This window comes from Hordeum vulgare, chromosome 5H, assembly GCF_904849725.1.
Source record: "Hordeum vulgare subsp. vulgare chromosome 5H, MorexV3_pseudomolecules_assembly, whole genome shotgun sequence".
In the NCBI taxonomy this organism is placed as follows: Eukaryota; Viridiplantae; Streptophyta; class Magnoliopsida; order Poales; family Poaceae; genus Hordeum; species Hordeum vulgare.
Window position 1 is genome coordinate 498,752,025 of NC_058522.1, and position 72,089 is coordinate 498,824,113.

General features: G+C 43.8%; 2 protein-coding genes across 2 annotated transcripts; both read right to left on the reverse strand.

The window, feature by feature from the left end:
- Positions 1–34,744: 34,744 nt before the first annotated feature.
- Positions 34,745–36,326, reverse strand: LOC123397120 (protein MEI2-like 6). The gene is made up of 4 exons (XM_045091791.1): positions 35,725–36,326; positions 35,482–35,607; positions 35,244–35,385; positions 34,745–35,158 (listed from the first exon to the last, which is right to left on the reverse strand). Exons 1-4 carry the CDS (start codon positions 36,264–36,266, stop codon positions 34,997–34,999), a joined length of 972 nt encoding a protein of 323 aa, XP_044947726.1. The 5' UTR covers positions 36,267–36,326; the 3' UTR covers positions 34,745–34,996.
- Positions 36,327–45,663: 9,337 nt separating this feature from the next.
- On the reverse strand, positions 45,664–47,154 carry LOC123397131 (protein MEI2-like 6). Its single transcript, XM_045091797.1, has 4 exons — positions 46,686–47,154; positions 46,483–46,605; positions 46,244–46,385; positions 45,664–46,130 (listed from the first exon to the last, which is right to left on the reverse strand). The coding sequence occupies exons 1-4, from the start codon at positions 47,114–47,116 to the stop codon at positions 45,969–45,971; spliced, it is 858 nt and encodes a 285-aa protein (XP_044947732.1). The 5' UTR covers positions 47,117–47,154; the 3' UTR covers positions 45,664–45,968.
- Between the last annotated feature and the right edge of the window lie 24,935 nt (positions 47,155–72,089).

A 72,089-nucleotide genomic window follows, 5' to 3' on the forward strand; every position in this document is an offset into this window, starting at 1 on the left:
ATAGAGACTTCTCATGAGTAGATTGAAGCTCCTCATAGATCTTAGAGGTTTTGATGAGCTCTCCCTTGACATTATTGCATTCAAGGAGAAGGACCTCAAAATCCTTTTTAAGTTTATCATGAGCAACTTCAATCTCTCCTTTTGAAGATCTTAAGTCTCTACATGCTTGATGACTCTTCTCAAGTTCATGTTCAAGTTGTTCACTTTTAGCTTGTTCATGATTAAGTGAATCATTACAATTTTCAAAGTAAGCAAGAACATCTTGGAATCTTCGAAGAGCGTTATTTTTAGCTTTATGAAGAATTTTACTGATCACATAGATATTTTCAGTCAAGTCATCATCATCATCCTCATCGCAAATATCATCATTATTGCACAGGGAAGATGATACCTCATTATTACCTCTTGCCATGAGGCACATGTGAACTGGAGAAGTTGATGATGATTCTTTAGGTGAATCAGATTCTTCATTAGTCAAAAGTACTTCATATTTCTTGATATCCCCTAAATGATTAGTCATAGAGCAACTAGGGAGAAACAAGATATTTTGATCAAGAGGACACGAGGAAGCAGGCATATCACCACAGACATTTGTCAAGGAATCTTTAGGTGAAATGCATGACCTATCAGCACAATAATTTACACTATGTGTGGTGCTAGATATGCTCGTGTCCATAGAGGTTATGACATTTTTATCAACATATATTTCTTCACTCACCATGTCATTACCTTGTGAGATTGAAGATGCTGAGGTGTGCAAGCAATCGGATATGGAAGTAGTGGTGGACTCTTTAAGATCGAAAAGAGTGAAGAGTTCATGCACCAACTCCTTCATCATAATACCGCCTTCATCAAGATTGGACCCACCATATATATCTTCAAGTTTAGTCCAAACTTCATGAGTTGACTTGCAAGTCGAGATAGACTTAAACACTTCAGGACTTATGGTTCGATGAATGGCAAGAAAGGCCTCACAATCAAGATACATTTCATTAGTAGATGAAGATGCATCATCCTTTTTGTCGACAATCCCTACAAGAACAATTCGTAAAGTATTTGGGCCCATGGCCCGAAAGTGATGAAGCATAATAATTCTCCATAGGGTATAATTTGTGCCATCAAAGTCAAAGATGCCATTGTGCACTAATCCAATAGTCGACATCGATACTCTCTAGGTCGTAAAACCTAATTAAAGAGAGACCTAGCTCTGATACCAATTGAAAAGACCTCGATGACGCCTAGAGGGGGGGTGAATAGGCTATTTAAAAACTTCTTCGGATTTGGCTTGAACCTAATGCGGAAATAAACTAAGAGGGTACTTGTCAAGCACAAATCCTAAATGCACTAGGCACTGCAACGTGTAACAACAACACGATCTACCAAGATGGACACAATACAGTTACTAACAAGCACAAGTAAGTTACCCAAACTTACTTGAGCTATATCACTCGACAAGTAGATGAACAACGCAAGATACTAGATCACACTATATCAACACAAAATATCAAGGGCTGCAAGTATGAACGTGTGGATATAGAGGGTATGCTTGAATGATTAATCTTGTACAATAAATAGCCAACACAATATAATGAGCACAACCAATATGCAATGTATGTATGCTCAAATAACACAAGTAAACCACAAGTGAGGAGTTAGGGTTAAGGATAACCAAGGTCACTGAGACGAAGATGTATCCCGATGTTCACTTCCTTGCAGGGAAGCTAGTCACCGTTAGAGAGGTGGATGTTACCACGAAGGCACACGAACGCCACGAAGGCTCACCCTATTCTCCCTTTGAGATAACACCACGAAGGCGTTTCTCAACCACTAGTGGTAAGCCTTTGAGGTGGCTTCCAAACCCTCACAAACTTTTCCGGGGGAAATCACACGAATTGATTCCTCTCCGAAGAACTCCTACCGCCTAGGAGTCTCCAACCTCCAAGAGTAACAAGATCACGGGGAATGCTCAAAACTTGCTCAAATCTCAAATAGCTTGGGTTGACATGAGGAGAGGGAGACGGTCTATCTTTTGATTGGAACAACTCTCAAAGGGGCTCACAAATGCTCTTGGGATCTAAGATTTGGTGTGAGCAAATGTGTGTGAGGTGGAAATGTGTTCTTATGAGGATAAGGCTGTGTTGGGCCCCCCTCTCACGAAGTGGGAGGGGGTATTTATAGTGGGGAGAGAAAAAGATCCGTTGGGGACACTTTAAGTCACACAGGGTCCGGACGTCCGACAATTGTCGGAAGTCCGGGCGTCCGCGAGGGGTCGGACGTCCGACAGGGGTCGGTCGTCCGAGGCCTGTAGATACGACTGAAACTATTTTGAATTAAACAGCGAACGGACGTCCGACAGGGGTCGGTCATCCGAGGCCTGTAGATACGACTGAACCTATATTGAATTTATCAGCCACCGGACGTCCGGAGAGGACCGGAAATCCGAGTTATACAGCTCAACTTCTACTGGTGGTAGGTTCCGGATTTCCGATGGGTGTCGGACGTCCGACGCTCGGATGTCCGGAGGGAGCCGGATTTCCGAGATATAGAACTCAACTTCTACTGGTGCAGGCTTCCGGATTTCCGGGACTTGGCCGGACATCCGGGCCTCGGACGTCCGGAGGGAGCCGGAAGTCCGAGTTATATGGCTCTGATTTCTCTGGTATAGGATTCCAGATTTCCGAACTAGTCGGTCGTCCGGTCCTCGGACGTCCGGAGAAAGCCGGATGTCCGAGGCACTGGTTCTGTTTTCAGATAACAACAAAACAGTGGAGATGTGGTCTGAGGAGAAAGTGATGATGTAGTTTGAGCAAGTTCATCGCAAAATCTGTGATCCCCTCTTAATAGTGCGGGATCCCTAAGGACTCAAGAATCATAAAAGAGTACTGATGATCCATACTTGAGTGTATACTTTTATTCGCTGATCATCACTCCGCACAATAACGTCAAAGGAACTGATACCTTTGAGTTAGCCCTTTCACCTGAGCTTGATGTTGTTGTTCCTTCTTGGCTCAAGTTGATAGCAAGACATGATAAAGTCTTCAAGTAGCTTTCCCATACACAATGCGGAAAGCCTAGCTTATGTATTCATCTTCATTTGTCCATCATGTGAACATCCACAAGAATCAAGCATGTAGTGCTCAGGGATGCTTATCTTGATCTTGTCCTTGTTAGCACATGAGGTTGTCCTTATCAGCACATGATCATTGTCAATAGTTTCAATGATATATTCGTGCTGATCCACTTGAACTTGCACACCACAATCTTGATGACGATCACCACTTGGCGTCATCCTTCATGGGTTGTATGAGATCTTCCTTTTGACGCAAGCCCAATGGAAGCACACCATACCATGGGATCACTTGATCCCTCTCGGTACATCTTATACGCTTTGTGTGTTGATCATCTTGATTTACTCTTTGTCTGAGATCTTGATCAACCTAGTGTTTCTATGACCATTCTTTGGATAATACCTTGAATAACATCTTGGTCATCATATAAACTCCTTGAACCCGACAGATGGACTTCAAGAAGTGCCTATGGACAAATCCTATAAATATAACTTATGGCAACCATTAGTCCATAGGAATTGTGATCAATTACCAAAACCACATATGGAGATATATGCTCTAACACTTGGGCATCCCCAATCTTAACTTTTTGCTAATCCTTATTCCTTCATCCATCATAAGATCATCCAAAACATGAAAAATTCAATCACACAAAAGTCAACAAAACCTTCGTGAGATCGGTTAATATAAGAAAGAAAACCACTACTATAAGTATTGTTGAAAACCTATTCATATTTTATTTTTGCATTATATATAATGTATTCCAACTTTTATATGGTAAAAACTCATCAAAGAAAACCATAGAATCATCAAAACAAGCACACAACGCAAAGAAAATAGAATCTGTCAAAAACAAAAAGTCTGTAGCAATCTGGATACTATGAATACTTCTGTAACTCAAGAAATTCTTAAAAAATTTGAAGATGTTAATAATTTTCTTATTAATCTTGTGAAAAAAGAATTAACTAAAAATCACTCTTCTTTTAAAAACGAGAAATAATTTTGTGAGCGCAAAAGTTTCTGTTTTTCAGCAAAATCAAATCAACTTTCACCCAAATCATCCCAAAGGCCTTGCTTGGCACAAACACTAATTTAAACCACAAAACACATCTAACAAGAGATCTTATTGTGTATTTTATTGAAAACAGCAAGAAAATCAAAAATCAAAAAGATAGAAGTTGGCTTGCCTCCCAACAAGCGCTACTGTTTTACGCCCCTAGCTAGGCATAACGCGTAGGATATGTGTTGTCATCTTTTTTTTCTAGATTCATCTGATGCCCTCATGATTTATTCATATGGTGGCTTAATTCTTGTTCTAGGGAAGTGTTCAATTCCCTTCCTTAGTGGAAATTCAAAAATAATATTGCCTTCTTTCATATCAATCACGACACCAATAGTACGTAAAAATGGTCTACCAAGTATAATTGGACAAGACAGATTGCAATCAATATAAAGAAAAATAAAATCTATGGGCACATAATTCCTATTTGCAAGAATAAGAACATCATTAATTCTTCCCATAGGCTTTTTAATAGTAGAATCCGCCAAGTGCAAATTTAAAGAGCATTCTTCAATATTGGTAAGACCAAGCACATCACATAAAGATTTCGGAATTGTAGAAACACTAGCACCCAAGTCACATAAAGCAAAACACTCATTATTTAATCTTGACTTAGATAGTAGGTTCTCAGTCATCATGCAATTTTCTAGGAATTGAAACTTCTAATTCCATTTTTTCTTCAAAAGCTTTCATCATAGCATCAACGATATGTTTAGTAAAAGCTTTATTTTGTTCATAAGCATGGGGTGAATTTATCATGGACTGCAACAAAGTAATAGAATCAACCAAAGAGCAACTATCATAATCAAAGTCTTTGTAATCCAAAATAGTGGGCACATCACTAGTTAAAGTCTTGACCTCGTCAAACCCACTTTTATCAATTTTCTCAACAAGACTTTCACCCTCCGAATCATAGGGACTCCTTCTAACTAAAGTTAACTCTTCTCCAGTCCCTTTTTCATCAATCTTAATTTTACTAAACAAAGAATCAATAGAAGAAACACCAATCATTTTAAGATCTTCATGTAAGTGCATCTAGTGCCTCTTAGTGATTTTGGTGGTTTGAAGACTTATAGGACAAGAGACTAATATGTTTGTGAGTGTACACAGGCTCTACAAGTCGCTGAGGAGTTTAAGTTATACGATGAATATCGACCCCTAAAAATGTATCTCTTCGGGTGAAGACTTTGGTCCTTCTTTGAAGAATTTGATCGCGAAGAAATTGCAAAAAATTGATATTACTCATGAAGATATTGAAGATGAGGAATTCGGCGTGTCCTGAAGAAAACACTCTGAAGACTTTGAAGCGTGAAGATTTACTCATTCCGTTTCATTTTCTTCATACTTGAGTCATAGGAACACCGTACTGTTAAAGGGGTCGAGATAAAACTATGGAATATGAGAGACATGAGGACTTTTACATTTGAAAGTTCCGACCGTTGCCGCGACACCCGCCACCTCACTAATCTTATCCACCCAAATATCACACTATTAAAGGGCATTTATGCCAAATCATGTCGGGATGCTCCTAGGCTATAAATAGCCACCCCCCACAACCACTTGCTGGTTGGCTACTCCGAGAGAAACTGACACTTGTCATTTAGAGCAACCCAATTCCTCAGAGTCTTTGATAGAAAATCATCAAGTGAGGAAATACCCCAAACATCAAACCCCAAACCAAAAACAAATTGAGCATCACTGAAGAAGTTGTTCCTTTGTGGAACTGAAGCCTGTTACCTTTGAGGATTGTGCATCCTCCAAACAGTTAGGCGTCATGGTCTAGAGCATCCAACAGTTAATTGTGGATCGTCGGGTGACCGAATTTGTGAGGGTTTGGAAGTCTGCCCTGAAGACTTACCACGAGTGTTGGGCGAGGACTGTGTGTCCTTAGCTCAAGGAGAATGCGGTAGGGAATGTGTGTCCCGGGACTGTGTGTCCTTTTGGTTTCAATACCAAGCCGCTCCGAACCAGACGCACAACTGTCACAACAGTTGGAACTGGGTCATCAACAACTGTCTCCATCGAGCTACGGGTTCTATTTCTTCAACTCTTTCATTTCCTCAATTGTATATTGAAGACTTTCATCTGTGATGTTTGAAGAATTTGTCTGAAGACTTTCTCTGAATTTCCTCAACCTCAAATTCTTCACTTTAGTTAATCTTCACCTGCTTACTCTGTACTTGCGAACTGTGCAAACCGAATCTCTTAAATCTCGTTGAGTACTTTGATGTAGTCGTTTTTGCACTCCTGATCATGTACTATTTATGTAGCACTAAGTTCATAACTGAGGACTTTCCTCACAAGGAATTTCCTCAGTGATGAAATTCTAAAAATCTCCTATTCACCCCCTCTAGTCGATATAACGCACTTTCACTTCATCACTTTGCTGAAAGTAATCACTAGAAAACGTTGTTTCCAAAAATTATATCTTAGTGCTAAGCATATCGGTTATTTTATTACTTTCATCCACAGAAACATAAAGATCTTTAATTGATTCTTCAACTTTAGGCACAAATTTTTTCATCTTGAGAGTTTCTACATCATGAGAAATTCTATCAATACGTCTAGACAAATCATCAACTTTATTCAACTTTTCTTCCATCGAAGTATTGAAAGCTTTTTGAGTATTGATAAATTCTTTAATATTGTTCTCAAGATCAGAGGTGTTTCTACTATTATTATAAGTAGGATTACCATAGGAATTACCATAATTATTAGAGGAATTACTAGGAAAAGTCCTAGGATTAAAATTACCTCTATAAGCATTGTTGAAATTGTTTCGTGAAATAAAATTCACATCTATGGCATCACTATTTTGCTCAATCAAAGTAGACAAAGTCACATCATTAAAATCAATAGGAGAACTTTTATTAGCAACCAACTTCATAAGAGCATCAACTTTTTCACTCAAAGAAATTATTTCTTCTACCGAATTGACCTTTTTACTAGTAGGAGCTCTTTCGGTATGCCATTGTGAGTAATTGGCCATAATACTGTCTAGCAACTTAGTAGCTTGACCTAAAGTAATTTCCATAAAAGTACCCTGTGCGGAGGAATCGAAAAGCTTACGAGAAATAAAATTCAACCCGGCATAAAAAAATTGTATGATCATCCAAAGATTTAACCCATGGGTTGGGCAATTCCTTAGCATCAATTTCATCCTTTCCCAAGATTGTGCAACATGCTCATGTTCAAGTTGCTTGAAATTCATGATCTGGGTTCTAAGGGAAATAATTTTTGTGGGCGGAAAATACTTAGTAATAAAAGCATCCTTGCACTTGTTCCAAGAATCGATACTATTGCGAGGCAAAGAAGAAAACCAAATTTTTGCACAATCTCGCAAAGAAAATGAAAATAATCTCAACTTCACAACATCATTGTCCACATATTTTTTGTTTTGCATATCACATAATTCCACGAATGTGCTAAGATGGGACGCAACATCCTCATTAGGAGTAGCAACAAATTGATCTTCCATAACAAGATTCAGCAAGGCAGTATTAATATCGCAAGACTCCGCACTAGTGGCGGGAGGAGCAATTGGAGTGCTGATAAAATTATTGTTGTTGGTATTTGAGAAATCACACAACTTGGTGTTCTCTTGAGTCATGATGAATTGACAACAAGATTGCACTCAAAAACAGATCCGATGAGAAAACGGCGAACAAAAAAGAGAGCGAATAAAACGGCAATTTTTTGTGAAGTGGGGGAGAGGAAAACGAGAGGCAAAAGGCAAATAATGTAAATTGCAAGGAGATGAGATTTGTGATTAGGAACCTGGTTGATGTTGAAGATCCTCCCCGACAACAACACTAGAAATTGGCACGTTGGCGGGAGACTATCTTGACTTGATCTTCCCCGCCAACGGCGCCACAAATTCCTTTTGATGTCTGCTAGAACTACGTCGGTTTTTCCTCAAAGAGTAAGGGAGGATGTAGTATAGCGAAGGTAGATATTTCCCTCAGTGATGAGACCATGGTTATCGAACCAGTAGGAGAACCTCCTCACACCACGCAAATAGCACCCGCACACAAATAACAAATACTCACAACCCGACATGTTAAAGGGGTTGTCAATCCCTTTCGGGTGCGGCGCCTCAAGATAGGCAAATAACGTGAGGTAAACTTGGTAGATAGGATAAATGGATCGCAGAACAAATAAATTACATCAAGGTATTTTTGTATTTTTGGTTTAATAGATCTGAAAGTAAAAGCAAAGGAAAATAGATTGCAAAGGCAAATATGATGAAAAGAGACCCAGGGGCCGTAGGTTTCAGTAGTGGCTTCTCTCGAGAAGAAATAGCAAACGGTGGGAAAACAATTAATGTTGGGTAATTGATAGAACTTCAAATAATCATGACGATATCCAGGCAATGATCATTATATAGGCATCACGTCCAAGATTAGTAGACCGACTCCTGCGGCATCTACTACTATTACTCCACACATCGACCGCTATCAAGCATGCATCTAGTGTCTTAAGTTCATGGAAAAATGGAGTAATGCAATAAGAACGATGGCATGATGTAGACAAGATCTATTTATGTAGAAATAGGCACCATCTTGTTATCCTTAATAGCAATGATACATATGTGTCGTTTTCCTTTGTGTCAGTGGGATCAAGCACAATAAGATCAAACCCATCACAAAGCACCTCTTCCCGTTGCAAGATAAATATATCAAGTTTGCCAAACAAAATCCAAATATCGGAGAAGAAATGTGAGGCTATAATCAATCACACATATAAGAGATCAAAGAAGACTCAAATAACTTTCATGGATAAAAACATAGATCTGACCATAAACTCAAAGTTCATCGGATCCCAACAAACACACCGCAAAAAGACTTACATCATATGGATATCCAAGAGACCATTGCATTTATAATCAAGAAAGAGAGACCAAGCCATCTAGCTACTAACTACGGACTCGTAGGTCTACAAAGAACTACTAACGCATCATCGAAGATGCACCAATGGACATGATGAACCCCTCCGTGATGGTGTCTTGATTGGATCTGGTGTTTCTGGACTCTGCGGCGGCTGGAATTAATTTTCGTCCCACTCCTTAGGGTTTCTGGAATATTGGGGGTATTTATAGAGCAAAGAGGCGGTGCGGAAGGCCAACGAGGAGGGCACAATCCACCGTGGCGCGCCTGGGCCCCCAGGTGCGCCCTGGTGGGTTGTGCTCCCATCGGAGCTCCCCTCAGGTGCGTCCCTGGCCCAATGGATGTCTTGTGGCCCAAAAAAATTCACAATTTTTTTGTTGCGTTTGGTCTCTGTTTGGTATTGATTTCGTGCGATGTAAAAACTTGCAGAAAATAGCAACTGGCACTGGGCACTATGTCAATAGGTTAGTACCAAAAAATGATATAAAATGACTACAAAATGATTGTAAAACATTCAAAAACGATAATATAACAACATGGAACAATCAAAAATTATAGATACGTTGGAGACGTATCACCTCATGATGCTGTCTGAATAGTTCACCACAAACCTACGGGTCCATAGTGAGTACCTAGATGGCAATCTCTCTCTTTGATCTTCAATACAATGATCATCGCATCTTCGCTTTGATGCATATGATGTAATTCCTTTTGTGCGGTGCGTTTGTTGGGATCCAATGAATTGTGGGTTTATGTTCAGATTATTCATGATAAATATTTGAGTCACCTATAAATACTTATGTGATTCTTATGTGCATGATTACATGATTATGATAGTTTCGTAATTCTCTCCGGTCTATTGAAATAGTTTGGACAACTAGATCAATATTTCTTCGGTGAGAGAGGTGCGTTGTGATAGGTTCAACCTGACAAATTTCCATATCCCAGTGACAGAAGGGGAAAAGATACGTCTTTGTGTTGCTCCTACTAAGCATAAAACTATGGGGCCTATTCATATTGCTTGATTTTACTTTGTCTACATCATGTCATTGTTCTCCATGCACTACTCTGTTTGGATGAGTGGAGTAATATTAATAGGTGCAGGTAGGAGTCGACATATTTATTTATAGACGTGATGCCTATATATACATGATAATTGTCGTGAATATCACATAACTATCCGCTTTTATGTCAATTGTCCAATAGTAATTTTTTTACCCATCATTTGCTATTTTCCCATGAGAGATGCCATTAGGGAAAGCTATGACCCCCGGGTCTATTCACACAAAATTGATAAAACCTTCATTACCTTGCTGCCATTTACTTATTTTTATTTTATCCCGCTATCTATAATTATCCACACACCTCACTTGCTTGCAAATAACAAGACAAGAGGATTAATAAACCTTCATTAACTGTACGTTTTTGGAAAAACAAATAGCATAATTCTGATTCTCCTTGTGGTTTCAGTATGCAATACCTAATAGAAAACTGGCACCCGGAGTTCCGGCGATGTGTGGAGCAACGTCAGATTGCAGACGGTCTTCCGACGAAGTAGGTAGAGGCGACAATGGACAGTTTCGTCACAACAATCTCGTCTTACAAAAGAAGAACATGGCAACGATGGTGCTGTTGGAGGGTAGCAGGAGAGGAAGACCTCCAACGCCCACTTGGTGGAAGCAGATGGGGGGAGGAACACATCAATAAGCAGCAAGAAATTGAAATTGCATCCCGGCGGCTCATCTTGTACTGCACGTTGTCCTCGGCCTCGTCCTCCGCCGCTGGCGCCTCGTCGTGCTCGTCGTCCTCGGGGAAGGCAAGTAGGGTCTCCAAGCTAGTGACACCCTCGCTCCTATCGTCATCGGTTGCAGTCTTCTCGGCCGGCACCGACCCCATGAGGGGATCTACATCCACGCGTGCTATAACTTTTGCTACTGGCAGCGGCAGTGGTGTTGGTTGCCACCCCTCATGATGACGGCGGGTCCGCGAGAATGACGGCCACCTCCATTCTCTCTCCATCCAGCATCCCATCTCCTTCCCCCGGTGCTCCATTTCCTCTCCTGCTCGTCTCTCTCCTCTCTCACAGGTACTCGACGCCATGTCGCGTCCTCCAGCAGTCGTGCTCCAAGCTCCGTCCGCCTTCCTTCCAGATCCACCCCTTGAGCACCACTTCCAACCGGATCTAGTGAGATCCGGCACGTACTCGTCGACCGGGCCAGCGCAAGGTCGTGGGGCGGGACGGGGAAAGAGGTAGGAGGCATGAGGCGGCCAGCGACACGCGGGGCATGTCAGGAGGTGGGCAGAGCAGCAGGTAAGAGGCAGGAGGTGGCCGACGGATGGCGGCGCGCGCGGAGCGGGGCGGAGCGCCGCAAGGGCGAGGCAGATCACGGCTGTGTTTTCCCCTTCGTACCAGTTCGATTTGGACCGCGAGTTGATTACCAAAAAATACACGGGTTTTTTGTAAAACTGTCATGACGGACGACGAAAGCTATCGATGATTTATTATTAGACTAGGAAATGTGCCCGTGCGTTGCAACGGGAGACAAAAAATCTTTGCACGTCTCCAACGACGACTCATCCATATTACCACCTATCATCTTCGCCATTGTCGCAGATGATAAACATGGTTAATTTTAAGGCAATGAGTTTGGTCATCATACTTAGAACGTTGCTCCATCCTGCATTGTATACAATTTATTTTTTCTCATGATGTGCAATATATGATATATAAAATTATTCTTGGATACATTCGAATCAAATAACGAATGTCCTACGCGATGAAGCTCGATGGCAACGGCTGGGAAGTCATTAGATTTTCATAGATGATTTCCTATGCCTGATAGTTTGTGTCGTGTTCGAGGATTTACCTAGTGCAATATTCCGTTGTAACTCCCGATCCGTCGCTTCTGCCTCACATTATCTTCCTTTGATTGAAAATATTATCATTGGCAAAGACCAAAATAATGACATGTATTAGCCCAAGTAATGCAGTGATGTATATTTTACGATATGATTACCGGTGTGAGTAATTATTCTGTGTATTCAAAAAGAAAATGATCATGCACATAATTAAAACTACTGAAAAACACAAAACACCTCAAATTAGTTAATGTCAAAAGTGCATTCGTTTCGTGCACATGATTAAAAGTGCAATGCATGCATCCAACCTGAATCTTCTGCTTATTTATTCCCCATGCAAGCAAGCACACCCTCTTCCAAAGCAGCCGTAATCTACAACGCACAATCCCATCAATCTCACATGCATCCAGCCGATTTCATTCCCTTTGTACGCATGCATCCAACCTGAATCTAGCAGCTTGACTGTCTGGGCCTGTTGGACATCTCTTCCTTCATCCTTCACTCCGATTTTCTAGTTAGATCTACAGACTGCAGTAGCAGGAGCAAGACCCCCCGCCGGTGAGCCACCTCCTCCCTCCTCCCCTTCTACCACCGGTCTACTACTTCTCCTCACCCTCTCTCTTACCTCTCGAACAGGAGCAGCAGCTCCACCACACAATAATGGTGTTGATGGGGTTTCTCTCCAGCGTCAACTTCACGGTCCCCGTGGCCATCTCCCCGTGCAACGCGGCCGCCAGCACGGGCAGCTCGATGAGGAACGACGGCGGCGCTCGCGTGTCCTCGAGGATGGCCAGGCTCAGCCGGCCGCGAGGTGCCAGAGGCCCCGAAGAGCATCACCGACAGCGCGTGGCCCGCGAGGAGGGCCCTGCTGTCGTTGTGCCGCCCGAGCAGCGCCCCATCTTGAGCCCCACGACGGCACTGTCGGTGCTGCACTGCTGCCGTGCGCGTGCCCGACGGCGACCCACCTCTGGCCACCAGAGCGGTCGCGTATGGATAAGGTGCTGACCACAGGGAGGGGTGTTTGTGTAAAACCGAAACGTTTTTTCTTTAAAAAAGGACCGCGGGCTGATTTCTCAAAAACATGAGGTTTTTTTTTGTAAAAATGCCTCGGCGGAAATTCCGACAGAAACGGTAGTCGCTTTATTATTAGGTATAGATATCGATGATTTATTATTAGGTAAAGATAAAAACATCAAAAACCAAACACGACCATCTGTTTTTGAAGTTAAACGGACAGAATCCAAACAAACGAGACATCCGTTTTGGGTCTAGCATTGAAGTTGTAGGTAGACTTCGCGGCGTGCTGGCCGGCAGACTACTGCCGGGTGATCAAGGCGATAGCGAAGCGATTACCACTTGCACTCGTGTGACACGCGGCCGCGCATGGAGATAGATCGATCTCCAGTGCCGTAGTAGGAATGCAGTTTTCTCCTTGTCGCGAGGTTTTTCCACACAGTAGTGCACGGGAGCAGGACCTATCCCACCGGGCGGCCATGTTGTCTACTGTCCGGCACTTTTCACGCTTGTAGTAGCAGAGCAGTAACATACGCCGATCGGACGCTAGTTTCTCTTTGTGGAAAGCAGGAGGAGGCTTAGCCCATACCTGCATGTAGGCGCATTGTCTGCAGTGCTTGCGACAGAACAACGCAGGGAGACACTACTTTTGAACGCTGTTCCTTTCACCAGTCAAGAAAAGTCGATCGGAAGATTTCGGCGACCTTTTTTATGTTGCTCCGTGTTGTCTTTCATGGAAACGTGGGGTCGATCGCCTTGTGACCTTGCATGTCCTGTGCACTGTCAAATGTCAACCGAACACCGGTCTTTGAATTATTACTATTTTACTACTACATCGGTTTTCGCATGAACAAGTGAGTGAGGAAGGACGGATTTTCTTAGAGGCAATAGCATCAGGAATACTACAACTTGCATACAATGTAATGGTTTGAGCCTAAATCTTGCAAAGTGAATCTACTTAATCCTAGAACTTGCTTCTCTTGTGTGGTTTTAGTCCACGGCGAATCACAACGCGCCTAGTGGATAGAGTGGGCAGGGTTGGTGGTTTTGCAAAGTGGCCCTTCCATTTATCAGTTATTAATCAATACCCAGGCCGTTTCAAATATCATCTGAATTAATTAAAGTTTTTTTAGGTGAAACAATTAAGTTAACTGGATGATGAAATATAAATCCTAAACACACGGACGTGGGTTGCTGGAATACGGATGTGTCCCGCATAATCCCGGGAATTTCACTGTATGCAGCCCTCCCCTCTTACCAAAAGCTCGATCAGAAGTATCCTGTAGGCCGTTCAAGAAGGAATCAAAGTATTGCTCCTACATTCTCTTATTTGTCATTTTCCAAGAGGATACATAATTTCAAATCTATATACTGAACAATGTGGTTAATTTGTTAAACTTTAATATTAACCAAGTCCACTGAAATATATATCAAGATTTACAACAACAAATTAGTTTTATTAGGTTTATCAAAAAATATATCTTTGTATTATCTATATTGATGATGTAATATTCGTATATTTGTCTAAACTTGGTCAAATATAGAGAAGTTTGACTTATAATAAAATTTTGAAATAAACAAATTTGGAATGAAAAACTACTGTGTGTATTTGTATAAAAGCACACCCATATAATTTTTATTGAATATATATAAATAAAATAATATGTATCCTTTCTGTTTCAAAATATAGTGCATGAAGATATTTGTGAGAAGTCATGTCTTCCAAAGTTTGACCAACTATATAGAGAGAAAATACCAACCTTTATTATGACAAATAAATATCATGCATGCATCTTGAGATGTATTTTATATCCTATTTGGTTGTTATTATTGATGACGATACTTTTCTCTATATATAACTTGCAACGGTGGGTGCAGCCTAACTCCCTAAACATTACTCTTTCGTCCAGATTGTGTATGTAAAAACAACAGGGGCGCCATTCTTTTTTCTGCAAAACATCATGCATGGACCAGACACTAGTACCCAATTGTTTGACCTACCAAGTGGTCAGCTTGGTAAGCTATCAACAAAAAAAGCAATTGGTTTGACCAAATTATACTGCAACAGACAAAATGGGAAGATATTAGAGCCTAACCCATGAAACTTGTATTCCTTTATTACTTTCAAGATAATTGACTAAGAGAGGATCCGGAAGAGAATTGATATATTAAGGGGTATGTAGCCAACTAATATAGTAATGTGCTAGTACATAACAAGGGAATCTTTAGGAGTTTGGGGGCATTGGAAACACCATTATGTGTAACACATATGCAGCAGCTGATCAAGGTATGAGAATCTCGACGCAAACAACTAATATAGGGCGCATAGTACACTTCCCAACCTTCAAGCTAGAGTTCAAGGCTTGAACAACAAACAAACTCAGAGCAAACAACAAGGCTGCACCAACATCAATGCATATACGTTCATGTTCAAGTGGTGAATAACTGGGCCAGTTCTGAATCGACATTAGTATCAGCCTAGCTGGCAGCTCATGAAAGAACTTTTCTTTTGCCGGACAGGAACATCAAGGATATCCATCTGTGAAATAAAGTTGTATAAACTTATTTTACTGCACTTATATTTGCTCATGATACGACTAAAACAATTCCCAAAGGAACATTGCCATGATTGATTAATTTGTGTGATTTACTAACATTATATTCAATTCTTCTTTCCTGGAATGGAGTATTATTTTTTTGTGGAATAAACCAGGAAAATCAAACAAGTGAAATTATAGGAATTTAGAATTCCTGGAATTTGATTCTAATCAATGCAAATACTATATTCCTTTGCACACGCGTTTAATTCTGATCTACGCCTGTTCTAGATCTAGTCGACACAGCAGTAAACATGTGTGCAGTGATGGGGTCAGGTGGTTTTCAGCTGAGAAGATCAGGGACCTATGAGTACGCTTGGCTAATTTCTCATTAACTGGGAAATTAAACATGTAAAGTTGACCAACAAATTAAGGTCTGCAAACATGTAATGAATCTTAAGCCATGAAAACATAGAAAGCGTTAGAACTTCAGACATGCAAGAAAGAAATACAGTAATGATGACTACTTTTCCCCCATCACAAGCTAATAATTGCAGAGGGAAAGAGAGGAGGGAGAGGAGGGGCTTTAATTAATTCGGGTGCTATTTGAAACGGTTTGGGTGTTGATTAATAACTGACAAATGGAAGGGCCACTTGGCAAAACCACCAACCCTGCCCCCACTCTGTCCACTTGGCGCGCTGTGATTCGTTGTGGACTAAAAGTGCACAAGAGAAGCAAGTTCTAGGATCAAATAGGTTCACTTTGCAAGTTCTAGGATCAAACCATCACATTGTGTGCAAGTTGTAAGATCCCTGGTGCTATTACCTCATTTTCTTACCACTGCGACCGATTTGTATTCATTTGGCTAAAATCTCCCGATCGTTCTGTATTTACACAAAAGCTGTGTTACTCATACCTAAAATTTCTAGGTACTCTTTAAGCAAATGACATAGCACCGGTAAGTAGAGTTTGCGTATTGATTTTGCGTAGTCTCGTTTACACAAAACTCAATTTAATTGAAAGAATATAATTATGTGTTTTACTGACCGTAATTATTTTTGAATTCTAGTACTAGATTGCGTATGGAGTACTAACTAGCACCTGCTCCTAGCTACGCATGCCATACTGTGGGGACCCCGACTTACGAGTCGAGATCGCCGAATGAACGTGCTCAATGATCTCAGAGATCAATGCTCACCGAACACACATATACTGAATATTAAGAGTCTTACAACCATACATACTGTTTGATACAATAAATGACCTTATCGCAAGTCTTACATATATAAGGCCTTGAGGGCCAACACACCAAACTGGACCAATAGCGGAATTATTGGTCAAAAACATGAACCCATGCCACAGCCTTAACCTACAGGCATTCTGACTGGGAATCGTCCTAGCTCGCAAGGACGTCACCGAGTTACTCTTCACCATATCCTATTCTTTCATACCTGGTTAATGAAATAACCAGTGGCAAGTCAATGAGTACTTCTGATTGTACTCGCAAACAGCCCATGATATGAACAATGCAAATGAAGGATAACTATAATATGCAGATTTGGTGGACAACAACTTGTTGTAATAAACATGATCATGAGTATGCAACATAAGCTAAATATTGATTTGAAGAACAGGTTACAGGTATCAATATATTTGTCGAGGGCTGAACACTCCGGTTCACCCTATATGCCAAGTCACCAAATTTGGTCATATCAACTCTTTCATATGAACGTAATTTATCACATACTCACACACAATTGGTTTATGCGGAAACGACTGAACGTAGTTTAAGCAGCACCACCCAACTGTCCTTGACCGTGGACACGGCTATTCGAATAGTTTTACACTCTGCAGAGGTGGTACGCTGGACCCACGAGATCTGGGAAACTTTCGTGTCATCCACGACTCACGGTATATAACATACCCGAGGTAAGTACCTGATTAATGCCTTTCCCCTGACGATACTAGACAAAGAGGTCCACTCGATTGGTACCCAGCCCACATGTTGAACGTCTTACGAGCACCGACTCTGGACAGTATCAACCATCCGGGGACCAACGGTGTGCCTGGAACACGTAGAAACAGCATAGTCGCCTTACCTGGCACGACCCCATCATGAGAGTGACCACATATCACTCCCGCCACTAGTAATTGGGGCTCTTTGCTAGCACCAACCAAAGTAATCAACATAGCTCCGTCCCATAAGGGGTAACGTGGTCGTACATGTAAGGTTGGGACGGTCGACACATCATAAATCTAATCCCATTTGCGAAACCATACTCATACAAAAACCAGGTGCACCACTTCACCAAAAATGGCCACCTAACTCATCATCACCCTCGGGCATTAGTGGCACCCGACGGGGTTTTCATAAACCATTAATTTATGTCAACAACATGCTCATGCTAATATTACTCTAACTTTACTTGTCCACATGATATTAGCATGACCCTCATAGGTGGTAGGATCATGCTCAATGCATGTGCTCCGGAGGAGCCATCGGTAACACCACTTCAATGATTTATCGGCACTTATGATCATATGCAACGGAAATATTTGCTACACTAGCATGCAATATAACATATGCTCAGTCATGGTCAAAGGGTTGCTTGCCTTGCTCACATAAGCCCTCGGGGTCTTCGAGGTCTTCCGCTCCAACTCCGAGTATTCCGTCTACTTCGTCAACTATTGTTGAAAACAAACACAATAAGGCACACAACAAGCAGAAATAAAGGTGCTAAATAAAATAGAAGTTATATTTTTCTTGGACCTCTCTGGTCATAAGAAAAATACGTGAAGCTTGCCATAGGAGATTTGGATCATCAGAGAATTTTGAATGGACGAAAGGAGGAATAGGGGATCCTTCATGAAGCCCACAGAAAATATTATGATAAAAATGAGTGGAGGCACTCATTTAATAGAGAACAATTTTAGAAATATTTAGGAAGTTGATTCACTAGATTTAGGAGTTGAGGTGAATGTTCTATTGATTTTCTAATACTAGATAAATAGCAATAGGAAGCTATTTATTTAATGCAACAGAATAAAGCCTGATAAAAATGTTGACCAAGGTTTCAAAAATAGGGCATGATATTAGATGGCTCTGGTTATCGGGATCACTCCATTTGGAGCTGATTTGGATCCTCTAGGAGTTTCTCAAGGTGGGGTTTAAATTATCCAGATTTGGATTTAAATAAAAACACCACAGAAAGGTTGCTTGGAAAATGTGCAAAGCACATATTAGGATAGCCCTGAATTTTAGGAACTTGCAGGAGTTTGAATCAAACAAATTGAAGTTAATATGAATTTACTAAGGATTTATGAACTTTCTAATAAAAGGATAATGGAAAGGTTTTCTCCCTCAGGCTATTCTGCGCGCGCGGCGCCAGATAGGCAGATGGGCCGGCCCAACTGCCCTGGCCACCGGCAGGCTGGCCACGCAGGAGGCGCACCGGCCTAGTGCGCCTTCGGGGAGGAGGAGGCACGAAGCGCCAGGGCGTATTCACTTAAATGGGCGGCCCGGCTCTGGGCTCGCTGACGAGGGGGTCCCGCTGGCCAGGTCGTCTTCAACCTCCCACCGCGGGGAGGCAGGGGAGGCCCGGCGAGGTTCCGGCGCCACAGGGTCCCATTCTTGGCGGGCCAGCCACCGAAGCGCTTGGGGGATCGTGCCGCACCCTCCCGGGGTCCCATTCCCGCCGGGAAACCACTGAGGCGAGCGGGGCCTTGTCCGCGGCGAAGCCGGCTTCGACTGCAAGGAAGAGGGCGCCCCGGCCACCTGGGAGGAAGGAGGGAGAGAGGGGAGGAGTTGCGCCGGCTAGGAGGGTCCCCAGTGGCTTAGAGGCGAGGGGGGAAGCCCCTGGTTGGTCTGGCTCGAGACGAGGCTGAAGCTCTACCCGGCGGCCATGGGGGAGAGGGGGCTCATGGATAAGCCCCGGAGGAGCCCAAGGAAGAGGGGAAGAGATGCCAGAGCAGTAGAGGCTCGGGGAGAGAGGGAATAAGAGGGGGGAGGAAAAAAGAGCTCGAGAGCCCTCTGGAGCTCTCTGTGCATGGACGCCACGCACCCTTGGAAGGGCTTGGAAGCTAGCTGGCGATGGGAAGTGGCTTGACTGGTCAAGGGTAAGGGCTGAGACATACTGAGACACTTTGGTTTGGCTTGAAACGGTCGGCAGGGATGAAACATGGTGCACATCACCGTTTCTACACTCCAGGGAGGTGGTCACCACCCACTTGGTGTCCTGGGCCACCCCTTGGCGAGGCCAAGGTGTCAAACATGCAAAGCATGCATGCCACAGTGCACTGGTAGGGTTTGTACAGATATGAAGCTGGTTTCAATTGGTTTTGACTGAGGTTAACATTCCAGCAGGAAACTAAAGGCTGGTAAAACTGGTTTTCACGGGAAGAGAATTGAGGTGAAACCTTGTCTACCAGTCTTATACATGGAAGGACTACAACAATGCCAAGTTTGAGATCACGCACAGGTGTGTAGCGAGTACTTGATGTACAAGGCCACATTTCTGCCATAAATCAACTTGTAGATGTGCTGCTCATTTTTCCTACATGAGCATGCCATCTATTGGTTGGAAATGATGCCTTGGGATGCTAGGGGTCCTTTGGAAAGAGATGGGGGCTTTGGCTTAAGCAGAAGTGGGGCAAGAGGGGTGAAGATGGTGATTCCAAGGGTAAAATGAGGAATAGTTACATGGAGCCTCTCTCCAATAATTTACCAGTGGCCATGGAAATGTTACTGGAGGTAAGATGTAACAATATGAAGCTGTGGTAGAAACTTGAGCTCAATGGTTAAAGTGGGAGGGGCCAAAGTAGCCAATAAAGTGAATGCACACAAGGTGTTTGATGAGTGGCAGAGCAACCATATGGATTTCAATGGATATGAAACTTAACAGGATCAAATAATAGATGAAAATAAGCTTGGACACCAAATTTGGGATTTGGTGGAGAAGGTTTCTAATGTAGACTTGAAAAACCCATGAAAGGGGCAGAAATGGCCTTCTGCTTATAAAAATGTTCAAACCAATTCCCACAAATCTAATATTTGGTGTGGGGGCATTATTTGAGCATTAAGGCATGCACACAAAGTTTTGGGGTCAATTGGAGAAACTTTATAATGTAAAGTTTCCCAAAGTCAGAAATCAACAGAGAGGGTTGTGAGTGACTTGGGACAAGTTCTTCTATTCTCCTTGATGCACCACTTGGTGTGGATGCATTATTGGTGTATCGGAACATGTTCACCAAATTTGAGCACAATTGTAGACACTTGACAATGTAGAGTTGCTCAAATTTGGATCTGGACAGATAGGGTTTTAGAATATTAGGGGAGTCAAATCAACTTGGATTGAGATGAGACTTGGCAGGATCATCAAACATATCATAGGTGACATGCTGGAATTTTACTGAAATTTATTGAGAATATTTCTTATAGAAATATTCCAAAAGCTTGAAATAGGCAGGTAGGGTTTTGAAGGGTTTGTCTAATACTTTGAACATGACCATGTGTTGAAACTCATATATATGGAATATATATGTCCACTCAGTTTTCCTAATTTTTTCTTAAATATTTTGAAAGCAATAAAAATAACTTTCCTTCATAAGAAACCATTTCTGGCCCCACAGGAAGGCATTTAAATAAATTAGTAAAATAACTTTTAAAATAATAATATGGTGGTTTTGGGAAGTCATTTTGATAATGGGTTTTAAATAAAATAATTGGTGCAAAATAAATTCCCTAATTTGAAGACTTGTAGTACAAATCTCATCTCAGGGTTTTGAAAGCTTAATTCAAAGAAATGCTTTCTGGTGAAAATAATATTTGGTAAAAATAGCTTCTGGTCCTAAACACATGGCATGATCATTAGGCACGAGTTTTGGGCTAAGGAGGTGAGTATGGAGAGTAACAGAAATTGTTGAGAAACAAACACAAGCATTCAAGCAAGTAAGCAAACAATAGTCACTCTAAACATCACAAGGATTCACAATTTTTTTTAATTTGTCCTAATTTTTGAAATAAGTTAATTTGTCAGGAAAATTAAACAGAGGGTGTTACACATACTCTACGACCATACACGAGGCTGAGGATATCGCCAATAGATTGTATGTAGTTTCATTAACGACATTGTTCATGTTATAAACTAACAAAGGATCATACAATTATTCTAATAATTATATCTAAATTATTTCATAAGAAAAGAGAATATAAATGTAATTGCTCTTTATTTAACCTTGTAGTTTGTGTAATGGTGTTGATTAATCTACATACAACTTTATTTTTTATTCTTATTTATTTATTGTTAAATCATCATAAATACGAGATGACAAAGTTTACCAACAACTATCATGCACTTATTAAAGCTGCCCTAAGTGAAGCAGTCTTTGGTTATAGGAACTAGACTAGAAATAGTTTCTCTTAGTCCCAATGCAACCAAACAGAAAAGACTTTTTCCTAAAAGACTTAAAAACTATATTAAAGAGACTTTTTTCTTTAATTTCTGAAACTAAAAAAATCTAATTCCTTGAAACAAAACACTACCCCTAGAACGGCTACTATCACAATATCCAACAGCACTGGATTCACATCACGCCGGTCATCACCTCACCATTTAAGAGCAGGCATGCGATGAATGCAACAAGGACAAAGTAAGCAAACATGATTACATTCTACAGTACATTCCATCGCATCACAAGCCAAGACGAGACAAAAATGCACTCCCGGTACGGTCGTCTACACGTCCTACACTTACTACTGGAGTTGTTAGTCCAAAATTAAGGGCGTGTTTGGTTCATGACTAACTTTGCCACAACTAACCTTAGGCAAAGTGTGACTGTCACAAAAAGTGTGGCTAACAAAATGAACACCACAAGTATGGCAAGATTTGGCAAAAAATTGAGTGTATGACATGTGGATCATATAACTAGAAAAGTGTGGCAAGCCACAAGTGTGGCAATGAACCAAACACATGCCTAAGGTATTGTGGCATGACTAAGGTTAGGCGTGGCAACCTTAGGCTGGGAACCAAACAACCCCGAAGTTCCAAAGCAAGGCAACAAAACATGAGGCAGAAGCCGGCGTGCAACCGACCAGCAACCCATGCTCATATTCCCCCGTGCTCCACCGCAGTGTGCAACATGGCATTTACCCGACCTCTAGCATTCAAAAAATGGAAAGGAAGAGAGTTCACTCGACTTCTCACCGCGGCAGCTAGCACCCGCCCTCCTGCATGCACGCTACGGTCGTGACCACCAGTGACCTTATTTTTCCACGGAACAATCGAGGCACTTTTTCACTGTTTTGACGGCAAACCTTAGCGATCTGACTCTTTTAATAACATCATAAACCGTAACGTTTTATTTCTATTTAGAAGGGTCGACATGTACTGGGTTGCTCTCCTCGTAAGTAAGTGCCAAATATGAACAAGCTATTTCAACACCACTCGCAATGGCGTTTCGTTTTTGGGCAGCAACGCCATGTCCTTTGGTGTTTCCAGCAACGCAGTATAGGTCGGCATTTTTATCCTGTCCCGTAACGTCTCGACCAGGCCAACAACGCAATACACGTCGGTGTTTCTAAATAGAGATGAATCACCATGGCTTATGGCGTTATCAAAAGGATCAGATTGTGAAATAGTTTTCGAATGAGTTTATTTTCTGATGAGATTTGTTGGGAAGGTCAAAACCGTGAAAAAGGCCACAAACGAGTATTGCGTCATGCGCCGACACGGCCAGGGGCGCGCGCCGAGTCACTGTTTTAACCTATCTAGCAAAGTTTAACACAATTTGACGTTGGTTTAGAAAATATAAAATCATCTCACCATTCTAAACTGACTCCAACACCATGGCATTTTGATTCGTGAAAAACGGCTTGCTCCATGGCATTTTCTCCCCGGCGTTCCCCTCCGTGGGATTTGGCGGTGTTGCCAAAGGAGGAAACGCCAGAACCATTGAATTTTGACTATAGGTAAACGCCTTGAATGTTAGTGTTGTAAAACAATGAAATAAGGATTTTCTAGAAAGAGGGTCAAATCATACTAAACTTAGCCAAAAAGTTAGAACAATGATCTTAACACGATTTGACCTTCTTTCTATAAAAAATCCTCATCTAAACTTTTTTGGTGATGCCATGGTATTTGGTTGCATAGAAAAACGTCATGGTCCATGTCGTTTACCCCTAACCAAAACTTGCCAAGTCCCACAAGGAGAAACGCTTGCGTGAAATCGTCATGGAATCGAAACGACATGAATGTTGGCGTCACAAAAAAATGTCAGGTGATTACTTTTTTGAAAACAAGGTCAACATGTGTTAAACTTCGCTAAAAAGGTCGAATTAGTGACGCCATTACCCAATGCGCTCTCGTCTGGCCACTATCTATCTTGTCTGTGTGAGTGCATGCGGAGATCAAACAACAATGCTTAGAGGGGGTAGGTGAGTATCTCACGTGTTGAGCCATGGAGCACGCGAGGGTGATAGGCATGCATTATCACTTCGGAGCCACATCTCTTGTGGCATCATGGTCCATTGCCCTCTACGGCTTCGTTTCACATCCATCGAGAGAGCGAAGGTGATGGCTTGGTGATGTCGGTATGTTGTAGGTTGTTGAGGAGAACATATTTGTGTATATTGTAGGACTAAGAAGAGAAGATATGTGTATGTGGTAGGCTTAGTCATGTGATTTTTTGCTATGTGTATGGATTTATATAGATGACTGCTTGATAGAAAATTTAAATGAATGTGTGCATTTGGTATGCTTAATTTTCAATAAAAAAAGTCATAAAATGAGAACAATGACAATTTTATGACCAAAATAGTGAGTCATAATCGTCATTTTTTCTTGTAATGTAGTTATGATGTCATATTGAGAATTTGCTATATTGTCATATATAGATGATTGTTTTTATTATGTTGTCATTAGATATTGTTGTATTGAGATCTCTTTTGGCAATAGGACAACTATATGCTCACTCAAAAATATAGGTGATTGTTTTTGTTATGTTGTCATTTGTTATTGTCATATTAAGATTTGTTTTTGCAATATGACAAAGATCACTCAAATATATTATATATATGGATATTTGTTTGTCAAATGACAATATCTCAATGACATGTTTTTGTAAGTGAGATCATGTATCGATACAGTTATATGGGGTACAGTGGCATGTTGTATATGAGATGTTTGGCATTTTGTTGGTTATGCTTTGGTATGTAAGTTGGTATATACTGATATATATGTTTCATTTGGTCATCCTTGATTTTTAGGATGGCGTGTGAACATCGGTGCAATGGTCTTGATAAATAATATGACACAGAGCATGGTCATTATTTTGTTAGGTTTGGGGTTATACTAATGGATTTGTGTGGTGTAGGGATGTGGTTATAATGTTGCAAACACTAGTTTTACTCATTATTATGGATTGTGCTTATGGTTTTACGGTTAGGATTGTGGTTTTTGTGACGAGTAACATTGTCTCTAATGTAGGATGGTCGGGATTCAATTCATCCAGGAATCTCTTGAGGCGAAACATCAACATGAGTTCATTGACAATGGGATGAAAAGGTTGGTAAAGAGTTGTGACGAGGCAAATGCAACTAGAAGGGACTTTGTAGCGTGCCATTTATGTGTGTACCCTTCAAAGGTCAAGACTGAAAAAGAAATAATTTTCATGAGCTCTAGACAAAGGAACGTGATCGTAGACACTTTTTGGCAATGCTTGTCTCATTTTGTTCCACTAAGGGCTTCTCCAATAGTTTGTATGTAGTCTTGTTGATAAAATTTTCCATGTCATCAATCAACAAGGGACCATACAAGTACTCCAATGGTTGCATCTAAATTATCCAATAGGAGAAGAGGGAGTAAATGCAATTTCTCTCTATTTAACTTTGGAGCTTGTGCAAGAGATGTTTGTTAATCTACACACAACTTTCCTCTCTCTGCTCATTTATTTCTTGCCACATCGTCATATATCCTAGGTGGCGGAGTTTACCAACAATTATCTTACAGCTATTGGCTCCAATAGTTTGTATGTAGTCTAGTTGGTAAAATTGTCCATGTCATCAACCAACAACAGATCATACAACTACTCCAATGGTTGCATCTAAATTATCGAATAGAAGAAGAGGGAATAAATACAATTGCTCTCTATTTAACCTTGGAGCTTGTGCAAGAGTTGTTGGTTAATCTACATACAACTTTCCTCTCTCTCTCCTCATATATTAGTTTCCACATCATCATATATCCTAGGTAGCAAAGTTTACCAACGACTATCCTACAGCTATCGGATATGCTCTAAGGAATAATTTAATCAGGTGCACCTGAAAATGTATGGCCAGATCAATTGTTGGGCAAGCAAGGAAGGAGCGTCACACATACCGAGCTAGACTACTCAATAAATTGGGTTCTCAAAAGAACATATGTTAGTTGTTGCTAACTGGGACCATCAAATGATATTCAGTTGGAACCTCTCAAGGATGATGGGGGCATTGCACACAAAAAAACATGATGAGTTAAACTATGTGAACTTGCATTGTCACTTTAACTGTAACGACATGATCCTTTGATGTTGTACTACCCCTGATGGCATGAACATGTGTCGTATGTGGTTTAGGTGAACTCCGTATTTGATATGTGATATTCGTCGTGAACTTTTGATTTTATGTTGGAAATATGCCATCGAGGAACTTGCAAACAGCAGCACAGTGCACTCTCCCTTCTTCCCCAGATCTCACTGCGCCCGAGCACCTCCTCGTGCACTCGTCCATGAAGTGAGCAACAGCAATAGGACCACGTTGGTGAGTCGCTCTTCCCCGCGCTTCTCCCTCCCAATCCAACCATAAGTCTCATCTCTATTCTCACCCTCTCACTTCTGTATCGAACAGGAGAACTCAGACCAACAACAAAGGGGCCCCCACCATGGAGTACAAAACTGCCGCCACTACGGCCCCGTCAATATTTGGATTTAGACCGTCCAGAAGCATGTGTCACCTGCCCGCCTCATCCTTGAGCTCCTCCTCTGCCGTCATCCGATTTGGCCCACCTAGTCGTCGTCCTACGCTACGGATCTGGCCAACAGCCTCGCGCCTCCGACCCCGATTAGGACCATCGCTTCATCCTCGTTTCTTCTTCTGCTCGCATTGACCACGAGGAGGCCGCCTCGTCAAGGCACATCCCACCAGTCGCCTCGCCCCGGTCTGCTCTGCCACAGTCGTGTCCTCTATCTTAGGGGCTATTGAGGGGATTAAGTAGCACCCCGGTCGCCACCAAGCCCTCGTGACTGTCGCCGCCCTCGCCAAGCCCTCGATGGAGCGTCACCGGCCGGCACCTCCTGCGCCTATTGATCCCGCCTCTCGACGTCATCGTACGCCTCCTCGCGTACGTGCGCCACCTCCTTGGCCTCGCCTCACCGATGACAAGCCCCCCACCCCGCCCGAGCTCCCTCGCCGGAAGCCGCCGCCGCCGGGAATGGATTCGCCAACACTAGCCATGAGTGGTGAACCAATTTAATTAAGCGGCAGTGGTGCCTAGTGAGTAGTCGTGCCCGGTGGTGATTGCCCGCAGTGTTTATTTGAAAACTGAAAATGTTTTTTAACTTAAAAATGGATTGCAGGTTGAATTGTTAGAAATAAAGGGACCTTTCTGCGAAAACGTCGACGACATACGGGTAGAAGCGGTGTGTCCTTTCTTAGTAGGTATAGACTTTGAGATACTATTGTCACAAGTCAATCATTATAACACAAAGAATTAACATATCCTTTAGATACTTAGACCATGAGATTATCGTAGTCACTTCTTACCATACGTTGGACTCTGGGGTTGCCCAAACATCATCTGTAACACGGTGGACGTAACGACAACTTTCATGTTCGTTGGAAAGTTTGACACGGGACTAGATACCTCAAGAGTGGGATTTGCTCCTCCGACGATGAAGAGATATTCTTATGGCCCTCTGAGTGTGAAGAAATCCATCATCATCTAGCCACACACAAGTGACTAGGTTGGAGGGATGCCCGAACATGTCAACAAGAAGGAAGAACAAAACTGGTAACGAGGTGACTCAAGAGGATACATGTATATCTCACCACGGGTTTTGTAAAGTACCGTCAAGTAAAGGAAATAGCACATGATAATCAAAGTCCACCTGCAAGTCATTTGCGTATTCATAGGGGTCAATATCGATATCGACAGTTTCGCTATTGGTCATTGAACGAAAGGGGTTTTGTTCATGTCTATATTTTACCTAACTTCGGGGTCACAAGCTTAAGAGAATCACGATACGTTGATTGTTAGTGGAGCAAGATTTATGAGAAAATATTTATGAAATAGTGTCATCAGTATAGGAAATAGTTTCACGGGGCACCAAAAGTATTTCGAAGTCATCGAAAGAGTTTTGGGGTTTATCGGCAAATTCCAAGAATTAATATATATCTGGAAAATATTTTCGGAGATGTTAAATTAACAATAAAATGTTCAAATAATAATTAGTAAGCTTTAATGACTAATTAAATATCACCGTGTCAACTAAATATGAAAAAGTCAAAGTGGTGAAGAGTTATTGGGCCCTAGAGCACCCCCTAGGGGCGGCCGAACTGGAGGAGAACTCCCCTCCTCTTGGTCATCCAAGGGGGGTTCCTTGCCCTTGTGGCGCTTCTCCCTCTCCTTCAACCTAATACTTGAGAATTTGACCACAATTGAACACAAGTTTTTGGAGCCTCCTCTGGTTCGTTCTAGTTGATCCAATTAGAGCTAGATATAACATTCTTAAGTCCTCATAATTATAAGTCAAGTGTGGTTCTAATCTTCACTCTCTATTTCTTTGGCATCGATTAGCTCTAGATGACGAAGCACTACCGGATCGTGAAGACCGTATGCTTGTAAACTATGAAGAGGCCATGTTGTCGGTCTTCGGTTCAAGGGATCGTCCGTGAACGGTTTGAGCAATTTCAAGTATGATCTACACCAACTCTTCTTCCGCCGGAACTCATAGTTAGTAACGTTCTAGCCCAAACCGATTATGCATCTTCATAGTGTTCCTGGTTCGATCGTAGGACAAATTATTTTCTACTACATTTCCAACATCGACATCATGAGCGACACTTCCAGATGTAAATGCTTTTAGCGGAGTAGTTAGCTACACCGGTGTATCGACGTGCTATACAAATGGGTTTTAACACCTTTCTACGATGTACTTTGAAAGTGTCGCCTTGCATGTGTGGGCGATAGGAGGGGTCCATCCCACACGACAGAGAAAAAACGTCAGCGATGGTGACCAACGAACGCAAACGTTTAGCAAAACTAAGCGTATGGAATGCCCGCATCAATCACAAACGAGAGTCACTGGTCAACCGTTTGAAATATGGTGGACTTCCCATACGTCCCATCCTTATAACTATGTGCGATCACACTAACATCGCACGCACTATTCTATGGCGCACCATTTACGATGTGCACCGAATTATAAACAGTTCACGATTATAAAGCATGTATGATAAGGGGTCAATCACACACATTTAGTTACACTATGACCGTATGTGATTAGTGTGTACGTTTGTCCTTGTAAAACCGTATGCGAAGGTTGAATCTGTCCCACATGCGACCCTTTTGATAAACGTTCCTGATTTACAAAACATCCCAAATGTGTGATCCATACTTCCCAAACATGGCATCCATACTACCTGTGTCGAATGAAGGCCTATCACACGCGTTCTTCTTTGACCATTGTTTACAATGGCCACGACATCATAAATAGTTCATGGTACCAAATCGTGTATGATAAGGAGACTATCACTTGTTCATAAGTAATTGTGTGCGCCGGTGTTGTTAATCTCACACGCTATTTGTCGGCTGGCCATGTGCGCATCACAAATTCATCGCACACGCTGCTAGTGGAGAAACGTGTGTGATCCTAAAGTTGACCGCGGACGTTTTGCTTTCTCAAACTGTCTGCATTTTAATACCCTGCAGAACAAAATTTACCCCTAATTTAATGCATGCTTTCATAAGTCACATCATTTAAATTTGAAAGTAGGAAATCATGTTTAGATATAGGTTGATGAGCCAATGCAATATCGATTCGCATGTACATATACTCAACAACTACATAAGCATCAATTTGGAAAAAAAGGAAAGCTATAGAAGGGACAAATAAAGAATGATGGAACCACAATTGTATTGACGACGGCAAAGATAGAGCCAAAAGACATTCTCGTTGCTGGAGAAGGTGAAGCGGAATGCTCATATTGTGTCCCCTCCATGCCTAAAGCACGAACGACTCCAGGCCAGCCCCTAGTGATGGATGGATGGCCATCCTTCATTGTCTTCATTACGACTTCCCAATGCTCATTGTAGTCTCGATGATACACTTTAACCGTCATTGCATGTCCATCGATCATGTACTTTGCAAGAAAATCTTGAGTAAACTACTTTGGGAACTGAGGACATCCTGGATTAAGGGGTCCTTGAATGGTCGTCCTATCTTTTAGAGGCCGACCATATGGGTCGTATTATTGAAGACCGGACTGCATAACGACTTCATATTTAGGAATGAAAAGTCTGAAGACTGGCGTGTCATTCAAGTTGAGTAGGCTAGGCCGACGCATCTATCCCCGGTTAGAGGTCGGTTGTATGTAACCCTAGGGACCCCCGGTGTCTACATAAACCAGAGGGTTTCACCCACATAGACAAGTTGACTCATCTAGGGTTTAGCTCATACGATCTCGAGGTAGATCAACTCTATAGTCCTCATATACCATCAATATAATCAAGTGGGACGTAGGGTTTTACCTCCTTAAGAGGTCCCGAACCTAGGTAAACACCGTCTCCTTCGTCTCTTGCAACCCATCGATCCAACTCCATAGTTTCGGACCCCCTACCCGAGATCCGCAGGTTTTGACACTGACATTGGTGCTTTCATTGAGAGTTTCATTGTAGGATCGCCGAAAGGATTGATGGTCTCCTTAATCATAAGAGACCGAATCAGTAATGAGGACATCTTCGTCCCCGGGCAGGTTTTCACGTTCGGCAGCTTCACACTACGAGCCGACCCAACCGACCGCCTTGGCCAAATCGGATGTCTAGTTGCTGTCCAGGAGATAAGGTTAGAAAACCTCGAACTCTCTGCTGACTCCTCGGGCAATCTTCTCCCAGCTAAGATCACGGTTTTGTCCCATGAGCTCCAAAATCCCGAAGCCTTCACTTTGGGTCTCTTGTCCGGCCATGACCTTTGTTCCCTCTTGGGAGAGTTGTCTTCGAGCCCTGATACAACCTCTGCGCCCATGCAACTTCAGATGGCCGTTGCCGAACTCGCATCCCTCGTGGAAGCTACGGAGGTCAGCTCCTAAAACCGTCAAGAGATTGATCTAGACAGCATCTCGATGTCAACCAAGACGCTCGACAAGATCGAATTGTTGAAAATCGCAGATGGCCCAGACCCGACCTATGCTCGGAACATTCGAGATGCGGTTTACGAGGACTTCTATGGCCCACCCACCACCCACTTGGTAGCCACCGTCGAAGACTTAACTGGCGTGTTGGATTATGCCTCCCACGAGGTCGAAGACATGGATTATGTGGCCGATGACCCCGCTCCTGGTAATATCGGGCGATGGACAGCCACCTCCACCTACGACGTTTACATGGTGGACACACCCAACCGCAATGGCGATCATACCCCCATACCACAAAATGATGATAAGTCCGGAGAAAAGCCATCAAAGGGTCGAAAGAAATACAAACAATCCAAGGCGAACAAGGGAAGGGGGACTATACAAGGCACCGGGGAAAACACAACCCAACAGAACACCGCTAACCTCGGAGCTCCCGAGCAACCACCGGAGGACCCGAACAAGCCCGAAGGCGAGTCCGATCACGACGATTCAGACGATGACAACTATGTCCCTCCTGACGATATGAAGGACAACTTGGAAGCCGAAGACTTCACAGTTCCTGAGGACCCTCAAGGTCAGGAACGATTCAAGCAGCAACTCATAGCTACCACTCGCAACCTCCAGGCGAAGCAACAACAGATTCAATCCGAAGAAGACACCATCAACAAAAGATGGACAAAAGTACTAGCAACCTTAGAAGGATATGGCACCGAGTGGCCGGCTCAAAAAAAAAGCTACCCAAGCCGGCGCCTATTGCCTCAGTTCGACGGCGAGGACCCAGAGCTCGTGTCCTCCAGGCGCACACAGTACGACCAGCCTGATCAACCACCTCGAGGGCGTGACAGAGCGGCCGGAGAATCCGAGTATAGACTCGAGCCTCCTCGAAAAGGAAAGGAACATGCACAACCGAGGGACGAACACGACATACGTCGTGATTTGGACAACAAAACAGGTCGCAACTGATCCATCTATGGATCCAGAAGGTACTCCCCCACTCAATGGGGAGACTGACCTTGGCTTACCTAGAGTAACACACACAGGGAATCATACCGGGCACAACCAACAGCCGGTCTGTGACACAGTATAGCCCGGGTTAGAGGCGCCATTCACCCACTGTGCTTCACATATGATGTCATGCAGCACGAGTTCTCGAAAGGGTTTAAACCCGTGAACATAGAACAATAGGACGGGACCACGGACCCTGCCGTGTGGATAGAAGAGTTCCTTCTCCACATCCATATGGCCAGGGGAGATAACCTCCACGCCAACAAGTACCTGCCCCTAAAAGCTAAAAGGGCCAGCACGACACAGGCTAAACAGCTTACTCCAAGATTCTATCGGAAGTTGGGAAGAGCTCGAGGAAGCCTTCCTATCTAATTTTGAGGGAACCTACGTCTGACCCCGGACTACTCCACAAAGTATAAATGGAGATCTTCTTGCTTGAAGCTTTAGCAATCCTATTCCTTCCTTGCATCAAAGGGGCATCTCCACATAATCATATAGCCAAAGTATCATTAAACTTTTCTAAAATATACTTGAATAAGATCATTAGTCCAATGATGCATATGTTGTGATTAATTACCAAAACCACCTTAGGGAGCAATTGTACTTTCACGTGGCCTCATGAACGCAGTTGTGTGCCCCTACGGCTCAAGCATGAGCGTCGTTCACGCCGCGCGCGGCCGTAAGAGCACGTCATGAGGAGAGTCCTCGCGTGAGGCGGCATGGCACCCGTCCAGCAGTGGCGTGAGCCAAGCAACATCCCCATCATCTGCTCAAGACGGTTCGTCAAGAGGGCGCGACACTAAGGACCTTGGCGAGATGACTAGCACGAGTGGCCGTTCCGTGAGCCACAACTATGCTACTATGTGTCATGTTAAAGAAGAGAGAGAGGGTTAGAGTAACATATTTAGATACCGTATGATGTGAAATACTATGCTATTATGTGTCATGTATGTCAATAAATGAGACCATCTATGATAGTAGTTTATGATAATATGCACTATGAATGTAGTATCATACCATGGTCTCATATGCATGATACTACTATATGATACTCCCCACTATGAGTAGCATAACTATCTAAGTTACCCGGTTTCTCTCTCTTCTCATTAATTAGTTGTCACATCATATTTTTTGCTTAGGTGGCATCTATGTTACTATCTATTTTATTTACATTGTGGGTAGTCCAAGGCAACTCCAACGCACGACCCTAAACGGACGTTTTTTTCGTCCGCTTTTCGTCCGTTTTGGGGTGGCAATGGGGTCGTGTCTTCTCGGATTTGTCGATGCGTACGCATTTCGGTCGCATCTAAAACATAGCTAGATCATGCAAGCGGACGCGTTCAAGCTAGATCATGTCGGCCTAAAATAAAGCCAGCAGCCTACAGATTGGTCACCTCAAGTTTAGCGCCGACAACAAAGCGAGCAGCCGGTAAACCAGCGAGCCTTCGAAATGGGCAAGTTTTTCGCATCGGCAATAAAGCCAGCCGCCGGCACACCAGCCAGCCTTTAAAAAGGACCGCCATCACGAGCCAACCTTCAAAAAGGACCGCCATCGCGGCTGAGGTCTCACCTAGTTCAAGTCGTCGCGAGCAAACATCTCCTTCTGCCGATTCGTGAACCAAGCCTTCCTCTCGGTGACATGTTGTTCTTTTCGACGCACATCAACGCTAGTGCCATCTCCTTGGCTTTTGTCTCAGCAATGGTGGCCTCGATCTCTAGCTTCTTGCGTTGTGCGGCCTTCTCGATGTCAAGCTTCCTTCTCTTCACGGCCTCCTCCATGTCAAGCTTCTTCGTTTGAAGATCAAGATATATCTTCATTTGCTCCTTCTTTTCTTTGCTCTTTCTCTCCTCCTGCATTTTCTTTTGGCTCATCATGGTCCCCAAAGTTCCTTGGAACGAAATAAAATACGCATCACGCTTCTTATCGTCCTTGGAGTTTGTCGTGCCCCTTGGCCTCTTGAGCACATCTCCATCGTTAACCACGGCCGCCTTCTGTCCTCTCTTCTTCTTAAGAGCGTTGTGTTGGTCTTTGAACTTGGGGCAATCTTTGATGAGCACCCAACAATGCGTAAAAGCGAACGACTTATCTTTGTGTCGGGCCTTGAAGGCTTCCCAAGATTGGAATGCCTACACAATCAAACATGCGGCCACAATAGTAACATGAAAGGACATACAACGCAATCTGGTGACGTAAAGAATCTCGTCTGCCCATGGTCGTGCGGCCACAGAGCACGAACATCCGACGTCTCTTGTGTGACGGACGCGCTCGGGGAACGATGATGCAGCGGACAATGGGCTGAGGAACCTGTGTTGGCCGCGGCCATGGCAGGGTGGGAGAGATTGGCCGGTGTGGGGGGCTCATACTCAACATGAGGGTGTGCGCCTTGGAGATGATGGACTCCTTGTCGTCGAGGTCGGCCTGGTGCTGCAACACACGCCGCATGGAACACTCGACAGCGTACTCGACGATGGCCTTCTTCTCCGCCACAACAATTCGCCGATTCCTCCTCTTCGTCGATTTGGCGTCCAGCTTGGCGGCCTCCTCCGGCATCAGCTCACACCGAGGCTTCTTCACCGGCTTCTTTTTTTTCACAACGGGTTGGGCGGCCGGTGGTGGGTCGCAGGGATTGACATCTTCGTTCATGGTGGATGGAGGGAGGGGAAAGGGCAGGGCACGGGAGGGTTTTGTAGGAAAGGAAGGGAAAGTGGCCGCCTGTGCCATCAACGGGCGGGCCAAGGAAGGACAAGGGCACGTGTCCTGCCCATTCATGCGTTGTTTGTTCGACCACAAACTCGGATCTAACTTGAGACCAAAGCCGACACAAAATGAATGCGCTTTAAAAGGCTTGCTGTGTCCGTTTACCCCAAACGAACGCGGACGGACAAAATGGACTCGTGCATTGGAGTTGGCCTAACGCATAGACGGAGGGAGTACAAAGAAACAAGACTCATTAAACTTCGAGATAGTACTAACTCAGAGAACTGATGCATTCTACTCATACAAAGTCCAAATTTAAACCTCTAGGACACATATTTGAACAAGGACACAAACAAGCAAATTCTTAATCTAACCCATGATAAGTCTATCTCCCGTTCTATCTATCCATGGCATAGCATAGCATTGATAGAATGCAAGATAGAGTTGACTACAGTGAGCAGTGAGCGGAACGGCTTGCTTAGCCCCTCAGCAGCGGGCCGACGCCACCACCGCGTGGCCGATGACGCGCTCTGCCGTCGGCCGGGGGCCGTTCCGAGGCGGACCGAAGCGCACCGGCAGGAACTCCTCGTTGCCGTTGCCACAGGGGAACCTGGAGCCGGAGAAGTGCTTCGCCAACGCATTAGCACCCTGTGAATCCCAAGCAGCAACGACATGGATTAGCAGAGGCGCCGGTCCATACATGGAGCTACAGCGCCCGTGAGTGCATGCGTACCTGGATGTTCGCGTGCACAATCTCGCACACCTTTCTCGAACCCGCCGCCGCCCATGAGTGGCCGTGGAGGAAGGCGTGCAGCCGTCGCGCCGCCGACGCCGTCGTCATGTTGACGAAGGCGTAGCCCTTGTTGTACTTTTTACTGCGCGTTAATCGAATCGAGGTCAGCTTGGATCACACAGTATACAAACGCCGTCGACGGCACGCTCTAGTACGATAGTGGGGAGGGGATACGTACCCGAAATCGATTGGGACATAGAGGAAGTCGTACTCCGACATGTCGAACTTGCCACCGCCGCGCCGCCGGAGCTTGTCGTTCTCGTCGGCACAGTGCTGGTCCAGGATCGCCATCATCCTCCGCTTCCTACGAGCGAGAGAAAATAGATCACGCTTTTAAGCAACAAGAACCGGCGGATGTTTGCACCTGCTCAGCATCAGCAGTCGGCATTGAAAAGGTAAGAAGATACATAGGAGAACTTACGAGAAATTGTTGGGGATGTTGCAGATCATCAGAGATGTCTTGGCACTTCTAGGATCAAACGCAGGTTTGCTGCCCATAGGCCGAGGCGCCGCCCTCGGCTTCGGCGCCCGAGCCGAGACGGACGCGGGACTCCTTGGTGAGAGAACCGAGCGAGGGGAGGGGCGGTTTTCCACCTCGGCCTTCAGGGACTTATCGCCGGCGCCGTCGACGGTTTTCGTGATGCTGCAGCTCTTCCCCGGTAGCAGCGGTGGAGGGATGCAGTACGCCGTCACCGGACACGACAGTGAGCGGCAGTACACGGTTACATGACACGGAAGCGGAGGAGGCACCTTCACCCATGGGCGCCATGGCAAGGGCGGGACGGAGACAGACAACCCGCACGGCAACGGCAGCGAGGGCGGCGGGCGGAGGCACTGCGTCGGGATAGGAAAGCCAACCGGAAGGGATGACCAAGCCGAGGAGCAGAGCTTCGCGGGGGCGGAGGCCACGGGAACGAAGGGATGGGCTGCAGGGTTCAGGGGCCGAGTTGAGGAGGCAGCCATGGATGCCGGTGGGTCGAACAAGAAAGACTGGACTGGGGCCTGGAGGAACTTGCTTACTTGCCTGTCCACGAGGGGATTAATAAAGCAGTACACAGAAGGGGCTTGGAACGCAACAACGGTGGTTCGATCAATCTCGCTCACTCGTCTTCCTCGGCTGGTAGAGTATTCTCGACTCGTACTATTTTTGTCTTCTTTTAATAAAAATACGTGTTTCTTTTCTAGGATTGAGATTGTGTATGCTACTAGTGTCATTTGTAGCTCATTCAGTCTAGCTATATACAGACATCTCAAATCTTAAATCTTAAATTCATATGCAACTACTACGTTCACGCACACACATCGTCCGGCTACTTCATCACTCCTAAACCATATCATCGGACCATTAAAATTTGACATGTTAGGCTATGATGGATATCATCCACAGCTACCCTTGCCCTTTCCGGCGCCAATGTCGTCCTTGTCGCGGAAGTATCGCTTGAAGAGGAAGTACGGATCAAGCCGGATCTGCTCGTCCCCGAAGATGTCCTTGTCGCCACTCACCTACTTCTCCTCCTTCGATGGTAGTTCAACCATTTTATGGACCGCCCCATTCTGCTTGCGGGCGAGGGTGCGTCTGTTCCGTCACTGCCGTTTCTTCAAAATGCGGGCGCGGATGGCATCCTCCTCTGCGGCCGCCCGCGCTGCTCCATCAGCCGCCTCCGTATCCGTCATTACCTCTGCCAGATAGGCCTCAGCGATCCTGATACTCTCCTTTCCACGGCGGACAGCCTGTTCCAGGTGGGACTCGAAGTCCGCGGGTCCGATCAATGGATCGCCCGCTTGGACATGGATGATCCCGCCAGAGAGGAAACGAGCGTCCTTTGAGCGAACACTATGGAGTCGCGGCGGACAGATCCTCCCGTCAGCCGGGCACTATCCTCGCGCGAGCGACGGAGTGCAATGCGAACCGTCACTACCTCCTCCACTCTGTATGGGACAACCTCCGAGTCGATGGATCCGACTGGTCGGACCGGTTTAACAAGCCCGTTTGGGTCGATTTTTTGTTACGAGAGAGTGACTGGGCGGGTTGCCCGGATGTTTGAGGAGGGTTTGAAGGGTGTGGCTATAGATGCTATTATCCAATTTAATTGAAGTCGTATACTTGACCCAATGAACGTTTTAGTATCATTTTATTTAAACAAGTTTATCGTAATTTTTAAGTGTAAAAAGGAAGTTTAACATACTTTTGAATTATGCTCGATGAGTTCGGTACACATCGAGCAGCGAATTTTCCTTTTTACAACAAGCCGACTTAAATGATTAGGCTATGGGTGTGGCTAAGTCTGATTTGACTCAAATTTAGCTCATTCTCAATCAAATGACATAATATATTAAATAGAAAATGTTAAACAAATTTTTTGCATGATTCTCCATGCAAAATCTCATGAATATAGAATCAATTGAGACATAACTATATATCGGTCGACTAAGATTTACCAACAATGTTACGATATAGGCGAACCTAGAGAAACAATTGTGTCTTTTTGGAATGATGGTAGCAAATATCTTCATTATGGTTATTTAGAGAAAAAGTAAGGAAACAAAACCGCAAATGCAAGCAAAAAAATGGCACACAATGTTATTCAAAGGAATTGGCATATATATATATATATAGACACACACACACATACATACATATACATTTTGAGATGAAAATGCAGTGGAATCTAACGAATTAAGTGTTGTGACATCATTTTTGTGTTCTTTGGCCATCTTCAATTGTGTTCCTCAAACGAGACACGCGAATGAGCTGGCGAAAATGGTCCATGAAGAGGGCATCAGGGATAAAGTAGTCGTCTATCAAAATCAAGTGCTCCATGTCATATTCTGATTCAACACTCAACATCCCTTGATTGATCCCTTAAACTGAGAACATGCTCCCCTTCGTGCTTCGAGTCTGCAAGGACGACGAGCATCATCGTTGTTTCATCCTCATCCGGCGAGGACAAAACCATGTAGTGGTCGTAATAGTAATCCATGTATGAATCCTTCATGCTTGTTTTGAAGTAAGGAAAAAATTTCAACAATTTGGCTATGCACTACAAGAGATCGGGCCTACTATGACAAGTTAGAAAATGTCATGGAATATCCTAAAATTTCATAGAATACCTATATGTGACAATATTCGAGCGTCACTAGCATCGTCACAGAATCCCCGATAGAGATTCCTCCTAGTGACAACGCGCAGAAAAAACGTCACTAGATATGGGCCTTCGATGACGTTTCTTTATCATCACCAAGTTCTTGATGGATTTGATTGTTACATTTTGAAAAGTTTGACTGAAGACTTTTCTCAAATTTCTCAAACCAATTTTTTCGGTCACCTTGTCTTCCGCCTACTTATCATGTTTACGCGCTACTTGTGCTTTGTGTATTTACATTTCATCTTGATGATTATACTATTGCCATGTTATGCATGCACTTGTTTACTTTCTCCACTTCTAATAATTCATCATTTAGCAAATTGCTCAGATAGTAATTCACTAATTTTTCAATAACGAATCTATGAAAAACGCCTATTCACCCCTTCCTCTCTCTAGCCGATATAACGCATTTTCACCAACTCCGTCGAATGACAGCCACGTTCAAGTTGTGTGGTCACATGTTCATTTCTAAATTTTGTATTCTCTTTTGTATAATTTTTATTTATAGTTAAGAGTTTCATCAAAATTTTGTGTGGTCAAGTAACCACACAGCTTGAACGTGGCTTCGACATTGAATGGAGATGGAGATGGAGACAGTAATATCTGGAGTATTTGACATCACAAGTTGAATTTGACATCAATCGGAGTACAATGGATGCTGTTAACTTTCAGAGTTAATTTAGCAGGCCAGCAATTGGAAGGCATGTTTTCCTTTTGTTTATGAGAACAAATTGGATCCCGCGCTCCTCGGCTACTCTAAAATGAATTAATTTGTCTGCCCTTTTTTTCCCCTTCCAAACGTCGCTTCGATTTGCGTGGTCGTCAGCTTTGTAATGGATGCGTACTGAGCTGCATGCAATGATAACCTGTGCCATCAGCTGCTTCGACCTGGATTCCTGGAGTGATCGACACAGGATGAGGGAAAAAGTGTATTTATTAATAATCTAACCCTTTCATCCGAACATCTTTTTTAATTAAAGTTAGTTTAGAGTTAGTCTAGAGTTAGAATCTAACGCTAACCTCTAACCAAGTTAGAGTATCCAAACAGGACCGATAATAGTAGAGGGCAAAAAACAAAATCGTGCCAAACATCAACATATTTACTGATACGGTAAAGAAAAATGTGAAGAGCCCATGCCGCAGGAAAATCTGTTTAACAGTATGTACCGAGACAAAAAATGGGAAACATGGCCTGGTAGACGGACGGTAAACAGGCTTCTCCCTTGGGCGGCGGGGTACCTAGGACTAGGCTTCTACCGAAGCTAAAAAAAAAAGGACTAGGCTTCTCCCAAAAGACCTATTTGGTTGAATGGCCGTATGCATCTTTCGATGCAGAGGCCGGGGCTAAGCCTTTTTTTAAAAAAAAATTCTATTTGGTTGAAAACTAAATTTGGTTGAAAAAGCTAGCGCTAAACTTAATAAAAGTTGATAAAGAAATTAACTCTATGATAAATGGTTCATATAGACAATAAAATATGGCAAGTCAAAGTGTTGCAAAAATCAAAAACATGCTAACTAACCTATGATTGTTAAATTTTGACTTGATAAAATGTGGCTGGAACCAAGCAGGCTCTTAATTATGTGTCAGTTCCACGAATGACGATCCCTCAGAGAGCATACTGCAGAGAGCACACGAGGCCAAGCAGGCCGCTAGGCGTGTCAGCACCAAATCCTGCGTAAAAAAGGATAAAAGATATCGATAGGCTCAGCTGACGGAGGGAATTTAGCTAGGGGTTGCTCGTATTCCGGACGTGCGCGCTGCGATCGAAGAAGACTACTCCTGGAGCCAAAGAGCAAGCAGTGTAGCCTTGTAGGGGTAGACTTCGCGGCGTGCTCGCCGGCGAACCACTGCCGGATGATCCAACGCGACGGCGAGTGCTACTTGCCCCAGCATGGCCGTGCCGCCGCTGGGATCGTGCGCTCTCGTCACACGGGACCGCGCATGGAGATCCACTGCCGGAGTAGGAGTGCTGTTTCTTTTCCCTTGAATGCCTCCAAATTTAACCACAAAGCAGTACGTACGATGTGTGCACGGGAACAGCGACCGATCCCACCACTGTCCGGGAGATCATGTCGCTCGCTTCATCACGCTTGCAGTAGTACGGTGCTCCGATCGGACGCTGGTTTCCTTCTCTTTGTGCCCATACCTGCATGTAGACGCGTCGTCTGCAGTGCTTCCCACAGTACAAGGCAAGGGAGGAAGTCCATTTTCCCGCTGTCCCTTTCACAAGTCAAGAAGCAGCGAGAGGAAACCGATCCCCTTTTCGATCAAAAGATTTCGGCGACTCTTTTCATGTTGCTCCGTGTTGTCTTTCTAGGAGATGTGAGGTCAGTCGCCCTGTGACAAAAAAAAAATGTCGCCGAAACTACGGTATTCGGTATTTTAACTGGCACTAATTTTTATATGAACAAGAGGGTGAGAAGGGCACGGATCACTTTTTTTTCTTTTCGAACAAAAAAACGACACGCGTGTCTTTGCTATTTCCTTCATTTTAGAATATAAGTCTTTTTAAAGATAACACTACAAACTAAACACAAATCTCTTGTCCGATCAAGATCTCCTGCCCGATCTATATTTACACAAATCTCTTGATTGACCGGTGTCGTTCTGCGTTTTACTGACCGTAATTGTTTTGAACTGTAGCAGCTAGATTGCACCTACTCCTAGCTAAACACAGAGTACTCCTAGATTGCAGCTAGATTGCACCTACTCATGACTATACACCACGCTGAGTGGTGCAGTCTACCCCTAGAACACCTCACGCCGGTTGTCACTTCACCATTTAAGAGCGCCCATGCATGCATGCAACACGGACAAAGAAGGCAAGCATGATTACACCCTACAGTAGTAAATCCGTCGCATCACAAGCCAAGACGAGACAAAAATGCAGTGCACGTTCTCAACATATACACTACGAGTCCAAAATTAATGGACGAAGTGCCAAAACAACGCAACCAAACATGGCCCTGCATGGCAGAAGGCCGGCGTCCGTCCGACCGCCAACCCGTTGCCCATATTCTCCATGCTCCCCGTGCTCCACGACGCTGTGCAACACAGCATTTACTCGACCTCTGGCAAGCAAAGGTGGCAAGAAGGAGAGTTCAGTCGACTTCTTTCTCGCTGCCGCGGCTGCGGCTGCGGCTAGGACCTGCCCCTGCATGCACGCTACGGCCGGAACCACACGGCGCCCGTATTTTTCCACGGTGCAATCGAGTGCAGCGTCAGACGCCGGCAGGGTGGGCGGGGCTTCGCCGATTCCCGACGCGCTCTCATCGTCACACTGTTCGTCTTCGTCGCGTGAGCGCATGCAGCGATTGAATGAACAGCAACGATCAGGGGGTAGGTCGCTAGCTCACCTGCGAGACAGGGGTCAGAGGGATGCACTGTCACTTCGGAGCCACATCTCTCCACGGATTCGAGACCCTACACATCAATGGAGGAACCTCTCATACCCCAGCCAGCCACACATCAATGGAGTTTTGTTTTTCAAACTTCTTCCCAGAGGGTGCATTTGCTACGAAAGATTTTTAGTTTTTTCTTAATAAATTTTCAACCCATATGAGTTAGCCTAGAGTTCATTTAGTACAAATTAATAACCCTCCGAAATTCATATGAATTACCTTGCGATGCGTACAGATGAGTGTCAACTAAATTAGAAGAGAGGATCTTTCGGGGGATTTGTGCAAAAATTACACACGGCAATCGTCACGGGGGTTTCGTTAGGACATGAAATGTTTCGGGGGTTTTGTGCAAAAAATTACACACGGCAATAGTCACGGGGTTCTCGCTAGGACATGAAATGTTTCGGGGGTTTCGTGGACATGAAATATTGCACTCTAGATATTAGCAAACAACATAATGTAAGGACAAAACTACCCAGCGGCGCTGCACCTGCGTCTTGCGACAGACGAACTAATCATCATCCTAATAAAAAAGTATTGTTGCTTTAGTGCTTTAGTAATTATGTTACTTTAAAAAAAAGCAATGTGATGACAAACCCTCTCCCTTCCTCATTCATTCATGTAATGATGTCATCAGAATTTTTCAAAATGATTAAAATTCGAAAAAATTTATCTTACAAACCATTAATTCGATCGATGATCCGTTTTCGTCGTTGACTTCGTTTCGACGAAATCTTTAAAACTAGATCCCATGTCGACATGTTTCGACAACTTTTTTGTTTCTCGTACTTATCACATTAGTTGTACGTACTTGTCATATTAGTAAATACTTACTTGTCTGATAAAAGTTAACTTAATCGCCATATTTTTTAGAAATTGCGTATAAATATGACATCTTGACATAATCGGACGAGCAAGCACAAACCACATTTTTAGGACGACAACGTGTAAAAATATGACAACTCAGCATATTTAAAATCGACGACCAGAAGAATTTTTTATTTGATAATTCTTAGTAAATATGACAAATCGGCATAGTTAAACTAGCAAACAAACAAAATATTTTTCTGGCAAAGTTGTATGTAAATATGACAAGTTGACATATTTAAATTGGTAAACCAAACCTATGACATGCGTTTGTATCATGTATAATGAACATTGCTACAAGACAACAATAATTTGTCAAACACGGTTGTCAGGTTTAAACAAGCGTATTTGACAAAAATCTATACACACAGTAGCCAAGTTGACAACTAGGTTAACTAAATGTGACTACTAAGTGTCTCATAATCTAAGAAAAAGTAATAGTAATCTGGCAACTATCGATGAAAAAAAAAAGTTCTCCAAACATGTCGACATGGGATCTAGTTTTGAAGATCTCGTTGCGAAAAATCTATCTGCGTAAACGGATCGTTAATTAGATTTATAGTTCAAGAGATAAAACTTTTTAAAAATTCGACATTAAAAGACTCCGTCCCACTGCATGCTAACATAGAACCGTACGATGCCTGCATGGATCCTGCGTGTCGTTACTTAGATTTTCCCCATAACGTATATTTGAGAAAACAATACTCTTTAGGTGTGTCTTAGGTTCGTTAGGACAAATCTTTAACTGACAATTAAGGTATGCATGTGAATTTTATGATATTACGTACAAAGAGTGTTGCTTCGGTAGACCCCCTCTTTATAAAACATAGAGGGGGAAACGTATATCCATCTTGTATTGTGTACTACAGGCCGTCGTACATATACAATACAAGGTGAATATACATTGTATATGTATGACGATCTGTAGTATACAATACGAGATGAGTATCCATTCTTCGTTACGTTTTATGAAAGGGGGGTTTAACGAAGCAAAAGTGTTCATACAATCATAACTACAACAAATGATATGACGAGTTTGATGGGAGACAAGGCCACTGTGATGATGAGTTTAACGGAGGGGAACAAGAACACCGCGACAATGATGACAAGTTCGACGAAGGGGGCGATGCCGAGGTGACGACGACAACAAGTTTGATTGAGGGGGGCGCCTCCAAATCAGGTGCACCCTATCGAGAAGAGGTCGTGGTGGAGCGAAAGGACGGGCATGTCCATTTGCAATTTAATCGTTCTCACCGTCCAAACATGAGAATGGTATCGGTGGTTCCCTTGATTTCCAAGTGCCAAATACATCAACATCCAAACACTATAATTTGATTTGAACCTCAATATCAATATACTGGAATGTATATTTGGCATTGGAGCCAATGCAATGCCATGCCCCTGAATATCTACATCCAAGCAGAGAATTACTAAGTGTACTTATGGATGTAATTTAGGCACTCCATTGATATATCAACACAAAAGAAGTCAAATATGAGGATAAAAGTCTAATGCACTATTTATTATTGTGTGCCTACAAATGTTCTCTGAACTTTCTAAATATATATTCCTGGCTGCATATATTTTGAAGGTCCAAATAATTCTTCAAATTCAGTGGAGGGGGTATATTTTTGAAAATGCAGGGCTGCACGGAGCCCGGAAACAGGGTCAGACCAACAGTGGTGCAAAATGTGTCACCTATACAGAGCCCACAAATTTTAAGGCCCTAAATTTTGCATATAGAAATAGTAGTATTTTTCAAAGAAGAAATGATACATGCTGGAATTGAGCCTGGGTCGATCCGGAGCTGGAGTTGGGACTGAGTCAAAGCCATTGAACACAGGTGCTTGATTAATATTTTTTTTTTAAACTCGATCGATAATATGAAAATGCTATCATCGATCTAAAAAATGTACCATCGTTATAAGAAACATGATCGTTTGTGCTTAATGAGTCTCCCTTTTTGATTAACTTCAGTTTCTATTCCTAGTTAACTTTTGGCAGGGATCATTACCGATAAGGATGATAGTGTAGCAGTTCAACCTGACATGACCCAAGATTAGATGAGTTAAATGATTTGGATATTTTCAACCTGACATGACCCAAGATTAGATGAGTTAAATGATTTGTCTAATATCCAAGCATGATCTCCAATTAATATATGCTAGTACTTCATATTTTAATTTAATTTAATTTATCTTATGTTTCAATAATTACTTGTTAACTTATTTTTTAATGAGATAGGTCCTATTTTTTAGTTTCCCATACATCGAATGCTCAATTGGTGGTCTTGGAAAGAGTGGGGGACGTTTGGAGCTCGGCCTCCATGGAGGTCGAAATTTTTGAATAATTCAAAATTCAAACTTTTCGGTTTTAAAAAAATCTGAAGAAGAATATGGAAATAAAGAAGGATGTTATGCGTATATATGCAAAAATTTAGGATGAAATACCTTGAAATACCGTCTGCACAAAAAAGACAAATTCATGACCTGAAATGATGAATAATGTCATGTGTAAAAAAGCTTCAGATTTGTCTTTTTTGCACAGCAATGTATTTTTTTCTGAAAATTTACATAGATGTGTGTTACACCTTCACTTATCCCTGTATTTTTTTCAGAATTTTTTGAATTGTAAAAATATGAATTTTTATAAAATTTGAGTTTCAAATTTAAAGGGCTCCATGGAGCTCGGGAGCCAAAAGCAATTTCCGGTCTTGGAAATCATTCTTGTAGACACCTGGGCATAGCTAATTCCAACATGGCCAGAAGCACGAACATATCCTTCCAAGAAGAAATTCTTCCACCCCAACATCTTCTACAATTAGCATGCCTTTTTTGGGAATAATTAACATGGCATTTGCTGCCTACTCCTACTTGTCTATTTTCCCAACGATAATATGCTTCAGACTAGACAATTTTTGGGTATATGTCGCACACATTTACACATCGTGCAAAACACCATCATATTTATACTAGTACTGTCAGTTCATCAAGAGTAGGCTTCGAGATAGTAGTACTCAGACAGCGAACGCACTCTATTCATACTACAAAACTTCAAATTTAAACCTCGAGGACACATGCATACTTGAACTAGGAGATAAGCAAGCAAATTATAAAGGAAATTCGTAAACCAAGCCTATGACTAGTCGTCTATCTCCCGTTCTATCCATCCATGGCATAGCATAGCGTGGATAGAATGCAAGATAGAGCGGACCACGGCGGCCGGTGCGGGAAACGGCTTGCTCATCGCCTCACCAGCGGGCTCGACGGACCGCTGCCTGGCCGACCACGCGCTCCGCCGTCGGTCTGCGGTCGCTCCGCGGCGGCCCGAAGCGCACCGGCAGGAACTCCTCGTTCTCGTTGCCACAAGGGAACTTGACGCCGGAAAAATGCTTCACCAACGCATTCGCACCCTGCGAGCCACGCCATTGATTAGTACGCGTGGCGGTTCATAGTTCATACGCAGAGCCATGGCGCCGGTGCCGGCGACGGTGACCCGGGTGGCGGTCTCTATATATATGCGTACCTGGATGCTTGCGTGCACGACCTCGCACACCTTGTTGGAGCCCGCCACCGCCCATGAGTGGCCGTGGAGGAACTCGTGAAGCCGACGCGCCGCCGTCGCCGTCGTCATGTTGACGAATGCATATCCCTTGTTGTTCTTTGTTCTGCGCAGCAAACAAGCCGAGCTCAGCTTGGATCACACAAAACAAAAGCCATGGACGGCACGCACTAGTACGATGGGGGAACATCAGGAAGCCGTACCCGAAGTCGATTGGGACGTAGAGGAAATCGTACTCCGACTTGACGGCCTTGCCGACGCACCGCCGGAGCTTCTCTTTCTCGACCGCGCAATGCTGGTCGAGGATCGCCATGAGCCTCCGCTTCCTGGGAGCGATAGAAAAGAAGACCCAGCCTTTATGTATCTCCGATCGAAAAAGGAAGGAGACATATACAGGAGCACTTACGAGAAGCCGTTTGGGATGTTGCAGATCATCAGGGACGTCTTGGCGCTTCTTGGGTCAAAGGGGGGCTTGCTGCCCATAGGCCGAGGCGCCGCCGCAGGCTTTCGCGTCCGCGGCGAGACGGACCGACTCCAGCTGGGTGAGAGAACGGAGCGAGGGGAGGGCGGCGGAGGTGGCACCACACATGGCAAGGGCGGGACGGCCACCCCGCACGGCAGCGGCAGCGAGGGCGGCGGGCGCAGGCACTGCAGCAGTAGGGGAAAGCCAACCGGCATGTGGGCCGGAGGTGGAGGGCAGAGCATAGCGGGGGTGGACGTCACGGGGACGAAGGGAGGAGCGTTGGGGTTGAGGCGCCGAGCGGAGGAGGGAGCCATGGAGGTGGTGGCTTTTGTGGAAGGATTGGGCAGGAGGAAGAGGAAGTGAAGAAGCAGCATAGCTGTGTACACGGGCCGAGGGTTTATAAAGCAGAAGAGAAAAGGGGGTGGGGATGGGGATGGGGGCTCCGTGTCTCCCTCGCAACAACAGTGTCTCGCTCACTCGCCTTCCTCGGCCATGGAAGTATTCTGCACCGTTGTACCGCTAGTGCATGCGCTGCATTACCCTTGATGGCGTTTCGCCCAAGATACAACTGGAGGTGCTTGTTTAAGCTCGGTCATCTCACTGCAATATTAGCAGCATAGCTCCGCAGGCTAACTGGGTATACTGCCGTAGGACCATGATTACCGGATCTTCTTTTCTGAATCGCAAAAGATTTTGATATGGATCGACCGTGCTCCACGCCACAGTAGGAATAGTTTCCAGCGAACAACCAAAATTACACTCTTCAAGAGGGGAATGTTGGGCGCCTCCTCTCGGGTGTCGTGCACAGCGGTTGGGCGTGCACATCGATTGAGAAAAAAAAATTAAGATGGAATACATAAGCTCCACGTAGCCACAACCTAATGGGGAGGATTCTCTTCCTGCCGCTGGCAATCCTCCTCACCCATTTCCTCTGCCATCAAATCTCCGCCATCGGGCCTCCACCTCTCTCCCACTTGCGACAGCGGCGCGACGGCGGGGATGGAGGGACATCGGTAGGGCAGCCGAATGAGATGGTGGTGGCGTGGAAGCCCTTCCCCTCACCCTATCAAGCGTTGGATCCAACCATAGCGTCGTGAGACCGAGGTGAAGTGCAGCGACGGCGCAAACTGGATGGTGACCGCAAGGACACTTAGAATGCGGCCTAATCGCCGCCCCTCTCTCCCGCTGCTGCTGCTTGGGGACGCGTGTCACCGCCGCCATCACCGTTTCCCTTCTTCCTCGCCTCTCGATCGGGGATCCTGACTATTGGGTCTCCTTTCTTTGAGGTATGAGCAGCTAGGTTGTCTTAATCACAGCGCATCAACTCCCTTTGTTTCTAAATCAGTCACTTCCACTAGGGTAGGGAGAGGATCTTCACAACTTCTTGGTTTGCCAGTGCGCACCCGGCACACCTAGGATGATCCACGGGCATGCCAAAGATAATGATCCAGGGAGTTGTCCATATTCAGCGTCTAACTTCCATGTCGAGCTGGCCCTGATCTGGAAGAATTCCGCCCACGGTGTTTTATAATTCCAGTGCCAAGTGGGTTCAATTTAACTTACTCTTTAGATCTGAAGTTTGTACTGGAGTTGTTGTTGGTTCATTCATATTCGTTCAGTAGATGTCCAATATTGCCTCTGTATTTAGGTTCTGCAAGTCTGTAGACCTCTTATCTTTACTATGACTAAATTCAAGGATAATTTTCTGAAAAATTAGATAGAGAGGGTGTATATCTGATCCAATAAGATGCAGGATGATGCTGATAGTTTTTAAACACAAGTAGGTTATTAGCTATCCTTTGTCAATATATACCATTGTTGGATATTCATAGAAATTCATGAATATATGTTGTTAAAATATTTTAAAACTTTGGCCATCGGGCAGTGATCATATTATTTCCTTGGTTAGTCGACTAAAGCTATTGTTCAATATTACTCACAAGTGTTCTGCTATTTTGTATTGTCTTCCAATGTTTGTTGTTTGAGCGGTTGTGCTTGTTATGGAATAATAACTATAATTATGCTGATTGGGGCTGCATCTAGAGAACTGTATTCTAAAAGACTAAACATCTGAAAATTAGTATCGATGGAGACCATTTAATATCTCTCTAGGGAGGTTGGTGTGAGCAGAACCGAATGGAGTTGCACCAACCAAAATGCTCAACTCGACACATTTTTCAAGTGTGTAAACAATATTATATGACCCTCGATCATTATTATGATCCTGAGTCCTCTTGTGCGTGCTGTTTTAAAAAATAATGTCAAATCTCTTCTAATGTTTTTTGTAGTTTCATTTTGGCATGAAACTCAATCAATATCTTGTTTCTTTTAGCTATGTACTTAGTTTTATCAACTGATGATTCTTCCCTATTAAATGAGCAGGATGATTACGAGGTCGTCCGAAAAGTAGGTCGAGGGATATACAATGAAGCCTTTGAAGGTAACAAACGATGAGCGATGCATAAGAGCATTTAAATCACTAAAATAGTGATCAAAACACTCTTATATTTTTATTAGATAGTAGTCGCCGACTCGTAAACACAAAGTAATGAAACTTATTTACTCATTTGCTTCTTAATCTAAACTATTGGGACTCACCAAAGAATTTGCAGCGACAACATATATATGGTGATATCCAACAAAGCTTGTTTGGATGTGTGTTCTCGATTAATGCAGAGGCCTGAAGCCGAACTCTTTCATGGTTCAATCTTTTTGATACACATGACAAATAATCAACAAATTCACTTCGATCTGTTTGATGCAGAGTTTACAGAAAGTCACTGGTAGACTGTTGAATATACGTGGAAATACATATTTCTAGTGGGTATTTTATCTCTTAATATACTAAGAACCAAATATTGTTATTTTCCGCTGAGTAAGATCTCCAAACCACACCTTGTTGATCCATGTGAAGTTACCTGTCAGTAGTTTCACCATACCTTTCTCTTAAAATGTTGCTTTGATGTATGGTAGTTTACATCAACAACAAAATATCCAATGTTCTACTGTAGCATGTAGCCATTCTGTTTTTTTAATTACTCCCTCCGTCCCAAAATAATTGTTTGCGGCACTTATTTTGGGATGGAGGGATTATTCCTTAGCTAAGATGCTGGATTATTCTGCGAGTTATATCTTCTTACTTGCATGCTTGTTTGTCTTCATAGATGTCAACTTCCTCGGGGTCGTGTCAGCAGGCTTTATTCAATCTGGTAGACCATCAGATTCTAGAATGTCGCAGGATAATTGCCATGATTTAACTTCAGATTCCCACATGTTTTCTTGATATGAGTGTATGCTCATGTAGTAATTAGTTATTTGGTTCCACGCTGAGGGATATGGAGATCAAGCTGCACACTATCAAGAGGCCTTCTCCAGAGGTATTCTACAAGTTATGGGAATATATCCTCTTCATTTCCTGCACCTTGCAACATCTCCATCTAAAGCCAGGGTTATGGAGATGAAGAGGATCTATTCTCATTCTTAAAAACTTACTTGTTGGTGTTATAAATGCCTATTACGAAACTAAGCATGAATTTATATGCTACACATGGTGTTGGCAGTGTGTCATTAGTGCTTGTGTTAATAGTTAGTAGATGTTTAGTACTGCCTCTGTATTTTGGTTCTGCAAATCTTTAGACCTCTTATCTTTGCTACGACTAGATCCAAGGACAGAGTATCTGATTAAACAAGTTGCAGGATGATGGTGAGAGTTTTCAAGCAGCAGTACGTTATTAGCAGTCCTTTGTCTAGGATACAAATTTCGACACTGGCAAGTCTTATGATTTTTCTTTTTATTTCCCTTCCAACTAATGTCTATTGTAATAAAAGACACTACACATTATGGATTTGTGGGAAAGTGAATTGTTGCTTTTCTACTTGTTGTTTACCTCAACAAGGGTGAGGCTCGGGAAAACACATGCCTTTCTCTGTATTTTAGTTACTGTGTTAACTGTTTTTTTTTTGCAACTTAGATTGTCTGATGCAGTTCGTCTCTGTACAATTAATAACATCTTCCTTGTCTTCCTTCCCCTCTCCTTCTCCACCCCTTAATTTCCAAGTGATTTCAGTATGGTGTTACTGTTATGTAAACCTAGAAACTTTACCGAAACCTAAAAATTAGGCAAACTGTTCCTGCAAGAACATGTTGTTGGCTGGATGCACCACGCCTTATTTATACGTGAGATCTGTAAATTGAGGTGTCTTGCCGTGGTGTTCAACTTGTTTATACAGTGGTGCTAATTAATTTTATATACACTAGCTTATATTTATGTGTTTCTAGAGCGGATGTTCCACTGTAATAGTTTGAACTGTTGTGAGAGGTATTTTGAGATCATCCTCCTTAAAAGAGACAAATTGTTTGATTGTGTGTTCTATAGTCTGATGTCTCCTTAAAACAGAGATATAGAACTATGATTCTGTAAATTATATTTATTACTATATCTGTTTGAACATAATGAATGTCATCTTCTATTTTCTTCCATTCAACTTTGTAATTTTTCATCTTCTATGAGGAATCCGTAACGCCATGCTAACAACTGTTAGTTTGTTATTAACAGAAGACAAATGTGTGTAAACGTATAAAAATGGCTGCATAGAACGTGATGAGGTGTTTAAGCAATACAAGTGCGCATAGATACGCTTCAAGAGGCACGCCATGGCGTGCCCTTGCCACTAGTCTAAAGAACAACTCCAACATTTCAAGCCAACTGTCACGTGTATCCATTTGGCTCGAAACATATAGAAAAATCGGTCAAACGCGACAAACCAAATGGCCGAAAGTTTATCTTTTATTCGCGCTATCCATTTTAGTCATAAATTTATGTCGTGTTTGTATCGATGTGGACGCACGACATGTGTCCTTGTCCTTCCCTAACCCGTCAGGCGATGACGGGTTGATTATTCCCTCTTCTCCAATCGATAACCAACACACGCAACCGCTCTACCGGCCGCTGTCGTCGCCCAGTTTCGATGCCTAGGTCGGCTGCCCGCATTCACGCCCCGAGCAGCACGCCAACCTCGACGACCCCCTACTCTAGCGTTTGACCGACTATTTTGGTTGTTGTGACGGCACCCCAACGGCGACGCCATCATGCCCTCGCTTCCTTTGTCGGCTGCACGCACGCACGGCGACCTCGCTCGTCGAACACCGCCACATTTGCCTCCAGGCCTGCTATTCGGTTGTAACAGTTCGGAACTGACGCTCTAGAAGATTCCTCTTTTATTTCGTTGTCGTCGTGTGATTATTTTGTTTGTTGCATTCATCATGCATCATTCGCATCATCCGCATTGCATCGGCATTCCGTTGCCGGTATTTTTCAAACTTGCATCTGTTCGTAGTTGTCAGTCCTCACCATTTTTGTCGTTGACCGTTTGAGATCAACCACACACGCACACGCCCGCGGCATCGCTAAAATCTTGTTTTTAAAAGTGTGTATAAAACATCCACGGATTAGGTTGAAAGTTGGCGTGCGGTCTTGATATAATGTAGCTAGACCGTCTGTCAAATTTCTTCGTAATCAGAGTCCGTTTGATATCCGAACAATCGAGCGTAGCGGCACCGTCATCGATTTATTCATCAGACATTTTTTGGTTTTAGAACTCATGTCACGGGACATCATTATTCATCTCATCTCAGCCCAAACACCTCCTACACCGCCCACCTAGCTTACCCCGTGACCAGAGTCGTCCGCTTGCGATCCAACGGCTCGAATCGGGCTGAAATCAGCTAACCCTAGACATATTTGCCAATTTAAGAGCTTCCCACGTCCTTTTAAAGATACTCTAACCCCTGCCTCGAAATAGGCACCGCCGCCACCTCCCACCACTCAGCTGCCTCCACCTCCAGCCTCGGCCCGTCAGGCCCATTCGGGGCCCTCGCAAGCCCGAACCGCGTCGTCGCTCGCCCGTAGTAGCCGCTCCCAAGAGCTCCACATCGGGAGAGGAGCTCCCGATCCAGAGCATCAGCACTGGCCGGAGCTTGCCGTCCCTCCCACCGGCTCCGCCCCTCGTCGGGGCCCGCCTCGTGTCCCGCCGTTGCCCCGTCGCCACCTGCGCACGTGCCGTTGTGCCCTCCTCCATCGTTCCGCCATGGCCCCGAGCCTCGCGGCCTCAAGCTTGCAGCCCGACCGAAAGCCTCCAAGTCCCGCCGCAGGCCGCCGCCGCGTGGGAATTGCCGCCGCCGTTGCTCCCCTCGATCCTGATCAGGATCGGGAGAAGGAGTGCCACCAGGAGCGCGCCACGCCAAGATCAGCGGTCCACCTCCCCCCACCTACGAAGCACCGATACTTCAGAAATTTGTGTATCGCCGTTCAGTACTTCGCCGATACTTCGATACTTCAGATACGCCTTCGATACGGGTATCCCCGAAGTATCGTCATTTTTAATTTAAAAGAAATGGTGATACGCGTATCCTCAAAGTATCGCCGTTCTGTATTGTCCATGCCTTGATGTATCGTTGATCTGTTCATATAGGTAGTGCACGTGGACTGTACTAATGTACTAGTTGGATAAAAGTGCTTTGTTAAGGATGTTCCTTGTGCAATTCATTATTTGGCCCATTCGTGCAATCCAAAGTTGCTCTTTATATATATTTGTCATTTGACAATCTCAAGTTTTTAATTTTAAAAGATTTATTAATTTTATATTGTCATGTTAATAGATATTACAGTCTAAATCGTACTGTGACAGTCTATGACCGATTGGTCGTATTATTCAGTGATGATAGTGAGATTTTAAAATGAGAAACAATAAGGTATGAAAGTAATTAGGCAACCAGTGAGTCGGTATTTTGTTATCATCTCATACATTTATTATGTTAGTTTTTATTGCATGTTATTTTATCATTATTTATATGCTTGCCGTATCGCCGAATTGCTGTTTTTAGAAATTGCCGTATCCCGTATCGCCATACCCGTATCGGCGTATCAGTGTCGTCGTATCGGTGCTTCGTAGCCCCCCACAGCAGCCAAATAGGTGGACCCCATGGGTGAGCTCCACCCCCCCTCCTTTGTTTATTTGATGCCTAGTGCACGTCACAGTTATCCAATGCCCGCAGATCTGGCCCGATATATTTTTCTCTATGCTGAATGATTTTTGCAATTATCTAGTGAATTGCAGTTTTACAAATTAGTCCCTCATGTTCACGCATTAATAACTTGAGTAAGTGCATCGGATTAAAATGATTTGGATATGTAAAATGTCTAGAATTTTGTGTAGGTTAATATTATTCCACATGCATGCATGCTTAAGGATGTTTAACCTCCTGTTTGCATTGATTTGCGTGATGACATATTAAAATGATTTAATACATAGCAAATGAATCTTGCATCAGGTTTAAAAACTTCATACATGAAAAATGCTTTGAATTTTGTGTAGTTTCACAATATCCAACTTGCAATCATGTTAAAAATGTTTAACTTGTTGTTTCTAATATTTTTTTCATAAATGTCGTATTAAAATGGTTTGTCTCGTAACAAATTAACCGTATCTCCGATTAAAATGTTCCACATATTTACTTCATTAGGAAAATATGTAGAATAACATGGTAGCATTTATTTTGTTGTTTAACAATTCTAAAATTCTGTGTAGGCAGAACAACGCCGAATCTTAATTTGTATATGGGGACTTTCCGGTATTTTTATTTGTTATTCCGGACTCATTTAAACTTGCCTAGAATTTCATATAGTTTCATAATATCGTGTTGCATCCACGATTAACATGTTGTGGCTGTCATTTGCATGCATTTTGCATTGATGCCATATCATCTTGTGCTGCTCATATCTTTTAGACCGTAACTCTGTTTTAGATGATCTATATGTGTAGATTGACAAGAATGACATGTAGAATCACATGGTCCACTTTATTTTGCTGTTTAATAAATATACAACATGTTTAGTTCAGATCTGGACCAATTTCGAAAATAAGATATGGGCTAATTTTGAAAATGCTATATGCCGTTTCCGACCTAATTTAAAATGCCTAGATAGTGTAGTTTATTTATGCTTCACCTCTTGTCATGGTTAACAACATTTAACATTGTCGTGTACCTAAATGGGAGTGAGCTAAATAATTCAAATATGGAATTTTACCAATATGCAACGAGTTGCATATTGAGTTTCATTTAATGTGTAGTAAAAAATTGTTGTGATTTGTCTTGCCTTGCATATCTAAACAGGACATGCATCGTATGTGATTGTGCATCGTATCATGCATATATTGTGGTGTTTATTGTGTGTTGATTGTTGTTTCTAGATTGCTTCTTCTCGATAGAGTTCCGCAAGCATGTCGGGGTGTGAGGATTCGTTTGACTACATTGGTTCGTCTCCTTCACAGATTTGTTCTTCTTCCAACCAGGATCACATGCAAGATGATTATTTCCCTAGATATCATTACTATCAAGCTAGTTGTCTCGTTTCTTTCGACATGTCTCGCTGCCTACCACTTAAATGTCAGCCTCCCAACATTGCCATGAAAAACCTCTAACCCCTCCACATCCCAGCAAACTACTATTTGGCTATGTTACCGCTTGCTCAGCCTTCTGATAGCATTGCTAGTTGCAGGTGCAGTTCCTTCCATGTGAAAACATGGGTTCCTTGTTATATCACCATATAATTGTTATTTCATTTAATGCACCTATATACTTGGTAAAAGGTGGAAGGCTTGGCCTTCTAGCCTAGTGTTTTGTTCCATCTTTGTCGTCCTAGTTACTTGGTACTGGTGTTATGTTCCATAATTAAGCGCTCCTAACATGCTTGGGGTGTTATGGGAACCCCCTTGACTTTCGTTCTGGGATATAACTCGTCTGGCAATGGCCAACATTGGTATTATATTTGCCAACATAATAATATTGAACATCATTATTAAAACATAGGGTGTCATGAATCCGAGGAGTAATTCAACATAATACAGGGGGCAGTGTTGATGGTGTTGGTCCCAAACAGAGAAGCTTATTAACACTCCCCGGGGCAACTCGGTGTTTTGGCGTGGTAACCATAGCTCATCTGTGGTGTCCTGAGAACGAGATACGCGACTCCTATCGGGTTCGTCGACACGTCGTGTGGCCTTGCTGGATTTGTTTTGCCTTTCTCGAACGTCTTGTGCGTGGGATTCCAAGGATACTTTGGGATATCTAGAGGTTGAGGTTTTCCACCAGGAATCCGGGGAGATCACGGGTTTTCTGTAGTTGAGATTTCCGACGTAGCTTGTGATAGTTTGTGATGGACTAGTTCGAGCATCCCTGTAGGGTTAAATATTTCTGAGAGCCGTGCCCGCAATTATGTGGCAACTTGGAAACTTTGTTTAGCAGACGGTCATAGCAAACTTGAAGTAAACTCAATTAAAACTTGCCAACTGTGTGCGTAACCGTGACTGTCTCTTCTCGTGAGTTATGCATTAGGAAGAGGATACTTTAGAGTTATGTTTGACGTAAGTAGGTTTTCAAGATCACTTCGTGATCATGCTTAGTTCACATCTGATATGCGCAGATCACCCCTCTCTTATTCTTGTACTCTCAAGTCAGCCACTCAAATAAATGATAGTTGCTTGCCGCAGCCTCACCAGTTAACCATACCTCATCCATTAAGCTTCACTAGTCTTGATACCTTTGGAAATGAGATAGTTGAGTCCCTGTGGCTCACAGATTACTACAACAATAGTTGCAGGTACAGGTAAAGCAATACTTTGACGTGAGCGCGATGATTGTTCTATTTGGAGTTTCTTCTTCTTCTTCTTCGATCTAGGATAGGTTTCAGGCCGGTAGCCTGGGATAGCAAGGATGGACGTCGTTCTTTTGTCGATTGTTCTCGTCCGTAGTCGGACCCTGCTCTTCTACATGATGATTGAATGTATTGTTGTATTGAGATGTTCATGTTGTAGCTTGTGGCGAGTGTAAGCCAATTCCATATACTTGTATGTTATGTACATGTACTTGTAACGAAATCCATTCTTGCAAAACGACGAGATGTGCTTCTATCCCTATCGCGGTCCTCGAGCCAAAATGAGGATAGGATCGCATCTTGGGCGCTACACCAGTAACTACAGTAAGCTACATTGTAATTTTTGCAACAATATGCTACGTTTAACAAAGAACTAATCCACCACACCCCAGGCCAAGGCCATGCCTGCCTGGGACCTAGAACCACCTGTGGGCGCGAGGTTCTTCACTGGCTAGCTTCTTTTAGGGTGCTCGAAAGATGTTCAACGTTGTGCCGTCAAGGTACAAATATACTCCGACGACGAGTACTTTTTTCAAAATTTCATTTGAGAATCATATGATTCTTCATCCAATGATGAGGAGATTGTGGCAGCTGTTTTGGTTGTCCATGACCACATGAGTAGGCAGCGGCCGATGTTCCGGGGCTCGATCCCGGGGAATAATCAGGCATTGAAGCGCAACCAAGAGAATGGTCATTGCGTACTCTCGTAGGACTACTTCCAGTCCCCTAAACCACTCTTCAAACACCACCTATTTCGACGTTGTTTTCGGATCACTAAACATGTGTTCAACCGTATCCGAGAGGGGGCATACGATAAGTATTTCAAGTGCAAGGAGGATGCCCTTAGAAAAACATTGGCTTCTCCTCTTATCAGAAATGCACTTCAACTATTTGGATGGTTGCATACGTAGTACGCAGTGATCTCATTGTTGAGTATGTACAAATGAGCTAGTCCATTTGCCTAGAATCCACGTGCATGTTTTGCAAGGTTGTGGTAGCAGTATTTGGCCCGAAGTACTTAAGAGAGCAATTATTGCAGATACTGCCCAGTTGTTGGTGATTAATCCAAGTGGGAGCTTTCCGAGAGGCTTGATAGCATAGATTATATGCACCGGGAGTGAAAGAACCACCTTTCTGCTTGGCAGGGGTAGTATAAAGGCCATGTGAATTCTTGCACTGTCATTCTTAAGGATGTGGTTTCATAATATCTTTAGATTTGACACTCTTTCTTCGACATGTCCGGCTCTCACACCGACACCGACGTGCTTCAACGTTCTCCGGTGTTTGCAATGTGAGGGCACAGCGAGGCACGACGACGGGCAATGCAAGGTGGTGTGATGCATCAACATGCATGCATAATGATATCATGGACTTGCTGGTGTGTGGCATCATCTTCGACCTCGTATGGCTATTTTTCTCAAGAGTATGCACATTGCATAGCATAGCTTTATAAATCAAGAGAATTTTAAGTACAAGATAATTATCACATGTTGCAAACAACGAGCATAGACAACTTCACATCCGGCTAGCGCAAGGACACCCACACATGATAACACAACTACAACACAAAAGAGCCTGCCCAAAATTGAGAGTCTCGTCATGTCTCAACTGATGTCGGTCATCATCGAAGAACCAACCCAAAGCTTGGAATCACCGATGACGACCGTAACTTGTGTCCTGCAGAACGACGAACGATGAACATGACATGAGCGCAACATAGGATCACCATGTCTCCATGCACGATGTTGTTGGGGAACATCGCATGGGAAATAAAAAAATTCCTATGCTCACCAAGATCTATCTATGGAGATCAACAACTATGAGGGGGGAGTGCATATACATACCCTTGTAGATCACAAAGCGGAAGCGTATATAACTTCGTTGATGTAGTTGTACTCTTCACGATCCTATCGCGATCCAATCTGATCCAGCACCGAACGGACGACACCTCCGTGCTCAGCACACGTGCGGGTCGATGGTGTGTCCTCCTTCTTGATCCAACAATAGAGGAAGGAGAAGTAGATGGGATCTCAACCAACACAAGGGAGTGGTGGAGCTGGTGGTGTCGTAGTGGAGGCACAACTTCGCCAAGCGCCTCCGAAACGACGTACGAGGAAGAAACGAGAGAGACGGGAGGAGGGCCGCAATCGTGGGAGATTCTACTGCCCCCTTGCACCTTCCCACATTTATATAGGCATGGGAGGGGCTCGTGGCGTGCCCTCCAAGCCCCTAGGGTCGTTGGTCAAGGGGGGAGGAAGAAAATCCCTCCTTTCCTTCCCCACCGATCACTATCCTCCCTTTTTAGGGATCTCGATCTTATCCATTCGGGATATGATCCTATTCCTTTCAAGGGGGAATACTGATCCACCTAGACCAAAGGTATGGGGAATTTCCCCACTTCCCACGGCCATGTGGGTCCACATGCAGGTGGGCCCCACTCCGAAACCTTCTAGAGCCTTCCGGGTATAATATCGAAAAATCTCGAACATTTTCCAGAACCCTGAATATGACTTCCCATATATAAATCTTTATCTCCGAACCATTCTCGATCTCCTCGCGATGTATGAGATCTCATCTCGGACTCCAAACAATATTCGGTCACCAATGTACATATCCAAGTACTACTCTAGCGTCATCGAACGTTAAATGTGCGGACCCTACGGGTTCGAGAATCATGTAGATATTACCGGGACACCTCTCCGGTTAATAACCAATACCAGGACCTGGATGCCCATATTGGTTCCTACATATTCTACGAAGATCTTTATCGGTTGAACCACGATGTCAAGGATTCAGTCAATCCGGTATGTAGTTCCCTTTGTCCGGCAGTATGTTACTTGCCCGGGATTCGATCACCGGTATGTCCATACCTAGTTCAATCTCGTTACCAGCAAGTCTATTTACTCGTTCCGTAATACAAAATCTCATGACTAAGTTCTTAGTCACATTGCTTGCAAGCTTCTTGTGATGTTGTATTACCGAGTGGGCCCAGAGATACCTCTCCATCATACGGAGTGACAAATCCCGGTCTCGATCCATGCCAATCCAATAGACATCCTCGGAGATACCTGTAGAGCACCTTTATGATCACCCAATTACTTGTGATATTTGATACAGACAAGGTATTCCCCCGGTGTTAGTGAGCTGCTTGATCTCATGGTCATAGCAACATATACATTGACATGCAGAAAGCAATAAGAGTAAATTGGATACGATCAAACACTATGCTTAAGGTTTGGGTATTGTCCATCACATTATTCTCGTAATGATGTGATCCCGTTATCAAATGACAACTCATGCCTATGGGTAGGAAACCTTAACCATCTTTGATCAACGAACTAGTCCAGTAGAGGCTTACTAGGGACACTTTGTTGTCTATGTATCTACACATGTATTTGATTTTCCAATCAATACAATTATAGCATGGATAATAAACGATTATCACGAACAAGGAAATATGATAAAAACTACTTTATTATTGCCTCTAGGGCATATTTCCAACAATCTCCCACTTGCACTAGAGTCAATAATCTATTTCATATCACCATGTGATTAACACCCAATGAGTTCTAGAGTTTGATCATGTTTTTCTTGTGAGATAGGTTTTAGTCAACACGTGTGCAATATTCAGATCCGTGTGTACTTTGCAAATCTCTATGTCATACTGTAGATGCTGGTATCATGTTCCACCTGGACCTATTCCAAATGATGGCTCCACTATATGAATCCGGTTTGCTACTCAGAGTTATTCGTATTGGTATCAAAGCTTGCATCGATATAACCCTTTACAACGAACTCTTTTATCACCTCCATAATCAAGAAACATTTCCTTAGTATTCTAGTTACTAAGGATAACTTTGACCTTGTCCTATGATCCACTCCTGGATCACTCTTGTACCCCTTGATAGACTCATGGCAAGGCACACACGAGGTGCGGTACACAACATGGCATGATATAGAGCCTACGGCTAAGGCATAGGGGACGACCTCCATCCTTTCACTTTCTTCTGCCGTGGTCAATCTTTGAGTCTTACTCAAATTCACACCTTACAATACAGACAAGAACTCCTTCTTTGACTGGTCCATTTTGAACTCCTTCAAAATATTGTCAAGGTATGTATTCATTGAAAGTTTTATCAAGTGTCTTGATCTATCTCTATAGATCTTGATGCCCAATGTTTAAGTAGCTTAATCCAAGTTTTCCTTTGAAAAACTCCTTTCAAGCAACCTTATGTGCTTTTCATAAATTCTACATCATTTCCGATCAACAATATGTCAACCACATATAGTTATCACAAATTTTATAGTGCTCCCAATCACTTTCTTGCAAATACAAGTTTCGTCATAAACTCTATATAAACTGAAAGCTTTAATCACTCATCAAAGCGCTTATTCGAACTCCGAGATGGATCACTGGAGCTCACATGCCTTCTAGCATCCTTAGTATGGACAAAACCTTCTTGTTGTATCACATACAACCTTCCCTCAAGGAAACCGTTAAGGAAATGATGTTTTGACATACATGTGCCAAATTTCACAATTGAAAAATTCAACAGATGCTAACATAATTCCAACAGACTTCGGCATCGCTACGGGTGAGAAATTCTCATCATAATCAACTCCTTGAACTTGTCGGAAACCTCTTTGCGACAAGTCAAGCTTTCTAAATGGTGACATTTACCGTCATCCTCTATCCTCCTTTTAAAGATCCATTAGTACTTAATAACCTTACGAACATCAAGTAGTTCTTCCAAAGTCCACACTTTGTTTTCATACACGGATCCTATCTCGATTTCATGTCTTCCAACCATTGGTCAGAATCTGGGCCCACCATCGCATCTTCATAGCTCGTAGGTTCATTGTTGTTTAACTACATGACCTCCAAGATAGGATTACCTTACCACTCGCGAGAGTACGTGTCCTTGTCGACGTACAAGGTCTGGTAGTATCTTGATCTGAAGCTTCATGATCACCATCATTAGCTTCCTCTTCAACGGGTGTAGGCGCCACAGCAACATCTTCCTACGCCCTACTACTCTCTGGTTGAAGTGACGGTTCAATAACCTCATCAAGTTCCACCATCCTCCCACTCAATTCTTTTGAGAGAAACTCTTTCTTGAGAAATGACCCGTTCTTAGCAACAAACACTTTGCCTTCAGATCTGAGATAGGAGGTATACCCAGCTGTTTCCATTGTGCATCCTATGAAGACGGATTTATCCGCTTTGGTTCGAGCTTATCAGGTTGAAGCCTTTTGACATAAGCATCGCAGCCCCAAACTCTAAGAAATAGCAGCTTAGGTGTCTTACCAAACCATAGTTCAAATGGTGTCATCTCAAAGAGAATTACATGGTACCCTATTTAAAGTGAATGTGGTTATCTCTAATGTATAACCCCAAAATGATAGTGGCAAATCAGTAAGAGACATCATAGTACGCACCATATCCAATAGGCATGACTACGACGTATGGACAGACCATCACACTATGGCGTTCGACGTGGCATGAGTTGTGAAACATTTTCCACATTGTCTTAAATGTATACAAAACTCATAAATCACATATTCACCTCCACGATCACATCGTAGACCTTTTATCCTCTTGTCATGATGATCTTCAACTTCACTCTGAAATTGCTTGAACTTTTCAACATTTCAGACTTGTGATTCATCAAGTAAATATACTCGTATATACTCAAATCATCTGTGAAGTAAGAAAATAATGATATCCACTGCGTTCTTCAACACTCATTGGACTGCATACATCAAAATGTATTATTTCCAACAGGTCACTTGCCCGTTCCATCTCACTGGAAAATGAGGTATTCATTCATCATGTCCATATGGCATGGTTCACATGTCTCAAGCAATTCAAAAATCGAGTGAGTCCAAAGATCCATGAGCATGTAGTTTCTTCATGCGTTTACACCAATAGGCATGGTTCGCATGTCTCAAGCGATTCAAAATTGAGTGAGTCCGAAGATCCATTAGCATGGAGTCTCTTCATGTGTTTTACACCAATATGACCTGAGCGGTAGTGCCACAAGTAAGTGGTACTATCATTACCAACTTTGCATCTTTTGGCATCAATGCTATGAACATGTGTATCACTATGATCGCGATTCAATAAACCATTCATCTTGGGTGCATGATCATATACGATATTATTCATGTAAACAGAATAACCCATTATTCTCTAACTTACATAAATAATCATCTCGCAGTAAACAAAATCAATATAATGTTCATGCTCAACTCAGACACGAAATAACATTTATTTAGGTTTATCACTAATCCCGAAGGTAGATGGAGCGTGCAATGGTGATCACATCAACCTTGGAAACACTTCCAACACACATCGACACCTCACCCTTAGCTAGTCTCTATTTATACCGTAACTCCTGTTTCGAGTTACTAATATTAGAAACTGAACCGGTAAAAAATACCCAGGGGCTACAATGAGCACTAGTAAGGCACACATCAATAACATGTATATCAAATATACTTTCGTTGACATTGCCAGCCTTCTTATCTGCCAAGTATCCGGGGCAGTTCCGCTTTCAGTGACCGTTCCCCTCACAACAGAAGCACTCAGTCTCATGTTTGGGTTCAACCTTGGGATTCTTCACCGAAGCGACAACTGTCTTGCCATTCTCAAAGTTTCCCTTCTTGCCCTTGCCCTTCTTGAAACTAGTGGTTTTACTAACCATCAACACTTGATGCTCCTTCTTGATTTCTACCTTCACGGTGTATAACATCACGAATAGCTCAGGGGTCATCATCTCCATCCCTGGCATGCTATAGTTCATCATGAAGTCTAGTAGCATGGTGGCAGTGATTTGCAGAACTATGTCAATCACTATCTTATCTCGAAGATCAACTCCCACTTTATTCAATCGATTGTAACACCCAGACAATCTGAGCACATGCTCACTAATTGAGCTATTCACCTTCATCTTTCAAGCAAAGAATCTTGTCGGAGGTCTCCTACCTCTCAATACGGGCATGATCCTGAAATCCCAATTTCAGTTCTTGAAACATCTCTTATGCTCCATGACGCTCAAAATGTCTTTGAAGCCTTAATTCAAATTCATAAAGGATGACACACTAAACTATCAAGTAGTCATAAAAAACGTGTCTTCAGATGTTCACAACATCTACATATGACGCTTGAGGGGGTGGCACACCGAGCGGTGCATCAAGGACATAAGCCTTATGTGCAGCAATGAGGACAATCCCCGGTTTACGGACCAAGTCCGCATAATTGCTACTATCATCTTTCAACTCAGTTTTCTATAGGAACGTATCAAAAGTACAGGGGAGCTACAATGCGAGCTATTGTTCGACAACATACTATGCAAATACAATTTAGACCATCTTCATGATAATGAGTTCAATTAATCATATTACTTAAGAACTCTCACTCAAATCAACACCCCTAAGGTTGTTCTAGTGTAACATGATCCAAATCCACCAACCCAAGTCCAATCATCACGTGAGATGAGGTGGTTTCAATGGTGAACATCTCCATGTTGATCATATCTACTATATGACTCATGTTCGACCTTTCGGTCTTTTGTGTTCCAAGAACATGTTTATACATGCTAGGCTCATCAACTTTAACCCAAAGTGTTCCACATGTGTAAAACTGGCTTACACCCGTTGTATGTGAACGTAGAGTCTACGCACCCGATCGTCACGTGGTGCCTCAAAATGACGAACCTTCGAAACGGTGCACACTTGGGGAGACACAATTTTATCTTGAAATTTTAGTGAAGGATCATCTTATAATGCTATGTTGTCCTAAGCAAAATAAGATGCATAAAAGGATTAACATCACATGCATATTATAAAGTGACATGATGTCGTCATCATCATCTTGTGCTTTTGATATCCATCTCCAAAGCACTGGAATAATCTCCATCGTCACCCCCATGACAGCATGATCTCCATCATCGTGTCAACATTGGGTTGTTGCTCCAACTATGCTTCTAACTATTGCTAACTCATTGCAATCAAGTAAAGCAAAGAAGGCACAAATAATTAAAGACAACCCTATGGCTCCTACCGTTTGTCGTGCTCATCAACATGCAAGTCACGATAATCTATATAAGACATGATTATCTCATACATCACATATATCTCATCATGTCCTTGGCCATATCATATCACAACATACCCTGCAAAAACAAGTTAGATGTCCTTTACTTTGTTGTTGCATGTTTTACGTGGCTGCTATGGGTGACTAGAAAGAACCGTTCTTACCTACGCAAAGCCACAATGGTGATATTCAAGTTGCTATTTAACCTTCTACAAGGACCGCATGCGTCAAATCCGATTCAACTAAAGTGGGAGAGACAGAGACCCGCCTGCCATCTTTATGCAACAAATTGCATGTCAGTCAATGAAACCGGTCTCTCATACGTGGACGAGTAAGGTTGGTCTGGGCCACTTCATCTCACAATAACGCAGAATCAAAATAAGGCTAAGGAAATAAGCAATCTGAACATTAACGCCCACAAACTTTTTTGTATTCTACTCATGCATGTTATCTACGCATAGACCTAGGATTTAATACCATTGTTGGGGAAAGTCGCATGGGAAACAAAAAATTTCCTACTCTCACCAAGATGTGTCTATGGAGATCAAGAACTATGAGAGAGGGACTGCATCTACATACCCTTGTAGATCGCTAAGCAGAAGCATATATAACGCGGTTGATTTAGTTGTACTCTTCACGATCCAATCGTGATCCAACGTCGAACGGACGACACCTCTGCGTTCAACATACGTGCAGCTCGATGACGTATCCTCCTTCTTGATCCATCAAGAGAGGAAGAATAAGTAGATGGGATCTCAACCAACACGACGGCGTGGTGGAGATGGTGGTGTCACAGTGCCGGTAGGGCTTTGCCAAGCGCCTCCGAAACGACGTACGAGGAAGAATCAGGAGAGACGGGAGGAGGGACACGACCATGGGAGAGTCTACTGCCCCCATGCGCCTCCCCACATTTATACAGGAATGGGAGGGGCTAGTGGCTTGCCCTCCAAGCCACTAGGGGCATTGGTCAAGGGGGAGGAAGGAAATCCCTCCTTTCCTTCCCCACCGATCACTATCCCCCTTTCTAGGGATCTCGATCTTATCCTTTTTGGATATGATCCTATTACTTTTAAGGGGAATATTGATACGCCTAGACCAGGGGTGTGGGGAATTTCCCCTCTTCTCACGTCCATGTGGGTCTCCATGTAGGCGGGCCCCACTCCGGAACCTTCCAGAACATTCAGAACCATAAATATGAATTTCCATATATAAATCTTTACCTTCGGACCATTCCGGAGCTCCTCATGATGTCCGAGATCTCATCCGAGACTCCAAACAACATTCAGTAACTAATGCACAGTACTACTCTAGCATCATCGATTGTTAAGCGTGCGGGCCCTACGGGTTCGATAATCATGTAGACATGACCGAGACACCTCTCCGGTCAATAACCAATAGGGGGACCTAGATGCCCATATTGGTTCCTACATATTCCATGAAGATCTTTATCGGTCGAACCACGATGTCATGGATTGACTCAATGTTGTATGCAGTTCCCTTTGTCCACGAGTATATTACTTGCCCGAGATTCGATCGTCGGTATCTCCATACATAGTTCAATCTCGTTCCAGCAAGTCTCTTTACTCGTTCCGTAATACAAGATCCCGTGACTAACTCCTCAGCCACATTGTTTGGAATCTTCCTGTGATGTTGTATTACCGAGTGGGCCCAAAGATACCTCTCCGTCATACGTAGTGACAAATCCCAGTCTCGATCCATGCCAACTCAACAGACACCCTCAGAGATACCTATAGAGTATATTTATGATCACCCTGTTACATTGTGATGTTTGATACACATAAGGTATTCCTACGGTGTCACTGAGCCGCATGATCCCATGGTCATAGGAACAGATACATTGACATGCACAAAGCAATAGGAGTAAACTGGATATGATCAAACGCTATGCTTAAAGTTTGGGTCTTGTCCATCACATTATTCTCCTAATGATGTGATCCCGTTATCAAATGACAACCCGTGTCTATGGGTAGGAAACCTTAGCCATCTTTGATCAACGAGCTAGTCGAGTAGAGGCTTACTAGGGACACTTTGTTGTCTATGTATCCACACATGTATTTGAGTTTCCAATCAATACAGTTATAGGATGAATAATAAACGATTATCACGAACAAGGAAATATGATAATAACTATTTTATTATTGCCTCTAGGGCATATCTCCAACATATGCTCTCAACAGAGGGACGACGTCGAAGATGCCATCGTCGTGCCAATCCTGCACCAAATCAAGGCTTTCGCCCGAAGACAACTGCCAACCCCAAGCAGGCAAGGGAGATGGCGACACACTAAAAAATGCCTTCACAGAGGGTAACGACACCAATCGGTGCAATCGCTGTCGGCCCATTCAGAACTGGACATGATTTTCATCCGTAATGCCGCGCATCTCCACACATCCAAGGAATCGGACAGCACCGACCAAGACACATCGCACCATCATCACAGCAGTAGTTCGCGTTCAAAGCTGCACATCCATGGTCCTCCCTACCCTGCACTACCGAGAGAACGCAACCCAAGCCACCATCAACAACATAGCTGAGGAACAACAACAACAAACTATGTCGTGCAAGGCCAGCTCCATCATGTCAGCCTTCACCCACACGAGGGACTGCCACAAGAATGGGACTGGCCCACACCTCCTACCACTCCGGCACCAACTCCTTCGAGGCATCACCGCATGCCCCTCGCTGGAAGCGGCCGCGTGCCCGCTCATCGCGAGGATCTCCTTCCTGGTAAGGCCTTCTTAGGGCCGCAGCCACCATGGTTGGGCTCAAACCGCCGCCACCGTCAGAACGAGCACACCACCCACCTTCACAATCCTGTTGCGCACCTCGCGTGGAGCCGTTGCGCTCCCTGCAGTGTAGCGGCGACCACCACCGTGAAACATGCATTTGGCCACCTCATCATCATGGCCGAGGTGAACGTGAAACCAATCACACCTCCACCCCGACGGAAGGACATCAGCCATCCAACATCACCAGGAAGGGCTAGGTCCGCCTGCAACGGATGTCGCGTGCTCCAGTGGACGATCTTGCGACGACACCGTCAACCAGGATCTAGAATGGAGCTGAGGAGGCCCAGATCAGACCGCCCAATAACGTACCTCTTTCATGCCGGTGCCGCCAAGAGAAGACCGTCGCTCGCCGCACAACCCATAGGTGGCATGCTCGCACATCCTAGCCGAGCCTCACTGCGTCGCGCAGAACCTGGCCTGAAGCTCGCACCTGTCCTTCACCATCACACCGCTTCCCACGCCCCACCGCCATCACCAGACCGTTCCTTCATGTCTCCCGTCATGTGACGGTGAAGAACCGTGTTGCCGGTCGAGGACAACCCACCTCCGCGCGTAGAAGAGCCATCCAGACGCGTCGCCTCACCCGCCGCCTTTGAGGGTCGGGCACCTTCGCCACAGGCGACGACCGTCGCCGCCATCTCCGGTCAGACCGCGCCCAGCCCTCAAAGGTGGCGGGTGAAGGCTAACTATGAGGGACTATGCATTATTATGGATTATGAGACTATGAATTATTGTGTTGGCTTGGTGCTATGTTGCTGATTGACATGTTGCTTGTTGGCACTTGTTATGTGAAAGTGAAATTGTCATGTTGCTTGGTGTTGCTACGATATGTGAACCATATATGATGTGAATACGTGATATCGTGATGTTGCTTGCCGCTGCTACTTGTATTATATTAATGTTGCTTGTTAGAGATAGAAAATTGTCATGTACTTCCTTAGTCCTAATTTTTTTTTCTTAATTTTGTCTATAAATGACTATATCTAAATACTAAAACTTGAGTAGATACATTCATATCTAAACAAATTTAAGACAAGAATTTCGAGATGAAGAAAGTATATGAATAACATATTAATATTTAGGTACTTGTTATTTTGTCAGGTGATTCCACTTTTTTTCTTCTAATTATTGGTGTATTTATTAGTAAAAATATATATTATATTACTTAAAAAACCGTCAATCAAACCAATAAAACAACGGTCCAATCGGTAAAAACTGAACCAGCAGCTTTTTTGTTAGATTTTGGGTTCGGTTTTTGAAACTATAACCTCAATTGGTTTGATTGATCGACGCGGTCCACACAATATCACCATCTTTCTATTGGAAGGGGGTATATATATGTGTGCATCCGCTCAGCAGCGATCAGGTTGCTTCGGGTGGAAATATATTTACCCGTGGCATCATTGTCTGATGGCACTGTTCCAGTACTCCTATAGTACGTTTTTTTCTTTTTTTTTTGCGGGGGCAGTACTCCTATAGTACGTGACATGAAGTAGAGGGCAAAACATTTAATGGCACGACAACAGATCAAAGTTTAATGGCACGATGGAGTATTTTGTAAAAGCTCACCGGGAGGGCATGCTGTGAACGGGCGTACGTGGAGGTCATGCTGCCAAACCTGCTTCGCCAAATGAGCCCAAGCAAGAAGAACCTGCACTGGCCTGTTCGTGGCTGGAGGGAGGGCAAAACGGGCGTTTTCTCTTCGGCGGCGCGGGGTACATTAAATTCATGCGTCAGTTTGATGCATGATTACGGGAGGGCACAAGAGACAAAGCAGGGAGCAGGGGCTGCGGATCAGATCACCGCGAGGGGATAAAAGATATCGATAGGGCAGGGCTAGAGCTGACACAGATGAGTACGTGCAGGAGGTTGCCCAAATTATGGACATCTGCAGAAGATACTTATCTCAGAGGAACAGAAGCCAATGCACTGCCCGGTGCACGTTTTCAGGTTTTTTTTTTTCCAACATACAGTACTCTTGCAAGTTTCGTAACGCAACTTCAAGAGAAAAATGCTCTCTTAACGTGAGCAGAGTGTACACGTCTCCCACCTGCTGGAAGTTCATAAGTATTTGTAGTTCGATTTGCATTAGCGCGGTGCGACTGCGAGGCACCAAGTCCGGCTTCGATCGTTCCAACACGGTGCTCGTCTAGTCTAAACTCGACCGATCGACCATGAAGCTGCACTTACGTACTCCGCGGCGGTATACTTGCCAGCATGCTGTCGCCGTGGAGAGAAGCAACCTCAGTCGCGGCGCGCACGCCCGTGGGCCACCGAAGGATCGAAGGCGACAGTGGGTACATCCCCGGGCCCGGCCGTCGCCGCCGTGCGCCCGCGGCATGGGGCCGCGCAACAAGATCGACCCGTGTCTCCGCTGCCGTTTACAGGTGCTTTTCGCGACTTGTCTCGAGCTTTTCAGCATAGGAGTACCGCTGTATGTACGATTGCGACCACGTCCAAACAAATCGTGGTCGCGGTAAGCAGAGGATGCCGATTTCACTATAACGGCTCTTCTGACGTAGTTTAGCTCGATTTGATTCCGTTTATGAATTTTTTTTAATCTAACCCTCTACCATCTATCGTTGTGACGATAGACATACATATTTTATCACCATTTACTATGACGGTAAGAGTTGAGTCAACGTAAATAATATCGTCGGGTCAACAGGATCAAACGATGCCGTTTGCATTGATCCGTCCCCTATCGTTATAAAAAATGACGATAGGATGTATATGCCTATCATCATAACGGGTGATCATAAAAAATAATCAGATTTTTTTTCATAAACAGGATCGGATTGTACTAAAATTTTTATAAAAAATCAAATTTGGCGAGCATGTATAGGTGCATGCTGTGCGGTGCTTGGGAGGGAACAGCGAAATGGCCTCCTTCTCCCTGTCTTTTCCACCGTTCGATCACCATGGTCGAAACCAAAAAGAAACCAATCAACCTAGTAACAGCTTTTGCCTGGAAGGTTACAGTCACTATCCTTCTTGTTGCGTCTTGTTGCCTTTCTCGAAGACGTTCGGTCAGTCCATGTCAGTTGTGTGATAAAATATTATCCCAACACAACGCGAGTATTATATTTTTTTTGGATCAAAATTGTTGAGTAAATATGCAATTTTTTGAGTATATTAATCCACGAAATAATAACTAGCATGGTATTGACTAAACTAATGACATATTGATCATGAACTAATCTAGCACATACTACACATATAGATGATAAATCTATGCATGTCAGTAGTATTGCTAGGATTAAAACGAACGGGAGTGGGATAAACGAGCTATACCCTCCAGTAGGCCAGTTGACAGCGGATGCAGCGGTAGCATCCTCTGCCCTCTTCTTCTCAGCTTCAAGGGCGAGACGATCAGCCTCGGACGGTTCAGCCATGGCGATGACGAGGATGACGTGGACGTAGACGAAGCAGACGGGCGGACGCGAGAGGTCGCGTGATCGCTACCCAAAAACCTAATCGCCCCTCTCTCGTACAGGAACCGAAGAGGCAGGGTTTCGGAGGCCTGCTCTCCCGTCGACCGTGTACACGGTGACCGGGACGGAGTCGCCGCCGGCAGCAGCAGCAAAGGAACGAGCGCGTGAGGCAGATGCGATCTGATTCTCGTGACGGCTAGGGTTGGCGTTAGCCCTGCTTATATAGGCGGCCGGGTGGAGAGACGTGGACTGAACGCACGTCCGAGTCGGTAACAGCCCACAATTCGAGGTCTCAGATCGTGGCGCATCCGTTACGTATTCTCCGTTCCTGACCGGCCAAAATAAGCGCGTATGTATAAGCTCGGCTCATTCCCGCAACCCGCGGCGCGTCGTGATGAGGCGTGGCGTGGCGAGGCGGGCGACCGAGGAGTGCGCGAGGCCATCTTCTCTTCTCACTCTCCAATAACATGTAGAAGAGAGCCTCTTATAAAGGGGTCCAACTTCTTCTCCACTAGCGGGGTGGGACTAAACTTCCCACCACCACCTTGTCATGCCACCACCTACATGGCCCCTTGGAGATTTCTGAAATTCTCTTATGGGCCTAAAGCCCACTACTAATTTCAACAATCCCCCACCAGATCTCAAGGGCACATCGTGTTCCCTCATTCCAATCACTGTTTTAATATACCAGCATTTCAGTGAAGACGTGTTAAGGTTGAGCTTCATCTAGAACAAGTAGCTATACCCCTTTACAACTGAACAATGGACTATGCCTTGAATTGTCAGTTTGACATAAAGAAGCTTCACCACAAGTCTTACTAGTACTAGGCTACCGAAGGCTGGCCCCGAGGGTGGAGCATATAAGTCACACTCCTGGCCTATTCATGAGTTTACTAGAGATCACCCCAATCTCATAGACTGTGACCAGGAGTCAGGCTCATATAGGTGTGTTCCTCCAAAGATCGCTCTGTAGGACAACATCTTGCTTAAACATAAGCTCTAGAACACATTAAGACAATAGTCGTCCTACCATACAGTATCCGAGAGTATTGCATCTCCAACGGAGTGGGTTAGTAAAGTTACTCTCCTCAGTTCACTACTGGCTTGTTTTCCCAGTTCCTACTTCACGGGATCTCCGATCATATAGGTTGGGTTACTGCCATGGCAACTCATGTGGGTCTCATACCCATCTCCCTCGATGAACTATCTATCACAACACGTGATAGCCCTTTAGTAAAGGGATCTGCTAGATTCTTAGCCGTTTGGATGTAAGCCAAAGCTATCACTTGGAG

Coding starts and splice junctions, on each gene's coding strand:
- LOC123397120 (XM_045091791.1), bottom strand. CDS start 36,266: ATGGCTGCCTCCTCAACTCGGCCCCTGAACCCTGCAGCCCATCCCTTC. Junction 35,386..35,481: donor TATGTCCCAATCGATTTCGG/GTACGTATCCCC, acceptor ATTAACGCGCAG/TAAAAAGTACAACAAGGGCT. Junction 35,159..35,243: donor TTGTGCACGCGAACATCCAG/GTACGCATGCAC, acceptor TGGGATTCACAG/GGTGCTAATGCGTTGGCGAA.
- LOC123397131 (XM_045091797.1), bottom strand. CDS start 47,116: ATGCTGCTTCTTCACTTCCTCTTCCTCCTGCCCAATCCTTCCACAAAA. Junction 46,606..46,685: donor AACATCCCAAACGGCTTCTC/GTAAGTGCTCCT, acceptor TATCGCTCCCAG/GAAGCGGAGGCTCATGGCGA. Junction 46,131..46,243: donor TCGTGCACGCAAGCATCCAG/GTACGCATATAT, acceptor CGTGGCTCGCAG/GGTGCGAATGCGTTGGTGAA.